The sequence below is a fragment of the Papaver somniferum genome, chromosome 2 (assembly GCF_003573695.1).
Source record: "Papaver somniferum cultivar HN1 chromosome 2, ASM357369v1, whole genome shotgun sequence".
In the NCBI taxonomy this organism is placed as follows: Eukaryota; Viridiplantae; Streptophyta; class Magnoliopsida; order Ranunculales; family Papaveraceae; genus Papaver; species Papaver somniferum.
In genome coordinates this window covers 170,566,601-170,638,689 of record NC_039359.1, presented here as the reverse complement: position 1 = coordinate 170,638,689, position 72,089 = coordinate 170,566,601, and the positions used below count along the sequence as shown (strand labels likewise).

Genomic DNA, 72,089 nt, shown 5'->3' with positions numbered 1-72,089 from the left:
TTTCAAATCAGCGTTTGCAATCAATGTTAACTTAGTAACAAAGCATTCAATATTCACCGTCAGATGAAAACCTGATTTAGATTCAAGCTAATATTTCCCAACCGTTAGATCGAAAACTTAGCTTGTTATACACACTTGATAATGCACGCTTCTAGGTTTGTTAACCGTACCCAAACGTATGCACTTGTTGGTTCAACAATAGTTAACCAAATGGTTAGCCATATGAGCATTTCATATCAACCGTGTTCTTCTTCACCATAACTAGTTCAAATGACTTCAAATGAACTAGTTAGAGAGTTGTTCAATTGCAAGGAAATCTTATGTACTACACAAGATACAATTGAAGCAAAGATGATTTGATTCACTTGAATCCGTTCATGAACTTTTATAGCCACGGTTTGCAAACTGCATTCCTTAGTCTTTTTAAGTTTAAGTTCAGAAATCATCTTTAGATATATAACCTTCTCAAGTTCGCATACTAGGTTCACGGACTTAAGTTACCGGGCAGAGTTTACAAACTCCAGCAGAAATTCTCGGGTATGAGAACTGATAGGCACATTTTTGTGTCTTATATAATCTCAATTGAATATATTATTAGTGCTCGATTTTATATTTATTATGGCTTTTTATGTCCCTGTAGGTATTTTTGGAGAAATAAGCTTTTGCGGCGAAATTGGCTAAAAAAGTGTTTTTGCGCTCGTGGGAGAAAATTACTATACGGACTCTCACTTTGGATAAGGGGTAACCTAATTACTAAGGGGTGACCCATTTCCAGGCATCTGCTAAAGGGAGACCGGGACTGGATAGGGGAAGGTCACATTTCTTCACGTTTTACAAAATGGCGCCGCCGACGCGGACTTGTATATAGATTTGTTTTTAGGTTTAATTTTTTTTTTATTTATTATTATTTGTTCCTTTTTACGTTTCTTTTTGTGTCTTTGATTTACAGGTTCGAAGTGGAATACTAAGGACTTGGGAACAAAAAGCTTAAATCTAAAATCTAAAAGAGAGGAAAAAAAAAGACATAATTTTTTATTTTTTTTAGGATTTAATTTTTTTTTTTTTTTTTTGTATATAGCTTTTATTTATTTATTTTTTAGAATTTGTAAATAGGCTTTATTTGTCATAATTTTTGTAATTTTTGGACTTTTTATTTGGACTTTATTCTGGACTTTGGACAATTTATTTTAATTTTAAACCCCACGGAAGGGTTATATAAAAATAATAATAAATATAAACTGTTTGCAGGGAAGGACGACGATTACAATATCGTCTCGGCCCCTCGGGTTCGTACATGACATAGGAGTCGTGGCCCGAGTCGACTTCAACGGTTCATCCCCCGTCTGGTACGTAGGTAAGTCCATCGAAACACTCGCGAATCTCCTGTAAGCGAGTTACTGTATTCCTTAAGGTGATTCATTGATTGAGGACGAATTTGGACTGTTTTTAAATTCCTAGTAAAGGGAAAGGACTGGCCATACAAGATAAGGGTTCGGATTTCATCACCGTTCTCTTCTTGCCTGCCTTAGGAAAACGAAACCAAACGCGAACCTAAGCCTAAAATATTGAATAGAACGAGACCTATAGGGTAACGATCTTAATAGGACAGTCGTTCGAAAAATATTGGTTGCTCTTTAAGCACACTTCAAAGTTCATGATGGTTTCTGTGAGTTGAATGCGTGACTGCGCCGCCTTGTGATAGCGGTGAGGCCTTGGGTATCAAAGCTCCACTGATCTTCCCTCGCCTCAATTCAACTTACTTTGACTCGGATTGATTCCAGAGGGGTTTGCTTAAATTGTAACGAATTCCCTTTCGAAGGATTAGAAGCTCGTCTAGAAACAATCTAAGTGGATCCATCATGCTTGTTGTTTGCTAGATTTTATAGGTTTGATTTGGTCGAGTCAGCCTTGTTTGTGATTGTGTAGAATTCCCTTGCAATTAAGAATGTCGAACTGGTATGATAGAAGCCAATACAATGAGTATCAATCTGAATTTGAATATGGACATCATCATTTTTATGACCATGGTGGGAATAGTAGTTGGGAACGCCAACCTTTTCAAGGTTATGGTTCATACCATGGTGAGCCCAATTACTATCCACAAGCGAATTGGTCTTACGAGCAAGAAAATCAGGAACACTGTAGTACTGGTTACTCGTTTTTGGAAACTAATCCTGATTATGATATTTCTGAACCTGTTCCATCTCTAGAAGAGACCCAACAACGTATTGAAAGGACGTATAAACGTTTAGTTGCAATGAATAATTCAAAAGAAGAGTGTACACGATATTCTGAGATGATAAACGAGAGTGGTGAATGTATAAGTGTTATGCTCAGTGAAATTCAGGCACGTCTAGAGGCAGAAAATGAACAGTTAGCTAATGCTGCTCGAAATAATCTAAATTTCCAAAATAGGGTTTCTAATCCTACCCTTGATATCAATAGTGAATATTTGCCTAATTTAGAGGACGAGGCTAGAATAAAAGACACTACTTATTTAGATAAGGTGCAATCATCTTTGTACTATTATGATGATGAGGATAGTAGTAATGAAGAATCTGAAATATGTAGGCATAGTGATCAGGAATCTATTAATCCAATTGAGCTTTATAATGATTATATTATTTCTAGTTCAAATCCAAATAATTTTTATGATTATTCACCTATTCAAAAGGACGAGGATTTGATTAGGATACCACCGTTTTAGACGATGTAGTTTTTCCTTTTGATTACGAAGCCGATAGTGGTTTAGAGGAACGGGTTTATTCCGAAAATTCTGTTTTAGAGTCTAGCGACTTAGAAACAATAGTATTAGATGAAGAATATATACCCGTAGAGATGAGTAAAGATGCACTACCTGATAATAAATTAGAAGAATCAATTGACCATTTTCAAGAATCTAATGATCCAGAAATTAGGGAGATTGTAACTAGTCTATCTAGAGACACTGAAAACTCTAAGTTTGGGGGTGATTATCACCTTCCTAGTGCCTTACCTTTAACTCTCAGAAAGTCCCTTCACTTAGGACTTGATATCTTTGCCTCGACAATTTTACAAGATTACCTTCATACTCGTTTTCCCGAACCTAATGATGTCCAGGAAGAAGTTCAGTCGTTAGAAACCCATCCTCTGGTTGATGTGGTTTGCCCAGGCTATGATCCCCATATTGACTTTGTTTTCCCCCCAAATAGTTTTCTTCCAACTGTGGGAACGTTTATATTCCAAATGTGTCGAATTTTAAGTTGTGAGACTAAACCTAAATGCTTTAGGAAATTAGAATCGACACATTTGCTTAAGAATGAACACTACTCTCATTTTGGTCAATTATGTAAGTCAAACCTGATTGACTTAGAGGATTCTCAATTATTTAGGTTATTATTATGTGCTTCTAAGTTCTTATTTGAGTATTTACAGACTCTAGGACCTAATAATTCAGATCTCAATTTTGAGGAGTTGCAGCCTAAAGAAATATATTTAGACCCTTTTATAGAACCTGAACCTGAACCACAATTAGATATAGATATCTTAATCAGGAAACTAGGTAAGGGGTTGCTAGTCTTGTTCATTTTCTTGGTTTATTGCAGTTTCCTTTGGTCATCTCTATTTGGTTTTGAAGACCCATAGTTATTTCGACTGTTACTATATGATTCGAGGTGACTAATCTTTCCTAAGTCTGGCTGAAGACTTTAAACTTAGCACTTCTTGGGAGGTAACCCAATCTCATGCAACACGGTAATATCTTTCCCTATCTCTTTTGCTTCAAATGGTAACAGTTTCTCCTTGTTCATGCTTTTAATTTCATCTTTAGAACATTGAGGACAATGTTAGATTTCAGTTTGGGGGTATGGGAGAAAATTTTTAGTTGCAGTATGAATAAATAAACTCCAGAGCCTAGAAATTTATGCCTATTAAGGATGGCACTAACCAATCTAAGTGGATGGAAGCATTTTGATTGTAGGAGTTGAGGAACCAATCTGATTAGATGGCAACATCTAAAGAGTCTATTCATAAAAGCACAGAGCTCAGGTGTTAGAAATAACATGATAGTTTCACCATATCTCGTTGAGTCCTTTTCACTTCTATTTTTATTTTATTTTGTTTTTAAACTATGTTACTCTAAGTGATTAGGTGGGGCTCACGATTCAAGTTGTTACCAATGCTAGGGTTAATTAGAGTGATTGAGATACCAAAAAAAAAAAGTTGAAAGAAAAAAGTTGAAAAAAAAAAGATGAAAAAAAAAGAGAAAAAGAGAAAATTTTTTGAGACCAGACCATTTGAACAAAAGGAATAAATTCAATAAAGTCGACCACTGGTACCCTTGTATATGCCAGCGGTGTTGACCTAGAGTTAGGATTATCAATCACTGGTTCCCTTGTATATGCCAGTTGTCTTGATATTAGTCAGACTAGTATCTCAATCCATTAGGATAGGTTCATTTTGGCGGAGGCCTTCAGACATATATGGGAAACGCCGTTTACTTAGTAAACATCAAAACCATCTATGTTTTTCTACATCCTTCTCTTAATCTTTCCATGTGATTAGTTTGACTCTGAATATGATGTCCATAGTGCAACTATCTGAGTAGAGCTCTGTCACTTATATATGAATTTTAGTATGCTTGAGTGCAAACTCGTGTACATCAATTGGAATTTCGCATCAGGGTACTTCCTCTTGTAGTCAATGAGTATGCCAACCAAGGAGATTCTTTAGTGCCTTCCAAGGTTCGTTGTAGATAGCTAGGGTCTGGAGTATTAAGGTTTTGTGGGTATATCTCTTGTAAGCCCTCCCGAGACTATAACTCGGCCACTAGGGCCACCTAGGGGTTTAAAGGCTTGTTGCATACGCTAAATGCAATCGACGATGCCTGCGACAGTGAGTTAGGATTTTATTTTCTATTTGATTTGCTCGAGGACTAGCAAATAATAAGTTTGGGGGTATTTGATAGGCACATTTTTGTGTCTTATATAATCTCAATTTTATATATTATTAGTGCTCGATTTTATATTTATTATGGCTTTTTATGTCCCTGTAGGTATTTTTGGAGAAATAAGCTTTTGCGGCGAAATTGGCTAAAAAAGTGGTTTTTGCGCTCGTGGGAGAAAATTACTATATGGACTCTCACTTTGGATAAGGGGTAACCTAATTACTAAGGGGTGACCCATTTCCAGGCATCTGCTAAAGGGAGACCGGGACTGGATAGGGGAAGGTCACATTTCTTCACGTTTTCAAAAATGCATTTTTGGCGGGAAAGCATGTTACAGAACTGGCAGATTTGGAGATCGGATTCTGACGTGATTCTAGGGATATTAAATCGTTAACTTTGGTTGGATTGGGTGTGATATGACTAAACATGCCTGTTACAAGCAATTTAACCCAACCAATTGGGTTGGATAAGCCGGAAGAAGAGATCAAAGCTCAAACAAGACACGTAAGTTCTGTTTAGCTTCAAATATTTTGTGAGAGATTTTTGGGAGACTTTCACGCTGGAAATACACACACTTGGTCATGTTAAAGTCCTAAGAATATTTTGGTTGCTATTTCATAGCTAACATCACGCGTAGAGAGTCACAGAAGAGATTTTCTCTCAACTGCATGCGGAGAAGAATAAAAAGAATGGTCGCTGTTAGTAGAGATTTTTGGGGGATTTGAGGACTATATAAGAGTGGGTTTACGTCATAGAAAGTTTATCAAGAGTTTGGGAAGGTTTGGGACGCAGAGGAGCGAAGAAGAAGGATTAACAACAATTCCCACCTGCTGCTGCTGCTGCCATTAGAGGACTTTGAAGAACACGAAGAACAGACTGCACAGAGCAGTCTTATTATTCGCAGCGTCAACAGCAGCAGCGGAGTGTCGTTGTTTTACTGCAGTTCCCTGGTATCGTTTCTTTCTGGACGTATTTTGTGGGTCACAGAACCACTGTTTTATAACTTTTGACTCTTTTGATCACACTTTGATCTTTGAATTAATATTTGAGTGTATGATTAATATGAATAGCTAAACCCCAATACTGGGATGATGGAAGAAACCATTCTTTATGCATGAGTAATTTTTATTTAATTCTTTTATGACTATTTGCACTATTATGAATGGAATTATGATTTTTATTGATTATTTGTGATTTTGTCTGATGATGTATGCTTAATCCATGAGATTCGTGATGCATCATGCTTATGATTTACATATAATACTTTACAAAATCTATTTTTGGCGAAGTAAGAGTCGACATTTGTTATCAATATAAGCTTTAATTGTCTAGAATTAATAATTGAATCGTATGAGTATAAGAATTGGTGACATCCTGAGTCCCAGTATCTCTTGATCCTGTGACAAATGTTTGTATATATTTTTATGTTTTTAATCTTTACAAGTCCGAGCAACGAACTCTTATTTACCGCACGAAAAATACTCAAACAAGAACTTCGCCGGTTCGCGGAATGGGTTCACGGACTTAGTTCACGGACTGAGTTTGCGGACTTAGCTTCATGCAAGTAGTTTGTCAACTCCAGCAGAAATTCTCGGGTTTGAGAACTTCGGCAGTTCGCGGACTTGGCTCACGCCATTCTTCTGGTTCTCTTGATCAACAAAGTTCGCAAACTTTGGTTCAAGGAATAGGACTTATACATAAATGTGTTTCCACAACAATCACTACGGGAAAAATATACATCTACAACTGGAGATTTGCAACACTTCGCTATACATCGTAGAAAGTCCTATGTTTTACAACTGGTTTCAAAGGAAGAGTTGTCGTATATCATCACTACCAACCCTTAGGAACAAGGGGTTGCGCTAAGAAAACAAACGACAACTCCTTTAGCAAAACTGTTGTGACGACATTTAGGTATAACAACTTTGTTTCATAAGTGTAGTGACTTAGCCTATCACAATTCTCACAAGTGTTGTTGAAGAACACAAAAATATGATAATGAAAAATACGTTAGAGGGGAGATTCGAACATGAACCTAATGCATGGATGTCTAGCTCATCAACCATCCTTACAGTTCACAAGTTTAGTTTTTTTTTAATAGAAACGTATAACAACACTTATAAGTGTTGTTGAAGTTAAAATATAGAATGTGGGAAAAAATGAGGTTTGGGGGATTCGACGGCCAGGTTTCGATCTTGGATCCGGGTACGCATACAATATGCAGAAATATGATTTTTTTAATGTTTCGTAGAATATCTCGAAGGAATCTTACCTGTAAATGGAATATTCTGATGGAATCTTATCTGTAGATTGGTGAATTCACCGTTCCTATGAAGTTTTCGACTTATAATAGTCCACTCGCGACCAACTATCGAGCTCAGAGCCTGGTTCAGTGTCTAATTTGTGGTGTGTTTAAGGTTTCGGAGAATATTCCGATGAAATCTTACTTGTAGATGGGTGGATTCATCGTTCTTACGCAGTTTCCGACTTATTGTAGTCTACTCGCGGCCAGGTTTTGAGATCGTAGCCAGGTTCAATGTCGAAGTTAACAAATTTGTGGTGTGTTTAAGGTTTCGGAGAATATTCCTATGGAATCTTAGCTGTAGATGAATGAATTCATCGTTCTTAGGAAGTTCAAACCGACATTGAGCTTCAAATTTATCGATTCGATGATGTATCATGCTAAGTTTGAAGTCAGAACTCTCCCAGAGATTCATGATTCATAGTTTCTATGTCGTTATACCATATTTGAAGTTCGAATCGACTCTGAGATTCATATTTATCGATTTCGATGATGTATCATGCCAAGTTTGAAGTTAGAACCCTCCTGAAGCTTCATGATTCATAGTTTGTTTGTCGTTATACGAATTTGAAGTTCGAATCAACATTGAGATTCATATTTATCGATTTCGATGATGTATCATGCTAAGTTTGAAGTCAAAACCCTCCTGTAGCTTCCTGATTCATTGTTTGTATGCCATTATGCCACATTTGAAGTTCGAATCGACACTGAGCTTCATAATTATCGATTTCGATGATGTATCATGCCAAGTTTGAAGTCATAACCCTCCCAGAGCTTCTTGGTTCATAGTTTTTATGTCGTTATACCATATTTGAAGTTCAAATCGATACCGAGCTTTATATTTATCGATTTCGATGATGTATCATGCTAAGTCTGAAGTCAGAACCCTCCCAGAGCTTCTTGGTTCATAGTTTTTATGCCGTTATACCATATTTGAAGTTCGAATCGACTTTGAGCTTCATATTTATCGATTTCGATGATATATCATGCTACGTTAGAAGTCAAAACTCTCCCGGAACTTCATGATTCATAGTTTCTCTGTCGTTATACCATAATTGAAGTTCGAATCGACTCTAAGCTTCATATTTATCGATTTCGATGATATATCATGCTACGTTTAAAGTCAGAACTCTCCTGGAGCTTCATGATTCATACTTTATTTGTCGTTATACTTAATTTCGAATCGACATTGAGATTCATATTTATCAATTTCGATGATGTATTATGCTAATCTTGAAGTCAGAACCCTCTTGGAGCTTCCCGATTCATAGTTTGTATGCCATTATGCCACATTTGAAGTTCGAGTCGACACTGAGCTTCATAATTATCGATTTCAATGATGTATCATGCCAAGTTTGAAGTCAGAACCCTCCCAGAGCTTCTTGTTTCATAGTTTTTATGTCGTTATACCATATTTGAAGTTCGAATAGATACTGAGCTTTATATTTATCGATTTCGATGATGTACCATGCTAAGTTTGAAGTCAGAACCCTCCCAGAGCTTCTTGGTTCATATTTTCTATGTCGTTATACCATATTTGAAGTTCGAATCGACTTTGAGATTTATATTTATCGATTTCGATGATATATCATGCTACGTTTGAAGTCAGAACTCTCCCGAAGCTTCATGATTCATAGTTTGTCTGTCGTTATACCATAATTGAAGTTCGAATCGACTCTAAGCTTCATATTTATCGATTTCGATGATATATCATGCTACATTTAAAGTCAGAACTCTCCCGGAGCTTCATGATTCATAATTTCTATGTCGTTATACCATATTTTAAGTTTAAATCGACTCTGAGATTTATATTTATTATCGATTTCGATGATGTATCATGCCAAGTTTGAAGTCAGAACCCTCCTGGAGCTTCATGATTCATATTTTATTTGTCGTTATACCTAATTTCGAATCAACATTGAGATTCATATTTATCAATTTCGATGATGTATTATGCTAAGCTTGAAGTCAGAACCCTCCTGGAGCTTCCCGATTCATAGTTTGTATGCCATTATGCCACATTTGAAGTTCGAGTCGACACTGAGCTTTATATTTATCAATTTCGATGATGTATCTTGATAACCCTAGTTAAAATAAACCGAAAGCAAAAAAATAAAGCACAAAAGCACAAATCGAAATCACAAAAAAAGAACAAAAAAACACACAAAGAGCTTCATATTTATCGATTTCAATGGTGTATCCTGAGAACCCGAGTCTTCCAGTGTGAACTAAAGCTACTTCATGACATGTATGGATAGTCGAAATTACTTCACGACTTATGTGACTAGTCGAAATTCAATCCGGAAGCACATAGAGAAAGCACAAAGAAACACACAAAGAAAACATACTTTCCTTGATCCGTATGACAGTCTCAAATCAAATCTCCATCGTCCAAAGATATCCCTAATCCGTATGACCATATTTAAATCAAATCTTGGCCGTTTAAAGATAGGTATATATAAGATCAAAAGAAAATTTCTCACAGTTTCTTCATTTTCCTCTCTTATCTTCGTCTCTAACCTTATATTCCGCCTCCCTTGCAAAAGAAAACCCTAAATCACCACAGAATCTATTTCTCGATCACTTTCTTATGTAAAAAAACTTACGGAAGTTGTAGATCGGTTCTTTCAAATTGCAATGGCTTCTTTGAAACTCATTTTCTCTTCTTATTCTCTCTTCTTCTTTCTTCTTTTTCGTTCTTCTTCTCTGCTCTTCTTCAGTTGAAAATCGAGAGGTGAAATTGAGGTATGGCTTGAGGAAATTTAAATCGTGAGGATGTATAAAAGAATAAGGAGTTGGTGTTTCTTCTAATTATGAAGAAGAAGATTGAGTCCTGTTATGAATCGAGAACTAGGGTTTTCTCAGTGAATCGTTGATTGAGTTAGAAATGGAGAAATTAAAGATGGGTTTTGTGAACACAGTATGATGAGGAAGAATTAGTGATTGATGTGTGAGTTTTAATGAAGATTAGAGAAGATAGGGTTTTTGTTCTTTCCCAAAATAGATATTAGGGTTCTTGGATGTAATTGAATCAAGTGACTGAAATTGAAATTTAGGTTTTAGGGAAGGATTAGAGATGGGAATGTTTGATTTGAAAAATTAGAGGCCGTGGTGGTGGTAGAGGCAGAGGAGGCATCAAAGGAGGAGGTCGTGGTAGTGGTGGAATGAAAGGTGGTAGTAAAGTGATTGGGTACAAAGTCTGGAATACATGATGAAGCGAAAAAGTTCTCTTATCAGACTGGTGTTAAAGTCGTTGTTGCATATGGTGGAGCACCGATGCACAAGCAGGTTTGTTGCTCGCCCGCATACTTATTTTGTTTGTATTCACTGGCTATTAAAGATAGTTATTAAGAAATGAGATCTTATGTGTTGAATCAATGGGAGATAGCTGTTGATTGCTTCTATCGACGATGAAGCTTGAATAAGTATTGAGCTCGAGCACAGTGGAGAAGAGATGCTGAGATGAATTCAGGTGGAAGAAAAGGGGATCTTATGGTAAGTTTATGGAGTCATGGTTTATTTATTTGTGTATTTTTGTGGGGATTTAAAGGTTTTTTATAATCTAATTGAATCTTGGAAATGATATAGAGGTCTAATTGAATTATTTGTTTAGGGTTTTTGTTATTCAATGCTTTTAGAGATTAGGGTTCTTATCAGGATTTGAAATTGTTGAGTTCCCAGTGATGATTAACTACCGTGTTTATTCCTTCTTATTCGTGTTCAGTGACTTGTGGGTCTTTAATTGATTCTATCTACAATGGGTTTTTGACAATTTTGTTTGTTGTTTGCATACTAAGCATGATGAAATTGAAGCAATGTTTTTTAAAGAGAGAGCCATACTTGAATCCAAGTACCAGAAGATGAAGATTGTTCAGGAAATGACTGAGATTATTCTTGGTTTACAAGTAGATGTTCCCGCGGATTCTCGAAAAGGAGTTCCTTATGTTGGTGGAAAGTAAGATTTCACATCATATTTACTATTTCATTGCAAGAAGATCATATAATTTTATTTGGATTGACTTATTATTTTGTTTGGTGTGTTGTAGCAACAAGGTTGCTGCTTGTGCAAAGCATTTCGTTGGTGATGGTGGCACAACAAGGGGTATTAACGAGAACAACACAGTGACTGACTGGCATGGACTACTCAGTATTCATATGCCTGGTTATTATAATTCAATCATCAAGGGTGTATCAACCATCATGGTTTCGTACTCAAGCTGGAACAACGAAAAGATGCATGCTAACCGTGATCTTGTTACTAACTTCCTCAAAGACACTCTTAATTTCAGGGTAGATAGAAAACCCTCTTTGAACTAGACCAGCATTAGCTAAACTAATTTGGACCAAGAAAAATGAAGGCATGACTGACAGACTGTTGTTTCTATTGATTTAATTATGTGTTAGGGATTCGTCATTTCCGATTGGCAAGGTATTGACAGGATTACTTCACCAGCAGGCACCAACTATACTTACTCCGTCCATTCTGGGATTAATGTCGGCATTGACATGGTATGATGGCCATTTTGACATAAACTAAAAGTTCAATGTTAGAACTACAATAAGTTACTTTGACATATTAAATGTTTTGGGTATTTCTGCAGATCATGATTCCAATGAACCACACTGATTTTATCCATGATATAACCTACCTGGTTGGGAAGAACGTAATCCTCATGAGCAGGATTGACGATGGTGTGAAGAGAATTCTGAAGGTAAAATTCATGATGGGCGAGCAACCATATGCAGAGACACGAGGGACAACCTTAACTTAACAATTCCTGAACCTGGTTTGAGCACTATGAAGAACGTTTGTGGCTCTATCAAGTGTGTTGTTGTTGTTATCTATGGACAACCTCTTGTGATTGAACCTTATCTATCAGATGTTGATGCTCTCGTAGCTGCATGGCTCCCTGGAAGTGAAGGTCAAGGTGTATCAACATTGCAAGGATGCCTCAAAATACTTTAATGGGCATGGAAGATCGAGAAGATGTCAGAGGTAACCAGTTAAGAGTTAGGATGCCTCAAAATACTGTTCCAGTTGGCGACATCAATTTGTTTGAGAAAGAAGCAGATTGTTGTTGCTTATATTGTTTAGTGGTATGTTGTTTTTTATTGTTTATACTTGAACTTCTGTAGTAAGATTTTGAATATTCGTTTTGAATATAGGTGATGATGTAAAGAAGGGAACTGGGGTCCATATAGCGACTCCTTATCCTGCTAAGAAGGCTGGTAAGAGTGACAAATAAAGCAAGAAACTCCAAAATCTGCTGCTACTCCAGTCGCTTGCAACAGTTGTAGCAAGTATGTTGTAATGTGCATTTAAATTAAATTCTCAGTTAGTACTGCCCCTTATGTCTTATGGTATCTGACATATTTTATTTTAACTGTTTACTAGGACATTCAACTCGGAGAAGGGACTAGAATCTCATAGTAACGCAAAGCAGGCTATATCTCACCATCTTATAGTTAATAGTCTCTTTTGTTTTTTACTTCTTTTGGAAATGTGCGAAGGTTTTATCAAATGTCAGTGTACGAACTCGAGGGGCCGAGACATTGGAGCCTACACTGTATGTGTGAAGGTTTCTTATGTGGATGATGATCTTGTCTACCAAGATACTTCAGAAGTCAGAACTGTTCATGATGTTGTTTCAAATTTTATCACATGGCCCAAAGATAGAATAATCTACCAATAGACTTCCTAATCTTTTGTGATATTTTTGGAGACTTAACTTTTGGTAACAAACATATCACTTCCACTTTTTTGTAGGTTTTGTGTATATCACATTGGTATGTGAATGCTTTAATTCTGGGTTTGGTTTAATTTGAATGAGTCTTTCAGTTTAATCCAATTGTTTATTTACATTTCAGTTTAATCTAGTTGTTTCTTTACATTTCACAAATAGTAGTGACAAAAGTGAAATATATATTCTGAAATATGGGTTTGATCTTATTCACAAGTATTGTAAAATAGTTTATTTACAATCATAACTATGTGTTGTCCAAGATAGTCCTACTACACATAGTATAGTTGTATCAAGGTACTTCTACAATGCTAACGAGTGTACTAACTGTAATATTCACAATACTAATAAGTGTTGTGTTAAAAATTTCTACGATATGCTACTTATGTTTTCCACGATTGTTCTACAATACAAGCAAGAGTTGTGTTAGGTTATCAAAAAAAATCGAAAGAGAATCACAACATTGACAAACTATTGTCGAACCATGAATCAAATCACCCTTTACAACACTTGTCAACCATTATAGAAAAACTTGGACTTTCTACAATACCCCCGTTCCAAAATGCATGAAATTGAGTTGTCGTAGGGGTACTACAACGCTTATCTTGTGTCGTCAATGATGATTTTTCCCGTAGTGAATGCTTATGTCCACCATTGGTTATGTAATCTAAACTCTCATTTCAATCATTGAAACATTCTTAGAGGACGTTATATAGTTGTTGCATCATTTCTTGTCAAAGCAATTTTCAAGATGATTGAAACATATCATGACTTTCGTCACATGGTAAAGATAAACTTGATCGAAGCGAAAAGCTTACCAACATATATTTCGAGATATAGATAGGCGAGGTATACTCGGATCGAATACCAAATGTGTATAATCCAAGTTTATATATATAGCGTACGACTTCTTGTCTCAAAGAATAAGAGATAGAGTAGATAGACTTTTGAGTGATAGATAAGTTCAAGTCTTCACATACCTTTTTGTCGAGAAGTTCCACCGGTTCCTTGAGTAGTTCTTCTACTTGTATGATGAATCACCATGAAGTCCTTGAGCTCAACTACACTTTCTATCCTAGTTCGAGACTTATCTATAATAGACTAGAAATCAAGACTTATAGTTTTGATCACTAACATTGACAAACATGCTTGAGATAGCAGTGCATGCGAGTTCGACCGAGCAATGCTCTAACAATCTCCCCCTTTGTCAATTTTGGTGACAAAACTATCAATACATATGGAATACAAAAAAGATAAAGAAACTTTAGTATCTCCTATTCCACATGTCTAATCTTCGACATTCCTCGAAATATTCGTCACTTACAAGTACTCCAATGATCCCAAAGGTTGTAAGTTTAGCATCACCGTTGTTGAAGATCCGTAGCTATAACAATGAGAAAACATAGTTCTCGATCATTTTTATACAGTGTCATATTATTATTATACGGTGTCAATGTTCAATTGTATCACAACTTCAACAATAATACTATGGTGATATGTATCACTCCTCCTTAGTCAATACTCCATCTCACATGGAAACCACTCCCCCTTACACAATGATCCGAAAACCATATGTATTTGTAGTATGAACTACATATTAATTCTCGCCATTTTTTTCAATAAAATTGGCAAAGGTACAAGAAATGGATCATAATGAAATTTCCGAGAGAGACATTTCATGACAAAAGGAAAAAATACATACCAACTAATTTAGATGCAATCATAAAGCAAAAGCTAAATGCATTCATCAAGGAGTTTAAAGATACAAGATAACCCCTCTAAAATTCCACAGCCGCACGCCCCTCAAGATATGACCATTAAGCACAAGCTCAAAAGAACTCTCCCCCATTTAATGTCATTCCCGAAAGAACAACAAGAGCGACCTTAATTTCAAAGAAAAGAAGGATTTTTATTGGACACCAAAAACCATAAGAATGATTTTCTATATCCAAAAACTCAATCAAATTAATCACAAGTAAACCCATAATTAATTTAATCGGAATACGCAATCAAATTAAACACAAGAGGTGATCAATTCAATTGATTGTGCTCAACATAAGAAAACTTATGGAGACACGAAAATACTCAACTAGATTAATTACAAGAGAACCCATAATTAATCTAATTGGAATGCACAACCAAACTAATCAAAAAAGTAATCAATTTAATTGTCATTTGTTTTGCTCGACATAAGAAAACTTACGGAGCAATAACCAAATAACCAAACAAGATGATTAATTTAGTTCAATATGCTCGACATAACGTATCTCACGGAACACCAACTAAGCTAATAAATCAACTTGGTTGTATAGTGCTCAACATAAGATACATTACGTAGCCTCACAGTAATACATAAAAATATGGATCAGGGATGATCAATACTGCGGAATACACAAGGATTTATTCTATCTTCAATCACTATTTGCATAACGACAATTAATAGACATAATCCTTGAAATTAATTCTCTATCAACAAGAAACCTTTCTCTACCAATCATGTATTTGAACTCCATCTTGTTGTAATAACCATCATGAATGTTGGCATATAAAATCCTTGTAAGAGAATCAAATCCTTGACCAAGACCATCAAAGATATTTCCAAGCTTGAATTTTCTAAAGCATACAAAATCATCTTCATGCACACTAGAGAAAACCAATTTCTTTTATAGAATGAAACCTTTTGAAGCAATCTTATCAAACATTCTATCGCAAGAATCATCCACAAACCTAACTCTAAGAGAGTTCTGGTCACAAGGAGAATTCAAGCTAGAGGATTTTGAGCTTTTAGAACTCCTTTTTGTGCTTCTAGGATTCATCATAGGTCTAGAAATAAGAAAAGATCAAGAGAAATTTACTTACTTGGAGTGAATCTTGAACACCCTTTCTTTCAATTCCTTCAAGGAGGCTTTAATGGTGGAAACATACAAAACCCTAGAGGTTCACGTACGCGGACTGTTTAAGGTGATAAAGACGTCCGCGAACTTCTTTTATATACCCTACATGGGCTTTGACCCGTGCACGAATCGTGACCCATTTGAGGAGTAGGATTTTAAAAATACAAACAACAAGTGAAAAAGTACCTACTGAAAAGCTCTTATCACAAAAACATAAGAAAACATAAATCAACCTGTTACTTGCCCCATTTCAAGTTATATACAAATGGGGTAGAGCCAATCCTGAAATCAGGTGTTGGAAACTGCATAGGATTTCCCATGAATTTTTTTTTGGTTGATATTTGTACCCAGAGTCAGGAGTATAATCGTAATGATAATACTTAGAGTCATGTGGGTCCTTTTTCTTATGACAAAGAGATGACCTTTTCTGACAAATGGTTCCTCTGCTCAATTCATACGAATCCTTTTTATCGGCTTCACATGAATCGGTGTTGAGAAAATTTTTTGCATCATTAGAAAATGATTTGACAGGCACAACACTCTTGTCTGAATACTTCAAATTCTCTATGGAAATAAGATTTTCTAAGAATTGCAAAACACTTTCAAACGCTCTGAACAAATCTTGTCAATGGAACCTTTATGGTAGTATTCCTCAAAGAGATTAAGAGTAATTCTCCTGAGAGTCCATACCCTTGAGCGCTGACCATGTTTTCTTCGACAATTCTTTTTATTCTTTTCCTTAGATCGTTTCTTCACCTCTAGATTTTCTGACATGCTAGATGGTATAGGATTATCATGTGCATCCATAGGAATGAAGTGTGATAATATTTGAACAACCTTCAAGGAACTCTAGTGTGCGTTACAGATGCCACGAGCAAGCCTCACAAAAAGATTTCCCATAGGAATAGACATTTGAGGATCGAACAAACACAAACTTATAAGGTTTGAGGTGTTTGCCTGATCTGATACCAATTGAAAAAGCGGGGGTCTAACACCACCACCCAATATTTCGCTTAGCAATGGACAAACTCGAATATAATTTTAAGAGAATCAACAAGACTCAATCAATTAAAAGTATATCAACGAGTTTATATCTCTCTTCTTGATTTGATTTACTCAAGCAGGAACTGCGAGTTCTAATCAAATGCAAGGAATAACTTGGATGGTACCAAAGACCAATATCCAAGGATCAATCAATGACAATCAACAACCAAAGGTTGGATTACTCTAATTGATGATCTAACGCACAACCTGTATTATTCCAATTATAAAGATAAAGAACTATAATGCGGAAATTGAAATAACACAGACACAGGAAATTTTGTTAACGAGGAAACCGCAAATGCAGAAAAACCCCCGGACCTAGTCCAGATTGAACACACACTGTATTAAGCCGCTACAGACACTAGCCTAATCCAAGCTAACTTCGAATTGGACTGTAGTTGAACCCCAATCAGTCTCCCACTGATCCAAGGTACAATTGTACTCTCTATGCCTCTGATCCCAGTAGGATACTGCGCACTTGATTCCCTTAGATGATCTCACCCACAACTAAGAGTTGCTACGATCCAAAATCGCAGGCTTTCACAATAAACAAATTTATCTCACACAGACAAGTCTATCAAAGGATCAATCTGTCTCCCAAAGATAAACTCTAAAGGTTTTGTTCCGTCTTTTGATAATAATCAAGGTGAACTGTAATACCCCGGTATTCGGAAGTGGTTGGCCGAAATGGAATATAAGTAATGGTTTGTCCTTTCCTATCACCGAGGCCTTTTCAACACAACTAGCTCCATAGTTGACAGAAAACTCTGCAGTTAAGTGTGCTCGGGTGGGAGCAATCCAGGGATGGGTGACCATCCGGGAAGTTTCTGCTGGATTACCGCAGCGATGCCCATTGAAAACCCCACACTGCCGGATATCTGCAGTGGCTAAGTAGGGACAGTATCGGTGGAGGGACGAGTCATTACAAATGGTATCAGAGTCGACGACGGGTCACCTGCCGAGGGTGGAAAGATACGCTGGACGGGATTGTTGATCCAGGTGCTTGTCTCATGAGGGGCAGGGAACGTCGGAGATCTGGGATTGGATATATTCCGGAGTCGAGGACGACTCCAATTTAAGGTGGTGGTATTGTAATACCCCGATATTCGGCAGTGGTTGGCCGCCCCACACTGCCGGATATCCGCAGTGGCTAAGGGGACAGTATCGGTGGAGGGACGGTTCATTACAAATGGTATCATAGCCGATGACGGGTCACCTGCCGAGGATGGAAAGGTACGCTGGACGGGATTATTAATCCAGGTGCTTGTCTCATGAGGGGCATGGAACGTCGGAGATCTGGGTTTGGATATATTTCGGAGTCGAGGACGACTCCAATTTAAGGTGGTGGTATTGTAATACCCCGATGGCAGTGGTTGGCCGAAAAGGAATATAAGTAATGGTTTGTCCTTCCCTAACACCGGGGCCTTTTCAGCACAATTGGCTCCAGAGTTGGCAGAAAACTCTGCAATAAGCGTTCTCGGACGGGAGCAATCCAAGGATGGTTGACCATCCGGGAAGTTTCTGCTGGATTACCGTAGCGATGCCCGTTGAAAATCCCACACTGCCGGATATCCGCAGTGGCTAAGTGGGGACAGTATCAGTGGAGGGATGGGTCATTACATGAACAAGAACCAATTGATAATCCGGTCTTATACTCCCGAAGAACAGGCTAGAGTTATCAATCACGTCACAACAATCTTAATCGTATGGTAGCGAAACAAGATGTTGCGGAATCACAAACAATGAGACGAAGATGTTTGTGATTATTTTTTATATCTTGCCTATCAGAGATATCAATCTCAAGCCAATCAATCTGATTGTACTCGTACGATAGAAGATGTAAGATCAGATCACACAACTACGATAAAAGTAGTATCTGTCTGGATTCACAATCCTAATGAAGTCTTTAAGTCGTTAACCTGGTTTTCGAAGAAGAAAACCAAAGGTTAAAGGAGAATCGACTCTAGCACGTAAACTAGTATCACATGTAAGGTGTGGGGATTAGTTTTGCACAATACTAGATGTCTCCTTTATATAGTCTTTCAAATCAGGGTTTGCAATCAATGTTAGCCTAGTAACAAAGCATTCAATATTCACCATTAGATGAAAACCTGATTTAGATTCAAGTTAATATTTCCCAACCGTTAGATCGAAAACTTAGCTTGTTACACACACTTGATAATGCACGCTTCTAGGTTTGTTAACCGTACCCAAACGTATGCATTTGTTGGTTCAACAATAGTTAACCCTATATGAGCATTTCATATAAACCATGTTCTTCTTCACCATAACTAGTTCAAATGACTTCAAATGAACTAGTTAGAGAGTTGTTCAATTGTAAGGAAATCTTATGTACTACACAAAACACAATTGAAGTAAAGATGATTTGATTCACTTGAATCGGTGCATGAAATTTTATAGCCACGGTTTGCAAACTGCATTCCTTAGTCTTTTTAAGTTTAAGTTCAGAAATCATCTTCAGATATATAACCTTCTCAAGTTCGCAGAGTAGGTTCGCGGACTTAAGTTACCCGGCAGAGTTTACAAACTCCAGTAGAAATTCTCGGGTATGAGAACTTCGCCGGTTCGCGGACTGGGTTCGCGTACTTAGCTTCACGCAAGTAGTTTGTCAACTCCATCAGAAATTCTCGGGTTTGAGAACTTCGGCAGTCCGCGGATTTGGCTCACGCCATTCTTCCGGTTCTCTTGATCAACAAAGTTCGCAAACTTTGGTTCAAGGAATAGGACTTATACATAAATGTGTTTCCACAACAATGATTTTGTCCACCATTGGTTATGTAATCTAAACTCTCATTTCAATCATTGAAACATTCTTAGAGGACGTTATATAGTTGTTACACCATTTCTCGTCAAAGCAATTTTCAAGATGATTGAAACATATCATGACTTTCGTCACATGATAAAGATAAACTTGATCGAAGCGAAAAGCTTACTAACACATATTTCGGGATATAGATAGGCGAGGTATACTCGGCTCGAAACACCAAATGTGTATAATCCAAGTCTATATATATAGCATACGACTTCTTGTCTCAAAGAGTAGGAGATAGAGTATATAGAATTTTGAGTGATAGATAAGTTCAAGTCTTCACATACCTTTTTGTCGAGAAGTTCCACCGGTTCCTTGAGTAGTTCTCTACTTGTATGATGATTCTCCATGAAGTCCTTGAGCTCAACTACACTTGTATCATAGTCTGAGACTTAGCTATAATAGACTAGAAATCAAGACTTATGGTTTTGATTACTAACATTGATAAACATGCTTGAGATAGCAACGCATACGAGTTCGACCGAGCAATGCTCTAACACTCTCCACAGAAGTTTTGTAGTCCCAACCAAACAACTTGTTAGTCAGAGCGTGCAACTTCGACCATTTTAGGTCCAGACACTCAACTTCTTCTGCAATTGATTTGCCGATAACATTCAAGTCTAGATTGTTCTGAGCATCTTCAGGGATGAAGGTCATCTCCCCAAAAGGGAAGTGCATGGTATCAGTTTCACCATGATACCTTTCGACGAAGCAATTGACAGTCACAGAATCAGGCTTCACATAATTTTGAACCAAAGCATATATACCAGAATCCTTTACTATTGTTCGGACCTCTTCACATTCCTCGGACAAATTCCAACCATCCGTGGCTTGGTTTTGGAAAACACGCACAACCTTCTTATGATCCTACAATTAGGAGACAATACAATTAAGAGATTTTACATAAATACACAACAATACATATGCACAAGATAAAAAATGCTTACATAGGTTTGATAGATAGTACGAGCCCACGAGTCCTTGTATCCAAATAGTTTTTTCGGTTCCAGAGCTTCACCCCAAATTCTACCACGTTCAAGGTCAGGCATCATGTCATCAATGTGAGGAAGGTGAGAACCTTTAACTTTTACTTTGACTATGCCCTTGCCCTTCTTGCCCTTGCCTTGTGTTGGTTGTTGACTTGGCCCACCAACTTCGCTTTGGCTTGCTAATTGACTTGGATGAACCTCATCATCTTCCTTCCCACTTTCCTCTTCATCATGCTCATCGTCCTCAACAGTTCCAGTAGGTTCACGGATTACAAGTCGACTACGGTCACCACCACTCTCCCAAATTATCCCTCTTGTATCATCCTCCAAACGCTTGTTGCGACCTTTATTTTTCCCTCGAGGAGGCAGAGACTGAGGAGTATCAAAACCGTCCTTCATTAGGGGTGTACATCGGGCCGGGCAGGTCGGCCCAAGCCCGATTATACAACAGATCGGGACGGACGGGCTTAACTACCTAACTACCCATTAAGTTTAACAGGTCGGGCCAGGCCGGGCAGTAGCGAAAATTTACAGCCCATGGCCTGTCCAAGCCCATGAAACTAGACAGGCCGGACCAGGCCAGGCGGGTATCGGGCCCGGAGATAATTCATAAAAAAAGTTAAAAATTACAATTTACTGTCAAACATCTATAAAATAATAGGCCTGAGACCACCCTAATCCTATTATTTTAAAGAGATATTACTTAATCGATAATATAATAATTTATTATTTTATAAATTACATTGTAATTCTATTTTAATTACACTTTTTGTTCTCTTTTATAAATATAATAATAATACATTAATGTAAAGAATAATTTTAAATTTTTTTGAATTTGAATTTGAAGAATTGTGGTTTGATACAAAGTATCTATAATGTGCAACCATTTACTAAATTGGTAGAACTTACTAAATGATGAACCATTAGAAATCGTAGAAACATTAGCACCATAGCATTACAAACCTGAAAAAATTTAATATGTATAAAACTTTGGTTTTTATTTTTCTCATGGAATTATTATTTTATATAATATTTGGGACCTATTAATGTTCAAGGGATACTTTGAAAATATATTATATTATGATATTATCGAATTTATTATTTTAGCATTAAGGGCTGGAATCGGAACTAGAAAATTTTATTATTTTAACGAGATCATTATATTATCGAGTATTATATTAAATTTTTTTTACTGTAGTTGAAATAATAATTCAACCCATTCATATTTAATGAAATGCAATGGAAGGACAATTTTTCTTTGCCCAATAAATTATCCAAACTACTGAAATGGTGAAATCAATCACGTTATTACAAGACTTTATTTTATGCTAAAAACAAATCAATGAATGATTTCTATTGATCACCGGCGTTTCTCTTTTCCAAACAGTTGTTAAAGTGCCGACGTAGATGGGAAGTGCCTTGTTTTAGATCCGCTGATTTAATTTCCCCACACATCAGACACCGTGCAAGCTTGAACGTCTTCTTCTTTTCTGGATCGTCTGGATCTAGTACGTTTATTTGATCATAATGCTCCCAAACCCTTACTTTCGTCATTACTTTCGTTCATTTGAATTAAACAAATCACAAACCTAGAAAAGAACTTGAACTTCCAAGTATACAATTAAATTAAAGGTGTAACAAATCTATGAATATATATAGTTTGCAACAGTAAACTTCTATCACCAATTTTCAACATCATTCGGATCATATCATTTTTGGCCACTTCGAACATAAATATGTTTCTTGGCTGAAATCTCTCTGGACCTAGAGTTTCTAGGAGGACATAACGGGAGTATAATGAGAGAAAGGAAAAGCAACATCTTAGAATATTTTAAAGCATATAATTTAGATATTCGGGCGGATCCGAAGACCATCTATACCATTATTTTTTTACTTTTAATCATATTTTTTATTTGGTGTGATGTTGCTTCGCATCGCCCCTTCATGCATATTTTTACGGTGTCCCGTTGTTTAAGATTTTTGATTTGGTGTGACTCGGCTTCGTCTTGCCCTGTCCCAATATATGCGTGGCATGGCCTTGCCATATAGCTTACGATTTTTAATTTGAGTGGCTCAGCTTCAACTCGTCCCGTCCCAATAATTTTAGTACATTATCATTTGCAGTCCCAATAATGAATTTGAAGACATGTGACTATTCAAATATCGAAACATGTATCTCAAAACTGTACGACCTTGTCTCATTTCTTCACACTTTAGGGTCAACGAAAAAGCAGAAGATATGCCTTACATATAACTTCGGTCCATAGTATTCACTGCAGTAAGTGAGTCGAGTAGCTAAAGAGAACCTAGTTAACATTTACTTCCTCCGTCCCACTAATAAGTGACCTAATTACTTTTAGATTTTGTCCCACCATTAAGTGACCTCTATCACTAAACAAGGAGATATTTCTAAAATTATCCTTTAATTGATTATAAGAAATATAAGAAATATGCATAATTTGATAGTCATGTTTATATCCGTTACGTAGGTGTTTTAAAATGTTATTCAATGGTACGAAGTTTGCGAACATCCGTGGTGTAGTTTGAGAGATAAACCATTTCAAAATTTCACTATTTATTATCCACAAGGGTATAACTGTAAAAATGCTTAAAAATACTTTTCTCCTTACTTGCCTTAAAAATTGTGCAAACTTGAACTAAGTCACTTAATAGTGGGACGGAGGGAATATATTAATATATTATTGGGGTATGAATAAATAAATTCAAAGCTTTTCCTTAGCTCCACTCTATAAGCTTTCTTTACTTTTGGAGCTATAGAATGATACTGTACAACAAATGATAATTGATACTTCCGATAACGGAATCTTAAAAGCAAAACCTGGAAGTAAAAACTTAATAATCAAATATTCCCACATCTAAGAATTTAATAAGAAATGTAATGGTAGCAATGTCTCCACAAACTGGCTTTTTCCTTGATGAGAAGCTGCAGAAAGTTGCTTCATAGTAACTGCTCTTCCATCAGCGTGCCCTGCAAGTACCACTATATATTAGAAAATGATACCTACATTGTTCCGCACAACATTCGTGCAAGTATCCAGCAGACCATATACCTCTCTTTTATCACTCAATTTTGACAAAATAAAGATCAAGGACTTTGGTTTTATTCCTTCCAAATTTTATTACTATGATTTTTCTGATCTTGTAACATGCTATTATTGCATTAGAAGAAACTCAAATGCACATATGTCCTCAGTGTACACATATATCTCACTATCAGACACGTGTATATAAAAAGATACGTGGAAAGCATGCAGGCCAAAACATCAAAACATGATGCGCTACGAAACACCAAATAAATCCCGAAGAGTTACTTTATCTCATCCCCAAAAGAGAAGCTAGGATCAACGGTGGAGAGAAAGTTAGCTGACACGGACGTGACAGGGGCAGAAGACACTTGTCTGACACGAACAGACCCCTCATCTACCCACATTAAACACTCTGAGCAGTGTACGTGTCGATCAACCTGTGGAACGAGCGAGGATGCCTCTGCGGGATCAAGGGGCAAACGCAGACCTCTGCGTGATAGACGCAAGGACACAAGAAGATAAGGTTCCAACGGTCATCAGAGATGGGTCCCACATTCTAACCTTATAAATACCCCGTCTCCACCAAGAGGAAAGGAGATCGAAAAAATCAGGAAGGGAAGGAGAGAGAGAGAGAGAGATTGCAAGTGTAAGTTAATCATTTAGAAGAGAGAAACATGTAAACCCAAAAGTCATTCGACTATTCGTGTAACCGTGAAGAATATAGTAAAACAACAAACCCCGTGGACGTAGGCCTTAGTGCTGAACCACGTAAACCTTGGTCTTATTTACATTTCAGCACTTTATATTTATTTAGCCCCATGGATCTTTACTTATACGTTTTGTTTTCTTTGCTTGTACTTATATCCCGTGCGCAAACGCCTCGCATGGAGTTGTTAGATGAGGCTATGATAAACCCGAAGGTTTTGAGCCAATGAATCAACACAAGGATATCATCATCACAAATCTCCTTAGATGATGATGATTGATTGTGAGCATTCGGATCCCTTCGTGGTTTGTGTGTTCACAATTTGGCGCTAGAAACAGGGACTTCGTCCCGGTAAAAGATTTATCTTATCCTGTGATTTCATTTTAAAGTGGCATATGATTGCTCTGATTTATCAGCTCGGACCGTATAGATCATTTGTTAACTGTATTGTATTAAAAACCCACCTTTTATCTTCGATAAGATTTATTGTTCTAATCCGCGGATTTACGATTTTCTTTAGATCTCGTGCGAACCCGTCTCTCTGGGGGGTTTTTCGTAGTTTTTATACTAAGGATCTCCTTTAATAAAACTTTAACCCGTATATTGTAACTTGCGTGTATTAATCCTCTCCTGGAAGAATGTATTTCTCCAACTAACCCGCTTCACGCGGATATTCCCGTTTTTTGTTTGAAATGCCTTATGCAGAAAGGACGTATTGTGAGTAAAGAAGGCGAGTTTCGGCGAGATTTCATTGTCAACAAAAGGACACGTGATGGAAAAGACGCAGGAAGCAGGAAAATCCAAAGCTTTGTCAAAAGAAACACCCAGGACAACCCCGGTCATCACCCGAAGCAAGCAGAAGGGAGATAAAGCTAAAATGACCAGTCAAAGGCAAGATACTGTGGAAATCACTTCACCTATGAACGCTAATTCAGTTGCAGCGGCGGCTCTCAGAGCAGCAGCGACAAAGTACGGTGCGGCTGCGGTAGTCCCGAAGGCTGCAGAGGCTAGCAATACTTGCGCCATGAATCAACTTAATCAACCAAGAGAAAGGGTGGATGAATCCAGAACATTCCAACCCGTGCACCTTCTAACTTTTGGAATGCCACCAACAAATGATCAAAATAAAACCATACCGGCGGCTCTAGCACCGCAGAGGGGCACTCACCCCAATTTGGAAATGCCAGCAACCGAAGCTGAACCCCTTCCACCTTTAGTGCAGACCATGGAGGAGGGCGGCACCATGGCTGTAGTAGCACGCGCTGGGACTCCCAATCAGGGGTCCAACCAATCACACCGACTGATGGATGAGCTTGAGGAACTGAAGAAGATCCAGCAGGTTTACGCAGATGCTGTAGCTAACTCCATGCCCTTAACTCATCGCTTGGCCAACACCCCTATGGAAGAACTACGAGATGAGATGATGGCCGAGATCAGGCAATTAAAAAATAAACAAGGCGGGGGGAGGTTAGAAGAGGTCATGAGAGAAGCTAACTCCATGCCCTTAACTCATCGCTTGGCCAACACCCCTATTCCACTGAAATGCCCTGTCCCAACGTTCGAATGCTATGATGGATCCAGCGACCCTGCTGCACATATTCGGTACTACAACCGTGTCTTAGCTAGATGGGGTCAGAACGACGCCGTACTCTGCAGATACTTCCCGTCAAGCCTGAAGGGATCGGCGTTATCATGGTTCGATAATCTGCCACCAAACTCCATCCACTCATACGACCAACTCGCAGAGAAATTCTTAAGAACGTACATGTACAACAAGACTGTAAACACCGGAATGGATAAGCTCTTTTCACTAGCGATTGGCTACAAGGAAACCATGAGGGAGTACACTAACAGATGGCACAAGATTTTCCAAGCCATAGGGAGCGTGGACCCAGTGGTAAGCATCAATTGCTACAAATGGGGCTTAGACCGAATGAGTCCCCTATTTGTTTAAATTCATGGGAGCGTGCCTAAGACAGAGGGAGATCTTCGAATAATTATCGAAAAGCACGCTCGACTTGAAGAAATTCAACGGGAAAACCCGAGGGCATATCCGCAGAGGTCTCACCGCACCAATTCAGCGGAACAAACCAATGGGGACAAAAGGAGTTTCTCAGGGGAGAGACCTCACGAAGATAGGAAGGAACGAAGGGATGAACGAAGAGCAGGTGACCGAAAATTCGAAGATCAAGTTTACACGAAACTCAACGCTAGCTATGCTCGTATCCTACGAGAGATCAAAGGGAGGGAAAACTTGGAGTGTCCATGGTCTAAGGGAAAGCAGCCCCCGACATCTGAGAAGTCTAAAGATTACTGTGAATATCACTGTTTCAACGGACACCATACCGAAAAGAGCAAGAACCTTAAAATAATGATCCAAAAATTAATTGATGCGGGAGAGCTCAAACATTACGTATGAAAGGATGTTACCGAGGACAGATCCAAGCGAACCAAACCAGTCCAACTTCCGGAAGGAAACCGAACAATCAACACCATCTCGTGTTCTGAAGCCACAGGACCCTCACTTACAGCGCAGATAGGAAAGAGGTTACGGAAGCAATTCGAATACCGCGGCGAATTATATAAGGTCGATGGGATAGTGGTGGACGAACACGAAGAATGGATGGAATCTCCTATCATCTTCGATGCCGAGGATATCGAAGAAGATATGGAAGACCATAACGATCCCTTGGTCCTAACACTACCAGTAGCTGGATGTAACCTCAAAAAGATCCTCATAGACGGGGGAAGCTCCGTAAACGTACTATTTTACGATGCATTCAAACGGATGAAGCTCCATGATGAACAGTTAATGACCTCTTATCACACCATCTACGGATTCAATGGAGCAGCCACGAAGCCCTTGGGAGACATCGTGTTGCAGGTTAACGCAGGGCCCATGAAACTGGAAACCCGATTCAGTGTGGTGGACACCCCTTCCCCCTACAACGCTATTATTGGACGAAAATGGATACATAAGCTCAAAGGAGTTGCGGCAACGTACCACCAATATCTCAGATTTCCAACACCTGAGGGAGTAATGGAAATCAAGGGAGATCGGATCACTACGCGAGAGTGCCAGACCACTCAGGATCATATCAACAACGAGCAAGAAGAGCAGCGAAAAATCCGAAGAGTAAAAAATCAAGAAACCGCGAAAGAGAAGGCCATAGACCTGTTCCTCAAGGAAACTACAGGGAAGGGCTTGACGAAAGATGATAATGTCCTAAGCACAGAAACAAGTACTTCAACAACCAGCGAAGAACAGAAACACGCTAAATAGCAATTAAAGAACGTCCCAGTCCTCGGAAACCCGAAGCCTGTGTTCACACCAGTAGATCCCGTAAAGGAAATCAACATAGGAACGGAAGAAAACCCGAAGATGATCAAAATCGGGACCATAATGGACGAAGGAAGGGAACATTGCTTAACCAAATTACTTAAGGAATACGCGGATGTGTTCGCCTGGAAGCTAGGAGATATGCCGGGGATTGACCCAAAAGTAATCCAACATGAACTACGCATCAAACCGGGCACGCCCCCGTTCAGGCAGAAAATACGAAAAGTAGCTCCAGAGTATCATGAGGCAGTAGAAACAGAACTTCGGAAACTACTAGACGCAGGATTTATCAAGGAAGTCAAGTATCCTACCTGGATCTCCAACATGGTCATTGTTCCTAAGAAAAATGGAGGGGTTAGAATATGCATCGACTTTACTAATCTCAACAAGGCATGTCCAAAGGACAGCTATCCCCTGCCGAGCATAGATCAACTGGTTGAAGCAGTGGAAGGGTACGAAGAGCTGTCGTTCATGGACGGATATTATGGTTACAACCAAGTAGCCCTGGCAGAAGAAGATCAGCCACACACAGCGTTCTACACCCCACATGGCCTTTATTGCTATACTAGAATGCCTTTCGGACTTCGAAACGCAGGGGCAACATACCAAAGGATGGTCGATGCTATCTTCAAGCCATGGATTGGAGGAACCCTATAAGTCTACGTTGATGACATGCTCATCGATTATTGATAATTACCTTGAGATCTCCGGGCATCTTAGCAGCGGGTGCTTCTGCGCGATTTGCGCGATCGACACTGCATCTAAGATTGAACAACTCATCCTCGCACTGGTATGGGCTACCCAAAAACTGAGAACCTACTTCCTAACTCACCTCGTCAGGGTCCCATGCAAAGCACCATTGGAAGCAGTCCTCAAAAGCACGTGAAAAGTGGGCCGAATAGCCAAATGGAACACCCATCTGGACCAATTCAACATCATTCATGAAATTCAACATTCTCGGAAGTCCCAAGTTCTGGCGGATTTCTTAGCAGACCTCCCCCTTGACAACGACGAAGAGATTAAGGGAATACCAGAAGCCGAGGAAGAAAACAAGGATCCAATGGATATCCTCGAACCTGCGAGTCAAAGACAATGGGAAGTCTTCGTCGACGGATCCAAAAATAAGGAAGGAGCAGGAATAGGCATTGTCATTATCACCCCAACTGGAGAAAGGATTATACAGGCACTTAGATTGGAATTCAAAGAGCATACCAACAACATTGTTGAATACGAAGCTGTCGTACACGCCCTCCGTATAATAATAGAGATGGGGGTAACCGATGTAAGGCTGACAAGTGATTCGCAGCTTGTCATACGGCAAATAGGGCTCGAGTATAATGTGTACGATGACACCCCTCAGCTTACATGGCCTTGGTCCAAACATTGGCATCACAAATCCCGAACATTAAGTTCCGGCACTTATGCAGAAGGGACCTCAGGCACGCGGATGCCCTAGCATATATATCATCCATGCTGAGGGATAAAAATGCGAAGCTATTAAAATAGCAAGGGTATACGAGCCTTCGATTGCATCTCAATTCTCCTTCGCTACCAACAAGATACAGTGGAAGAAAATATCGAAGACCAGGTAGGAGAAGACATCCATAATGACTTTGACGAAGAGGATATCCTGTCAAGAGCAAATCAAGACGAAGACTTCAGCAACGAAGATGACTGGAGAGTGACAATCATGCCTTTCTCGAAAAAGGAAGCTTACCTGCGGATCAGAAACAAGCTAGGAAGATACTCTCCAAAGTGGGAAGATATGATCTTCGGGATGGGGTCCTGTATAAGAAATCCTTCCTTGGACCATTACTACGTTGCTTGTCCCGGAAAGAGGGGCATCGAATTCTAAATGATATCCATTATGGTGACGCGGGGAATCATAGCGGCATGAGATCACTAGCTGACAAAGCAAAAACGCAAGGATATTACTGGCCGACAATGATACAGGATGCCGCGAGGATGTCCCGACGATGTGAAGAATGTCAGCGCTTCGCAAAAAAGATCCACGCGCCGGCGACAATGTTAAACTCCGTCGATAGCCCGTGGCCATTTGCAAAATGGGGCGTAGACATCGTCGGGCCTTTCATCGAAGGATCAGGGAAAAGACGATTTTTGATAGTAGCCACGGACTACTTCAGTAAATGGGTGGAGGCTAAGGCCTTGGCCAGGATCAGAGACGCGGATGTGTTTACTTTCATATTCCAGAACATCATTTGCAGATTTGGTATACCCGCTGAAATTGTATCTGATAATGGCAAGCAATTACAGGGGAAAAATATAGACATGCTCTTCGATACTTTCAAAATAAAAAGAACAAGTCCACCCCCATATACCCTCAAAGCAACGGACAAGCGGAAGCTACCAACAAGACCCTCGCCCTTATACTCAAAAAACAATTAGACGAGCATAAGGGAAGATGGTGCGAACAACTGCACAATGTGTTATGGGCATACAGGACAACACGAAGATCCGCCACCGGGGAATCCCCGTTTCTTCTAACTTATGGAGCTGAAGCAGTCATACCTACGGAAATCCTCATGCCAACCACGAAGACCGAAGCTTGGGAGAAAAACCTCACAACAGATATGATGTTAGAAAGGTTGGACGACTTGGAAGGAAGAAGGGAAGTAGCATTACAAAAGATGGAAAATTATCAACGAAGACTAGCAAGGGAGTACAACAAAAAGGTAAAGCTGCGGAATTTTGTAGAGGGGCAGTATGTGTTGAGAACAATCCCACGGTATCAGCAAGAAAAGAAATGGGGAAAATTAGCACCTACGTGGGGAGGACCTTTTATAATACACGACGTTGCGGGTAACGGTTCCTACTACCTTCGTAATCTAAAAGGCGAGGTCCTCCGGCATCCTTGGAATGCTAAGTGGCTCAAACCATACTTCCCATAGGAGCAACGCAGATTGAATCTGCTTGGAGTGTACCAGAAGAAGAAGGGAGCCTGACCGCTCCACATGTTTCTATCTCTGGAAGAGGAATTGCAGGCCTCAACTTATCAATCAAACAAGCTTTCAAATTATCAAGTCAGCGGAATCTATCGACAATATTGGGGAAAGTAGTTAATCTACAATCTCTCAGGGCTCCCCCATCAGTGTCCATAAGTGTAGACCAGGGGGAAGGCACCCAGCAGAAAGAGATACCCAACCAATCTTAAGGCAACGGGTCGACGGAATGGGTGTGTAAATATTTAATCCCATATCCTAGAACGTTGCCCCGGCCCCCACCGTCTGGGAATCCTCTGGCCCAGGATTCGCCAGCGGGGTGACAGGTCTCAAGACGATCACGAAGGTACCTTCCTTCAGTATCGCACTCAAACACTTAAAAACTTTTGTTTGTTTTTTCACAAATGCTTAAAATAAAAACAAACCAACATTGCAGGTATATCAAGAAAGGATCATTTCATAAAGGATGATTACAAAAGTGAAAGGCCAATTCAAGGATACACATCAAAAAATATTCCTTTTACAGGATATCAGCAAAAAATATTCTTGTTACATGATTACAAAAAGGGAAATAATGATGCCGCGGACCCTACAAAATGCTGCGGTCTCTCCTAGATGCTGCCCCATCGGCAGGATTATTCCGAAGACTTGAAGGGACGCTCCCACCAGAAGAGGGTCCCGAGGAGGCAAGGCAGAAGGAACGGACGACGAGGATAGTTCTTCACGAGACCATGCTCGTTCTTTAGGCCAAGTTCTATCCTCTCCAGCATCTTGTTCGTCTCCTCAGCCAATTGACAACGAGCCTTGTGCTTAATAACTGTTGTCCGCTGTTGGGCTTGGGATAATAACGAAGATAGCCGATTCACTTCTCTAGAAGCAGCACCAACGGCCTCCTCGCGGGTTGCCGCTAAATTCTTGAAATGATTGGTCTGTTCTTCCTGCTGCGCTAAGGAAGATTGAGCCTTTTCAAGTTTTTCATTTGTGACGCGAAGGTGTCCCTCGAGCTCTGAAAAAGACAACACCACGGAGTTAGCGCAGAAAAAAAACACGGTCACACTCGATGAAATGGATTATACCTTCGACACAAGCCGAAGCCTCTTCATACTCATTAACAACCGCATCTCGCGCTTCATCAAGATGGTCATATTCCGCGGATAATTTCTTATAGTCTAGTTGAAGGTTGGTGAGAGTAAATTGACAGGCATCTAATTCTACTCTCCTGCTTCATCGAGTCCATGTGACGAAGGTGGTCGACCTCTTTATTTATCTCTGAGACCCCTTTGCTAAGTCTGTACATACACACTTCAAGATTCCTCTCAGACTCAGCCTGACGAGCTACGTCGGCACGGGACGCGGCAAGAGCATTGCTGAGAGCGCAGACTTCGGCACGGGCATCATCTCTTTCTCTGAAAGACAGAGCATATTATCCTTACCCCTGAAAGAGGAATGGATCGAGCCTTCTGTAATTCTTCTTCCAGCAGCTGAATCCTAGACCCCAAGGAAGTACGCTCACGGGCTTCCCGCAGATATCACGTGTCCACAGCAGTGTGCCATTAAATAAAGCACGATCATGGTTGTACAGATTTTGCATGTCGACCATCTGAACATGCCTCGCGCGCCATACCTCAGCCCGAGCATCCCATTTCTTGGCTTCATTCTTAATTTTCTCAACCAGATCTCTAATACGAGATTTTTGCCGAGCTCTTTCGTTTCGAAGCCATATCAGCTCGGGGACGCCACCCACTGGAGATAGGGTGGGGAGACTCAGACAGAACAACTAAGAAATAGAGAATGACGACATACTGCGAGGGAAAAAACCAAACCTGTGAAAGTTGAAACTTGGCTGCGAGTTTGCTCTAACTCAGCGCGAACACAACAAGCTCGAACGAAGACCGGCCTCTGCTTCACCCAGCTTTCTTTCTCCTTGAGGCTTTTCTTCAGTTCTTCTATTTCCACCTCAGCCGCAGATAATTCCTTTTCTCTGTGACGAAGCTTAGCCTCGAGCTTCAGAGATTTCGCTTTGAAGAACTGATACAGCACGTGGTTACAATGCTCACTCCTCATCATCTACACATCAAGATGACAAACATTATTTCACCGAAGCATTCGATCGTCACGAAAAAGTATGTACGAAAATTTACCTCCAAGACACGCTGCTGCGGAAAGCCATATTGATACCCGTCGGCGATGGCCATCATATCTGCAACGGAAGTAGGAGGCTCCGGCACAAGGGTAGCTTCGGGAACACTCAAATTTTTCCCCAGGCTTCAGACACCCGCGCCTTAGAAGACATCTCCATCATGCGACGGGTATACGCTAGATTCCTTTTCCCCAGCAACAACAGGGGCGGGATGAGAGACAAATAGAAGATTCTTTTCCTTGAACCAATCCATGATGGCGTCCTCACCCTCAGACGTCGGCGACTGTGGAAGATTATCAGCAGGCGCATCAATGACCGATTTCCCCTTCTCTGACACGACCCCCTCAGCACAAATGTCGGCATGCTCCTCCGCGCCTACATGCGCAGCATGCTCCTCCGCGCCACCATCTTCACAGTAGCGTCTCCATTACCATCACCACCAAGAACATCCCAATTATCATTGGGGGAAAGTAAAGAGAAGTCCTCGGGAAAATCGAGGGCTCGTCAAAGAACTCCCCCGTGGAGTACATCCGATCAAAAGAAAATTCTTGAGAGGCGGGAAGGGTATCCGCGACATCACCAGCAGGGACGAAATCCCCAATAACAACGTCATCAGCCACCACGGCTTTGTTCCTTCCTTCATCACCAACATGACCAGCGAAGACCTCTTCTTCGACATTGATAGGGGAGTACCAGTACGTTCCTCCCCATCTGTAATCTCTCATCCTCAGCAAACTCTTCGTTCACTGGACTAGTAACTTCTTCTTGGGCCAGCCTCGCCCATCACAATAGTAGAAGACTGCTTCGGCTAATCTTTTTCTTCTTCAACACCTGAAACCAACACCACAAAAAAATTATTTTTCCCGACTGATGAATTCTAAAAAGAGAAGCGCAGCTAGAATCCGCGTACCTGAGCAGTTGAGGTATTCTTCGGTGGAAGTATAGCACCAAGAACCTTCCTCCTCGTCTCCCTCTACGACGTCAAGGGCATAAGGAAAATTCATACCCGCAAAGTTCAACGCCAGGGACAGAAATCTCCATAACGAGCAGGAGGAGACTCGCGTGGCTCTACTCTCGGTAGGCCGCCAACCGCGGGGACCAGGAATCCAACCGTAAGCCCACGGACCAACTATTCGATAACGGTGGCGTGCCACTCGTAGTCATGATCGCGCTTGATCCTCTCGCGCGGGGAAGAGTTTCCGATGACTAGACCCTCCGTGCCAGGAACATACTTCAGCTTGGCATCGCTGACCTCATTTAACAGACGAATCTCGCCCCGAGGAGCAGAGATTCCGAAGGCTGACACTCCACGGCTTGCGGTTCCTACTATTGACGTAATCACCGAAGGAGTTATTGAAATTCTCAGGAGTATACCATTCCTTCTCTGGGATTGGGGACGTAGCAAGTCATCGACGTTCCCCCTTACTCCGCAGATAGCACTCCTTCAGGGCGCGGAGATAATTCCCCGATAGTTGGGATACGGAACGGCTGTGAGTATTGGTGGAAGAGCCTTCACGACTAGCGAGCACGTCATAGTAGAAGGAATCACCTGATTTGTACAACGGCAGCATAAGACCAGCTTCGAACGCTCCAACCGTCGTTAACAAATGAAATTCATCGAACTCATACTTTGAGATAAGCTCATAAGTAATATCATCCTCAGGGGCATAGAAACGAACCCCGAAGGCTTGAAGCTCATGCTTTTCCTTGAATATTTCGAGATCAATATGCTTGAAGGTTACTTTTTTCTTACTAACCGAGACACTGCGTATCAAGGGGGCAGCCTCATCCTCCTCGGCGGGGCCGGATGAACTAATGAACGCTTCGAAGCTTTTCTCTTCACAGGGATTCTTTGAAGATTCAGCCCTCGGAACTACACCCTTCGTATTCTTCCCTTTAAAAGTTGGAGGGGACCGCAGATGATGCTCGGGCACTAACGAACGTAGAGGAGGAACGTCAAAAGCAACAGCACGAGGCGGAGCCTGCGTACTCCTAATATCATCACGAGGACGAGACGCTGCGCGATCGAAGACTCTTCGGGAACCAGAAGGATTTGTCGGAGGAATCTCTTCCCTAGAGACGAGGCCTTCGCTCCAGAAGAAACTCGACTCCGACGAACATCATCTTGAGACTCTCTACGCGGAGGAGATCTCGATAGCCAGAACAGGAGTCTGATAAGTAAGCCGCGGACGGTCAGACATGGCTGCGAAAAGATTAAAATCAAGAACAAGTTACACACATCAAAAACATTACCAAAGATCAAAAAACCACATCATAGCAATACACACACGATAACGCAGAAACCCTAAAATTAGTATACATGCTCAAAATTCATAAAATTCATACCCTCAAAACTCAAATGTGGCTTCCTTGATTTAAGATGAAGAAGGGGCAAACTAGTATGCAAGCATCAAAGAAGTTCTTCATCACAAACAAGGAACAACAGTAGCAGAGAATTTACAAATCAACACAGCGTAAAACAGTGGAAACAAATAAAAGAAAAACTTACCGGCAAAAACAGCAGCAGAAGAAACAAACAGTGGAAGCGGGCGTGATTAATGCTAAGGTGGAGAGAATTTAAGATCACAGGTTCAATGAAGACTGACAGAGAATTTAAGATCACAGGTTCAATGAAGACTGACAGAGAATTTAAGGTCACAGGTTCAATGAAGACAGACAGAGAATTTAAGGGCTGAAAAACAAAGAATGAAAACTGAGAGAATGTTTAGGAAGAATGAAATTAATTTTCTTTCTATCCTTAATATACCCGAAAGAAAGAGAAGGAAATTAATGGAGGACTGGGAAACGTTCCCGTTACATAAGCAGTTAATGCACGAATAAAAGACGTGCCCAAGTATCTAGGAGAAGTTATTAGGAGTGAGAAGAATATGCGACGATAGTTTTTCTTCAAGGCACCCATTAGACATTCAAGCCCGAAGAAAAGGGGCAAATTGTGTACACATATATCTCACTATCAGACACGTGTATATAAAAAGATACGTGGAAATCATGCAGGCCAAAACATCAAAACATGATGCGCTACGAAACACCAAATAAACCCCGAGGAGTTACTTTATCTCATCCCCAAAAGAGAAGCTAGGATCAACGGTGGAGAGAAAGTTAGCTGACACGGACGTGACAGGGGCAGAAGACACTTGTCTGACACGAACAAACCCCTCAACTACCCACATTAAACACTCTGAGCAGTGTACGTGTCGATCAACCTGTGGAACGAGCGAGGATGCCTCTGCGGGATCAAGGGGCAAACGCAGACCTCTGCGTGATAGACGCAAGGACACAAGAAGATAAGGTTCCAACGGTCATCAGAGATGGGTCCCACATTCTAACCTTATAAATACCCCGTCTCCACCAAGAGGAAAGGAGATCGGAAAAATCAGGAAGGGAAGGAGAGAGAGAGAGAGATTGCAAGTGTAAGTTAATCATTTAGAAGAGAGAAACATGTAAACCCAAAAGTCATTCGACTATTCGTGTAACCGTGAAGAATATAGTAAAACAACAAACCTCGTGGACGTAGGCCTTAGTGCTGAACCACGTAAACCTTGGTCTTATTTACATTTCAGCACTTTATATTTATTTAGCCCCATGGATCTTTACTTAAACGTTTTGTTTTCTTTGCTTGTACTTATATCCCGTGCGCAAACGCCTCGCATGGAGTTGTTAGATGAGGCTATGATAAACCCGAAGGTTTTGAGCCAATGAATCAACACAAGGATATCATCATCACAAATCTCCTTAGATGATGATGATTGATTGTGAGCATTCGGATCCCTTCGTGGTTTGTGTGTTCACAATTTGGCGCTAGAAACAGGGACTTCGTCCCGGTAAAAGATTTATCTTATCCTGTGATTTCATTTTAAAGTGGCATATGATTGCTCTGATTTATCAGCTCGGACCGTATAGATCATTTGTTAACTGTATTGTATTAAAAACCCACCTTTTATCTTCGATAAGATTTATTGTTCTAATCTGCGGATTTACGATTTTCTTTAGATCTCGTGCGAACCCGTCTCTCTGGGGGGTTTTTCGTAGTTTTTATACTAAGGATCTCCTTTAATAAAACTTTAACCCGTATATTGTAACTTGCGTGTATTAATCATCTCCTGGAAGAATGTATTTCGCCAACTAACCCGCTTCACGCGGATATTCCCGTTTTTTGTTTGAAATTCCTTATGCAGAAAGGACGTATTGTGAGTAAAGAAGGCGAGTTTCGGCGAGATTTCATTGTCAACAAAAGGACACGTGATGGAAAAGACGCAGGAAGCAGGAAAATCCAAAGCTTTGTCAAAAGAAACACCCAGGACAACCCCGGTCATCACCCGAAGCAAGCAGAAGGGAGATAAAGCTAAAATGACCAGTCAAAGGCAAGATACTGTGGAAATCACTTCACCTATGAACGCTAATTCAGTTGCAGCGGCGGCTCTCAGAGCAGCAGCGACAAAGTACGGTGCGGCTGCGGTAGTCCCGAAGGCTGCAGAGGCTAGCAATACTTGCGCCATGAATCAACTTAATCAACCAAGAGAAAGGGTGGATGAATCCAGAACATTCCAACCCGTGCACCTTCTAACTTTTGGAATGCCACCAACAAATGATCAAAATAAAACCATACCGGCGGCTCTAGCACCGCAGAGGGGCACTCACCCCAATTTGGAAATGCCAGCAACCGAAGCTGAACCCCTTCCACCTTTAGTGCAGACCATGGAGGAGGGCGGCACCATGGCTGTAGTAGCACGCGCTGGGACTCCCAATCAGGGGTCCAACCAATCACACCGACTGATGGCGGAGCTTGAGGAACTGAAGAAGATCCAGCAGGTTTACGCAGATGCTGTAGCCCTGTTGGCCAGAGAAAATCAAGATTTAAAGGAGCGGATTGCTCTAAGCACGAAGACCAGCCAACAACTTGATGAAGCAAACTCCAAAGCACCAGAGCCAAACCGAGACTGTAGAGTCGTCATAGTGGCTAATGAAGACGCGACAAGGGGAAGTAGCGTATCCGACCCAGATTATGACGATGGAGAGTCAGACGGTAACGAGCAGAAGAATTTAGGGCACCACCGCGCAATGGAAGAACTACGAGATGAGATGATGGCCGAGATCAGGCAATTAAAAAATAAACAAGGCGGGGGGAGGTTAGAAGAGGTCATGAGAGAAGCTAACTCCATGCCCTTAACTCATCGCTTGGCCAACACCCCTATTCCACTGAAATGCCCTGTCCCAACGTTCGAATGCTATGATGGATCCAGCGACCCTGCTGCACATATTCGGTACTACAACCGTGTCTTAGCTAGATGGGGTCAGAACGACGCCGTACTCTGCAGATACTTCCCGTCAAGCCTGAAGGGATCGGCGTTATCATGGTTCGATAATCTGCCACCAAACTCCATCCACTCATACGACCAACTCGCAGAGAAATTCTTAAGAACGTACATGTACAACAAGACTGTAAACACCGGAATGGATAAGCTCTTTTCACTAGAGATTGGCTACAAGGAAACCACGAGGGAGTACACTAACAGATGGAACAAGATCTGCCAAGCCATAGGGAGCGTGGACCCAATGGTAAGCATCAATTGCTACAAATGGGGCTTAGACCGAATGAGTCCCCTATTTGTTGAAATTCATGGGAGCGTGCCTAAGACAGAGGGAGATCTTCGAATAATTATCGAAAAGCACGCTCGACTTGAAGAAATTCAACGGGAAAACCCGAGGGCATATCCGCAGAGGTCTCACCGCACCAATTCAGCGGAACAAACCAATGGGGACAAAAGGAGTTTCTCAGGGGAGAGACCTCACGAAGATAGGAAGGAACGAAGGGATGAACGAAGAGCAGGTGACCGAAAATTCGAAGATCAAGTTTACACGAAACTCAACGCTAGCTATGCTCGTATCCTACGAGAGATCAAAGGGAGGGAAAACTTGGAGTGGCCATGGTCTAAGGGAAAGCAGCCCCCGAGATCCGAGAAGTCTAAAGATTACTGTGAATATCACTGTTTCAACGGACACCAGACCGAAAAGTGCAAGAACCTTAAAATAATGATCCAAAAATTAATTGATGCGGGAGAGCTCAAATATTACGTACGAAAGGATGTTACCGAGGACAGATCCAAGCGAACCAAACCAGTCCAACTTCCGGAAGGAAACCGAACAATCAACACCATCTCGTGTTCTGAAGCCACAGGACCCTCACTTACAGCGCAGATAGGAAAGAGGTTACGGAAGCAATTCGAAGACCGCTGCGAATTATATAAGGTCGATGGGATAGTGGTGGACGAACACGAAGAATGGATGGAATCTCCTATCATCTTCGATGCCGAGGATATCGAAGAAGATATGGAAGACCATAACGATCCCTTGGTCCTAACACTACCAGTAGCTGGATGTAACCTCAAAAAGATCCTCATAGACGGGGGAAGCTCCGTAAACGTCCTATTTACGATGCATTCAAACGGATGAAGCTCCATGATGAACAGTTAATGACCTCTTATCACACCATCTATGGATTCAATGGAGCATCCACGAAGCCCTTGGGAGACATCGTGTTGCAGGTTAACGCATGGCCCATGAAACTGGAAACCCGATTCAGTGTGGTGGACACCCCTTCCCCCTACAACGCTATTATTGGACGAAAATGGATACATAAGCTCAAAGGAGTTGCGGAAACGTACCACCAATTTCTCAGATTTCCAACACCTGAGGGAGTAATGGAAATCAAGGGAGATCGGATCACTACGCGAGAGTGCCAGGCCACTCAGGATCATATCAGCAACGAGCAAGAAGAGCAGCGAAAAATCCGAAGAGTAAAAAATCAAGAAACCGCGAAAGAGAAGGCCATAGACCTGTTCCTCAAGGAAACTACAGGGAAGGGCTTGACGAAAGATGATAATGTCCTAAGCACAGAAACAAGTACTTCAACAACCAGCGAAGAACAGAAACACGCTAAATAACAATTAAAGAACGTCCCAGTCCTCGGAAACCCGAAGCCTGTGTTCACACCAGTGGAGCCCGTAAAGGAAATCAACATAGGAACGGAAGAAAACCCGAAGATGATCAAAATCGGGACCATAATGGACGAATGAAGGGAGCATTCCTTAACCAAATTACTTAAGGAATACGCGGATGTGTTCGCCTGGAAGCTAGGAGATATGCCGGGGATTGACCCAAAATTAATCCAACATGAACTACGCATCAAACCGGGCACGCCCCCGTTCAGGCAGAAAAAATACGAAAAGTAGCTCCAGAGTATCATGAGGCAGTAGAAACAGAACTTCGGAAACTACTAGACGCAGGATTTATCAAGGATGTCAAGTATCCTACCTGGATCTCCAACATGGTCATTGTTCCTAAGAAAAATGGAGGGGTTAGAATATGCATCGACTTTACTAATCTCAACAAGGCATGTCCAAAGGACAGCTATCCCCTGCCGAGCATAGATCAACTGGTTGAAGCAGTGGAAGGGTACGAAGAGCTGTCGTTCATGGACGGATATTCTGGTTACAACCAAGTAGCCCTGGCAGAAAAATATCAGCCACACACAGCGTTCTACACCCCACATGGCCTTTATTGCTATACTAGAATGCCTTTCGTACTTCAAAACGCAGGGGCAACATACCAAAGGATGGTCGATGCTATCTTCAAGCCATGGATTGGAGGAACCCTAGAAGTCTACGTTGTCGACATGCTCATCGATAATTGATAATTACCTTGAGATCTCCGGGCATCTTAGCAGCGGGTGATTCTGCGCGATCTGCGCGATCGACACTGCATCATGGCAAAGTGGAGGACAAAAATGAACTAATGCTATAGCTTACCAAGGAAGAATCCTACTTGGAGTCAGAATTCATCAACTTTTACATTACCAGGTTGAGGACAAAGATGAACTCTAACAACAAGTATGACAAAGTGATATTCCCCTCGCCAAAAGCATACGTAAGTACTTCGAAATATTTAAAATCTTCTTGCATTTATAATGTGTAGTGGGTGTTGTAACATGCTCAGAGTTTTTTAATGTCTGCAAAAATGTGATGTGTAATCTGAGGTTACATATGCAGTTATAATGTGTAATCTGAAGTTACACAACCATTTATAATGTGTAATCTGAAGTTACACATCCTTATGTTTCTAGTGTAAAACCCAACGCCTTATATGTAACTTCTGTTTACATAATCACTTGTGCGTTTTTAACTTTTGATTTAAAATGTGAGTTTGACATTCCAAATGATTTTTGCAGAAATCTTACTTGCAGAATTACTGTGAATTCAAGAAATTTTGGATTCTAAAGCTTGCTAAGGAGTATTACAAGTACAAGGACGATGCAGTCAGACTTTTTTCCCCAATGTGCAACAACGACACACACTACACACTGCTAGAGTATGACTTGAGGAGCTCTAATCCTTGGTCCCACATGAACTCGTCAAACGTCAAGGAACTCAGGGATGAACACTTCATGCATTCCAAGAAATATGCATTTGCAATAACTACAGAACCGACACTCCGCTGTCCTCTTGGGATGAATGAAAAAGCCAGGAAACTCGCTTCGCCCCCACAAGGTTCAATTGTTGTCTGTCTTCTATTTGTATGCACTTACATGAAGATCAGGATGAAGAATAAACCGCTTGACAAAAAACCAACCTCACATATTATGAAATGGTTGGCTGACAAGGTGAACCGCATGAGAGGAAGCATGCTTTACAAGATTCTTTCGGATCCATCCAGAGATGTGTAAAGCAGTCATTAGGATTAGAAAAAAATTCTATACTTGCAAATATGTTGTTAGCTAAAAGCAGTTGTTAGACTTGCAAAATACATTGTTGAATTTTTTTAAATTTCATCAGTTAGTAGATTTTAGCAGTTCTTGGATTTGCAAACTTCTATACTTTTGGATTGAAATTCAATGAACTAAAACTTGTTTACTTTTTTCAACTACAAGTTGTTATTAGACTTGCAAAATACATTGTTAGAACTTTTCTGCTGTATGCAACAGGAGTATGCAACAGGTTAAGTAACTTAAAGTTACACATATAATTAAGGTGTGTAACTTGAAGTTACATGTGTTAAGTAACAGGGTGATAGTCAAAAAGTTAAGTAACTCATAGTTACCCATGCAATTAAGTTAAGTAACTCATAGTTACCAATGCAATTAAGACAAGATAAATCTAAAAATGTAAAAATAACAATGTGTAAGTAATAGTTACACATCCATATTTTATAAGTGTAAACCAAAATTACACATGCATTTCCCTTATGTGTTCAGAAGACACACACTAGGAATAGAAACACATTTCACCTGTGAACTCACAAAATATAAAAACTTAATATAAAATATGAATAAATGATCCTTGCACATAATCAACGTTGCAGGAAAATAAAAAAGTTTGGTCGATGCAAACGTACATGAAGGAAACTGAAAAAACAAATAATCCAAGACAAATAAAAAAACCACACATTAACCTATACTCCCAGAAATGAACTTCGATAACTTCAAGCTAGGGGGTGTGTACTTCGGAAGATTCTTACAACCTGCCCTGTTGTGACCAGCTTCCTTGCAATTGCTACAATTAACTTTCCTCTTTGTTTTCTTTTCACCTTTGCTTATAATCCTTTTGCCTTGAGGTCTACCTGGTTGTCTCTTTATGATAGATGGAGGGTTGATGGTGTTGTCTTTGCCGATATCAACAGGCCTGTTGTAGTTGGGAATTGGCTGGATGGCATGCAAATAAATCTTCCTATTATAGTCGCTTGTAAAGTACGGTGAAATGAAATCAATATGGCTTCATGTTTAATCTTTCGTATCGCTGCAATAGCATGAGCACAAGGAAAACCGTACACACGCCACCTTCAAAAAAAAAAACAACAAAGAATATAAAACACTCAAAAAAACAACATTTCATATACAGGATGTGTATCTTTCAGTTACACATGCATATACAGAAATGTGTAACTGGCAGTTACATATGCTTCTAGCTAGTGTAACTAGAAGTTACACACCCTGTAAACTTTCAAAAAATTAACATACAAAGAGAAAGAAAAAAAAGCATAAGAAATAAAACCTTTGACAGGTGCAGGTCCAGTGTTCAAGATCCACTCTTTGAGTCCTTTCGCTTAAAACTTCAAACACGGTAGGACTAGAAAAAATTACTTGCCAAGACAAACCTTCATCTTGTATATCCTCAAGCCTTTTCTCATACTCCAGAGTTAATGGAGTCATCATAGTATCACCAATAGCACGACGCTTTGCCATTATTTTTATAACTTTAATCCTAATCTGAAAAGAAAAAGAAAAAGAAAACTTATGAATCTATAAAGTGACAAAACAAGAAACAAAGACAAAAAAACAGAAAAAGTACTCTGCAAACCTGATCAAGAAGAGCAAATGCATGCATCTTCTTGTGAACCTTAATCCAACTATTGTATGATTCTGCTATTTGGCTAGATGTACGTGCATACCGACAACCTTGGAAAAACGCATTCGCATATGCTTCAGGTGGGATGGTTTCTATGTAATCAGCAACCCAATCACAATTCAGATCTCTTATTTTCTGTATGGCCTTGTAATGGATTTCTGGTGTGAGTGCATACGTCGCTTCTTGGAAGAGGTCAAGCACAAGAGTGTACCTAGGATCTGATCCGTTGATGGGAAGATTCATCTTCAAATGATAGTTACAGAAGCTATGGAATGAGTCTGGATAGACAAGTGGAACACCATGCAAGAGTCCATCATGGCGATCCGAATGGAAGGTGATTGGCCTCCCGTCACCAACAACTTGTTGCAAATTTCTTAAAAACCACTCCCAGTTGTCTATAGTCTCAGAATCGCATAGTGCCATAGCAAGGGGAAAAACTCCTACAAATTGTGCAGAAAATGAAGCTAAAATAAGTTACACAAGAACAGAATACAATGTGTAACTTCAAGTTACACATCCTAAAAATCAAATATACAACTTAAAGTTGCAGATGCTATTCCCCAATGTATAACTGAGAGTTACTTAAAAAACATACCTTTATCACCATTGATCCCAGTAGCTGCCATTAAACATCCTCTGAATCTACCAGTAAGGAAAGTAGCATCCACATAGACCATTGGACGACAAAACCGGTACCCTTTGATGCATGCATCAAACGAGATGAAAATATGTTTGAACTCTTTCTTTGCAGGGTTAAATTGAAAGTCTATCACACTACTAGGGTTAGTTTCCTTTATAGCATTAATATACCATACCAAGTGCGAGTATGACTGCACATCGTCACCATAAATGGTCTCATAAACTTTCTCCCTACTATTATAGGCATGATAATACTCCATGTTAATCCCATAGTTGGTCTGTAAATCATCTGCAATTTGCCTTGGCTTCTTTTGAGGATTTTTGCGAACTTCTTCCTAGATCAAACTAGACGCGGCGCTGGTTGAGTATTTTTGATTCAAATTTCGCCCACCAGCACCACAAGTGTGCTCAGGGTTATAAGCTCTGACCTGAGAAAGTATATACAAAATATAAATAATCAACCAAACACCAATCTGGTGCAAAAAACATCATGTGTAAACTAAAGTCACACATGTTGTAGCAAAACTACAATAAAAGCAGAAAAAACACCAATATGGTGCAAAAAACATCATGTGTAACTTTACTGTAACAAAACATCATACGCTAAAAAACTAACAAAACAAAAGAAAACTACCTGAAATATTTCGTTTCTTTCATCAATGGAAGCTGCATGAAATTTCCAGCAGCATTCTGTTACTGCACACTTAGCCGTGAACCTATAACGCTCATTGTGTCTTACAACCATATTGAAATCAGTGCGAAGACGGTACTTGGTGTAAGCAATCCTGACCTCCTTAACCCCTTCAACAAAAACATGGCCAATCTCACCAAGGACCTTAGTCCAACCATCCGACAACAATGGTTTTGCAGGCTTACTCCTATCTTCCAGATACATTCCAACTGAGCTATTGTTTATCGAAGACGTACTAGAACCATTAGACATACAAGAAACTGCCCTAGAGCTAGATGAGGAGGCTACATGAGTAACATTTTGCAAGTATATATCAAAACTGGTCTTGTGTTTATTATTTGTGAGGGACGCAAGAGCTTGAAGCGAATAATCACAGTCAATCAGAAGATCTTTCCCACCTTCTCGGAAGAAAAAATAAATACCAAGTGGAGTAAACTGCTTTCATTGCCTGCAAACTTCTCCTTTAAACTGATCGAGTTTGGTTTCAATACTAACACGAGTGGTAATGAAATCAGCAAAGTAGTGAACAACAACAATGGAACTAGCAACAACCATGACAACCTGAACAAATAAAAACAAACGCAATTGACTCAGAGGCGTTTCCCCCTCGTGAGAAGTATATCCTATGAAGGAAGTTAAAAATCATTGGAGCAATCAACATACTCAACAATTGTTTTAAAGATACACAAGCAAAAATTAAACATGCTACAGAACAAATATGTGTAACTTCAAGTTACACATTTACAAAAACAACATATCTTCCAAGATTTCTTCTAAGATAACACATGCAAATATTAACAACAATAATAAAAGAAATTTCAGCTAGTAAATTTCTTCTCAGATAACACATGCAAATAACAATAGCACTTACACATGCTACAGGACAATATGTGTAACTTGAAGTTACACATTTACAAAAACTACATATCTTCCCAGATTTCTTCTCAGATAACACATTCAAATATTAACAACAATAATAAAAAGAAATTCCATCTAATAAATTTCTTCTCAGATAACACATACAAATAACAAATAGAACTTACACATGCTACAGGACAAGATGTGTAACTTGAAGTTACACATTTTATAAAACATATCTATACTTAGATTTGTTGTTCTTCTTCAGATACAATGTTGTTTCTTCTTCTTCTTCTTCTTCTTCTTCTTCTTCTAATCAACAAATACTAACAAGAATTATAAACGTAATTCATGAAATACTAGATCTCTTCTTCTTCTTATAATCAAAAAATACTAGATAACTTCTCAAATCAACAAGAAAATGCAAATAATCCAAAAACAAACTCGAAATCAAACAACAACAAGAATCCGTACCTTGTTTTGTTATTGCTCTTCTGAAATAATCTGGTTTCTTCTTCCTCTTCTTCGTATCAAAAAATTCCAAATCTAAAAAAAAAAGAAAAAAAAAAGAAAAAAAAATCATAAAATCGAAATCAATAAGATCAAACAACAACAGATTCGTACCTATATTTGAGCTTCCTCTATTCCAACCTCTCTTCTACCTCTTCTCAGACTCAAAAAAATACAAAAAAATAAAAAAAACGGACATCAGTAGAAGATTGAAATCAAAAAATCGATCAGAAAACTAGTGAATCAAGCGTAATTGATACAAACATAAAAGATAAATCGAACAAACCTATTTGTTGTTCTTCAATGCATCTTCACAATCTCGTCAGATCTGAAAAACCGGTGAATACAGCTCAACTAATTGAGAGAAAATAAACAATATGTTGTTCTTCTTCTCGTTTTCTTCATATCAAACTAACGAATAAATCGTTTTCTTCAGTATGAAACTATCAAACACACGAATTCGTCTGAAGAAACTAACGAATATATAGTGACTCACAAACCCAAAATTTCTATAATAAATTCTCTTGTTTTGGAAATAATATCAACCACGATATCTCTAAATTTATAATAATATTTTTATAATTTGGTATGCCCATTCCATTCCGTTAATATAGTCATATTTACTTGTTGAAGTATTTCTTTCCAAAAAATATTCGAACATCTTTTTATTGTTTTTTCTGTTTATGGAATGAATATCACTATCCAAAAAACTGTATCCATATCTACGATTAATTTTTTTGATTATTTTTCAACTAAAGTTTTTATGTTTTCTCCCTTTTTTTTTGTCTATTTTCTAATTAATATACATGCTCAAAATTTTACCAATGTTTACCTCCACAATTTTCTTTTAATGAGTTGACATTTCAATTATTGGACAAGATTAGCAACCAATTTTTCGTGGAGGAAGAGGTGTGATCATCCAGAATTCCAGGTATTTTGATTTGAAATTTTAATTGTGATTTAACTTTGATTAGCAATTTATAATTATAAATGTAAATCGCAACAATCATGGAAATTTTGATTATTAGGAGATCGAGATTGTTAATTAGGATGTTTAATTATAAGAAGTGTAATTGGACACTGGACATTATATTATAATTTATGAATGGTTAAAATTTTGTGATGAAATCATGATCAAATACGCATAGTTTTGATGGGATCTTATTTTAATTTATTATTTGTGAATTTTGGATGATTTTTGGTAATGCTATAAATTTTTTTTAGAATTTATAAGATTTTGTTAGATATATTTGTTTTAGGTAATATTTTTTTCTTAAATGTGATTAGTCGAAAAACATTTTCTGGGCTAAAATATATTTTCTTAGGAAAACTTCTTAAAATGTTCTATAACATTATCAAAATAAAATAAAAAAATGGTGGGGCTAGAATCAACCAGAAGCTCCGGTTAACCACAACGCTCAAAAAAAAATTCTATTTTTATATAAATTTTTTTGTAAGCTTATTTTTGGACGTAAAATATATAAAAAATCTTGGTTTTTATGACAAATGTTTTTGTAAGGTTATTTTTGGTAAATATAAATTAATTATCGAATAATATAAAAATTATCATATTTTTAGATATCGATTGTATATATCATTTCCAAAACAAATTCTTTACTTTTATGGAATATATGGGATTTCCAAAAAGAAATGGAAAGGAAAGAAAGTGAGTTTTGGTTTTGGTATCTCTCTCCATGTATATATAGCATTCTCATAAAAACTAAATCTGCTTCCGCGGTTCTTCTTTTTTATGTTTAAGTTTCGCTGGTTTCTTTTTTCTTTTACTTGCTTGCGGTTTTTCCCATGCTTTCGATGATGTAATTTCATAATTTATTGTGCAGGTAAGGCTAATCATGCAGAGAGCAAGGATGATGCCATTGATCATCTGCACAGAAGATTATCGTAGCCTGTTATGTCCTTTGGATCAAGTACTTCGAAATTCATTTAATGGTAGGGTATAATCATTTTTTAAACTTGTGTTTTCTTTCTTTATTTTGATCTCACTTTTCATACTGAGATTACAATTGCACTTCTGCAGATCTTTAAACCAAAAGCTATAATTTCGATTGGAAGTTTGGTCTCACAATGTTGAGTAATGGTGGGATTTTAAGTGCAACAATTCTTTCATTTAGGGATGGTGGTTGTAGTTAAGTCAATCTTGAACGACTTTGGTAGTGTCTTTTTTCTATTTTCTTTTGTTGTAGGATACTTCCAGTAGACTGCTAGATCAATAAAATTACTTGATTAAATAAAATTCTAAGTTAAACAATCTTTATCTATCTGCTATTAAAACCACAACCAGATGCAACTCAATTGCGTTGTTTTCTAATGTTAAAGTGAACCCACAACCAGATGAAAATAATGACTTGGGAACCGTAGTTGAAGTAAATCTCGAGTACATGCCAGACTAATTGCCAAAGAAACGGATTTTTCATAACGTATTAACCCTATTTGGGTTGCTATAGCAAGCATGGAAATTTCGTTATGTTTTACAATCATGCCTTGAAAAATTTGCTAAAGTTGTTTACTATAGGAAATTTTATACCAATTTTTTATCGGTATGTGATTACGATTTCCGGATTTTCTTACATTAAAGTTGTTTTAAGGATGCCTGCATGGGAACTGGAATCCACCTCATCTACCACGGGTTCGCTGCCAAGTTTGTTTACATTAATTTGAAGCATTTCGAATCTGCCTTTCACAGTATGAAGAGAAAGATGAGCTACTATTTAGAAATCTGGATGTATGATCTCGGAGTTAAAATCACAGGAAAACTGAGTGAAAAGGTTACAAATTTACTTTGCAATCACTAATGGCCCAAAGTACGAAAATCCCCTAAATGGGGGATGCGTACGATAACATCTAGGATGATTTTTTAGTGTAACTTGGAACCAATGGGATGATATCAGTCATATCCAACATTAATGCACAACCGCATGCAGATCTTATTAAAGTTAAGAGCATATTTACCGCCATGTAAAGCCTTTCTCGCTCTTTCTTTGTCTCTGTGCATTATGAGTCATTGACTCGGGTATTGATTGTTATTAACTTAAAATTGCAGGTAAGTTGCAATTGTTCGGTGGGAAACGAGAGCAGGAACCCTTTTAGACGAAATGGTCATGAAGGGCTATGAACTGAACCATGTAAAGGTAAAGTTTACATTTCCAAAAATAATAATAAAAAAATTATTAGTCTTTGCAAGTTTTTTGTTTTAAATATGAAAGCATCCTTACTACCCCTTGATCCAATCCAGAATAATCTCTTTAAAAATAAAAGAAAAAGAAGACCAATGTTCGTCTAGGGATATAATTATAGGGTTTAATTCCGAGTATTAGAATATATGTACACACGCCTTTAAAGCAAATTAGTAGTAAGACTAAGAATAAATGGGAGTTAAACTGATTGGAGTGTTCTGCATGTCCATTACGTCTTCTGATACTGAATTTGCAGATATGAATCTCAAACGGGTGTTCCAAGCTCGGTAATTCATTAGTGGGACTGAAATTTTTGAAGTTTGTTAGTTAATATTTTCTTGATCCCCTGCTTCATTTAAATAATGTCGAGTGCTCGCATGATCTTTGATTTGGCTTTTAGAAGTCATTAACTGCACTTACTTCGGGAAACTTTACTTGAATTGTTAATTTACTAAATGATAATTGGTGTTTTTATTATATACTGCAGTTGTTAATCGGGACCCCTTCTTGGATGGGAAGCACTTCATATGCTTTGCACTATTTAGAGTTGGCAATCTATTTTATATTAATATTACGATCTTTGTTAATTTCTCTAATATCAGATATCGATACATGTATAATGAGTTTGATTTTCATTTAACCATAAGAAGTTGGAGCCTGAAAGATCGATTGAGTTGGTTCATTGATTCTTAATGCAAATATAAGATTTTCGAAGAAAGATATATCAGTGCATTTCTTGATTATATGTTCTTTGACGGGAAGCACTTCATATAATGTGCACTATTTAAAGTTGACAACCTATTTTATATGAACATCGTTCTTTTCAGTGTCTCTAATATCAGAGATCGATACAACTGTATAACAAGCATGATTTTTCATTTAACCAATAGTACTAATATTGAGAATGTAATGAAGTACTTAATTTAACCAATAGTACTAATATTCAGAATGTAATGAACTACATGATGATTTCAAAAGTTGGTATAATTTTTTACAAATATTTTCTTTAAAAGGATTTCTTAATCTCCAACACTCTAAACAATATGTAATTGGTGAATAATTTGTTTCTAACCGTTAATCTACTAAATAATAATTGGTGTTTTCATTATACATTATATAGTTATTAATTGGGACCTCTTCTTGGACTGGTGAAACTTTGGTTCCAACGGTTAAACTACTAAATGATAATTAGTGTTTTCATTATACACTACGATTATTAACTGAGACCTTTTCTTGAGTACGAAGTGAAGCCCCGCATCATTAATTGGGGATCAATTCTCATCGTACCAGATGCATACACGAATACTAAGAATTTTTTTTTAATTATGCTTGAGTATATATAAGTTATACTATTTTACTCTAGAGTTACTTAAATCTATTTATTTTATTTTATTTGTAGAATCGATTACTATTTTGTTTTGTTATTGTTTTATTAGATTGCTTGGAATTAGTTTTCAAAACTACATGAGATGTTAACATTTGTCGACTGATCCTTTCCCATTTGATTATTAGAAAGTTTTAACCGTTGAATAGTAATTTTATAATGCGCAGCACAGGTTTATAAGAACAATAAGACGTGCTAAAACAAGAAACCAACAGATTTTTATCTTGCTAATTCATACAGCGGATCATCATCACCCTGTCACTATAAGAACCCTCATAGTACCTCATCCTGCCAGATGTGGGACTTTGCTTTGTCCTCCATTTTGTGAATAAACCTCGACAGAAAACCATAATTTGAACATAAAAACAGGGTCTTCGCATTTTTTTAGTTTACAAATTGCAGAAAGCTAGGAGTATATAATATGTACACCAAAAACATTTACTCTTGACGGAGTGCACCAGAATCCAGATATATCAACTGACTGTGTAACCACTAGAGAAGCCTGGAGCTATGAAGAAAAAAGGGATCGAAACTGATAAGCTCCGTTTTTGACCTTCCAGCACTGCCAAGTTGACTATCAAATATCATGTTGAGTCGCTCTGCAAGCATCAAACAGAAACACGTCAAAGGAAAGCGAAAGATAAATAACCCTAAGTAGAGAAAAAAATTAAGCACATCATCAATCAGATGACTACAATTAAATATGATCACTAGAATTTTGTAATACTATCTCTGTTTTTGCCAAAGTGATAGTAACACTTTTACAGAAATGGCGGAATAAGGGAAAAGATCAGGCAAAAGGCAAGTTTGGAAAGATGACTGTGAAATGTTCACTTTTCAACTGGGCTATCCATTCTGATCCATTCAACGATTTGTCCCTTACAACTCTCTGTAATTGGGATGGTGTGGTAAACAGCTAGTTTTGGCTTTGCTCCCGTTATTCTTGTAATCTCTTTGCCACCATTTTGGTGAGTTTTTGGTCTTTTTTAATAAATTTTGCCCTTTTGCTTGTCAAAAAAATAAATAATCTGAGCCTCAAAAGGCTTTGTTGATAGTTAAATCTCAGCAACAATTTTATTTTAAAAGCTCACAAGATATACTCCCTCCGTCCCACTATTAATTGACCTATTTATTTTCAAATTCTGTCCCATTAATAGTTAATTTTATATCATTTGATACTCATTTTTATATTCGTTACGTAGGTGTTTTAAAATGCTTTTCAATGATATAAAATTTACGAATATCCGTGGTATAGTTTGAGAGATAAATCATTTCTAAATTATACTACTAGGTCAATTAATAGTGGGACGGAGGGAGTAGTAGTTACCGTCTTCCTCCCCACACAACAAACTTGCTTCGTTTACTATTGGTGTTAGCCTAATTTGTTCAACAGCTGCAGGAGAACCAGAAGACCTTTAGAGCCTCTGGCTTTGCAACAAGAGTAAAAGCTTTTAAAAGATCAACTTATAAGCTGATGTCTAGCATTTGGTTTTTGGGTGACTGAAAGGAGATACCAGATTATTTCAGTGGTGTTGGTGGTGTAGCTGTTTTAAGCAGATGACCTAACAGATTGCCAATGACGCTAGAAACCTCCATAAGGTGGTTTCTTTCTGAGTTGTGACTGTAATTGCTTGCTTATTTCTGAGAAGGATTCATATAGATAAAGTAGCTAAACATAATGAAGATCTCTCTCTTGAAACTTAAAATGTAGAGTCTGGTTTCTTGCTAAGTTCTCGAGAAAACTCTATTTGTGCACAAGTGGATTTATGTAATCTTTTGGCTGCATTGAGGAGCTTTAATTTCCATGAAAACCGAAGAACATGAGTGTGTATATATATACCTGAACCTGAGCACAATCAGTCTAGCGCTCTTCGCGTTGAACTTTGTTGGGATCCGACATCATGCCCATCATCATCTTCTCTGGTGAATCCTCCCAAGCGCCAAAGGAATTCAAATCAACCTACATTGAGGGACAAAGAACAAATCTAGAATTAGTATCTTAGTATCCTTTGAAATATTTTAAGCGAACACTGAGTGTGTACTGGTATTTGACTTTCAGAAAGAGAGACCTTCCGTCTTTGCTCAGTGAATAGTTGTTCTCTTTTCAAATATTGGTTCTGCTTTTCTCGTACTTTTTCCCCACCTAATCCCCATACTTCAACCTTAAAAATTGAAGCTTCTGTAGGTAAATATCCCTGCCATGTGTGTTCACCCATTCGTTAGCAGGTATATATATGTTATACAACCGGGTCAAGTTTCCATGGAGTGCACATTGGTTATACCTGATCAGGAAATAGAGAACCTGGACGGTAAGTCTTATCCACTGCATGATGCCGAATTGTAATTTTAGCAAAATCTTCATGAATAAATATCCTCTCGTTTCCAGAAGTTCCTCCAAAAGCAAGGCCAACAGGCTTTGGATGTGGGTCATATTTACCAGTAGCATGCAAGTGGCTGTACATAAAATTCTTCTCTCTCCCTGTTTAATAGTTGGAAAATCTTTCAGTTAACTTCCAATGTTAAAACACAAAAGAACTTCTGTTGTTTACCTACCATTGGGTGAAAAAACATGGAAAATTGGGCTTAAAGCATATAAATATCCCGAACTTCCGTAAAAGACATCCTTATTTTCCAATCCCTGGTCAGTTAGTACACCGACAATCCATCTCTCAGCACTGGGATCAACATCACCGGTTTCTGTGCAACTAGCAGAAACCAAAATTAGCAATGGCCCATTGTAACCCTCAACATTTGACCAGAGTCTGTTCATGCCCTTCCCATGGACGGATGACCTGTGCAGAAGCAGTACAAAAATGGCAGATACCGGACAAAGTATTAGGAGCTTTAAACAAATGATTTACTGTTTCATGCTTAAGCAGTCGTAAAACAAATACTTTTATTAATAAAAGGTTGCATGTGAAATAACGGACCGATACAGAAGGTTTTGAAAGTCTCCACTGCCATCTCTAAGAACAGATGCCCTCAGAAGCTCTTTGCTTAAGGTACTTGTAAGTGCGAGAGATATCGCCCAGGCCCGTCCAGAAGTTAGGAGAACTTTGTTATGTGTCTCTGTAGAAGAGCTATCCCCAACTAATACATTGGAAGTATCCGACTCCTGTTTGAATTTATGGGCATTAACGATCAAGCATCACAATTCAATAATGTAAATGGCTAGTTGCATATAAATACAATGATTTGATTGAATATCAGCAATGATCAACTCAAGAACATTATCTTGAGTAGACAGTATTAATAAACAACATTACTCAAAGGAAGATATGCATTACCTCGGAAGCTGCAGGGGTACAACTTTGGAGTCTTTCATGGACATACTGGGTAAAGCATTGTGCAAGACATGGGGTTGTTGATAAAGCCCACAAATGAATCTTTTGTGCAGGCAGTTGAGCTTCAAAACCGGAAATATTATAGTTCCATAAATTTACATCCTTGTTAACTTCGGTACAGGAAGTGATAGCTGACAGCACCAAATGGTTAACATCTGGAAGGTCTAGTTCTCCTTGGTACTTAGAGTATTTGGAAATTTCCGAAATCCACGACATACTCCAACACATCCAAAGGAGCATAAGTATATCAGTTGACATAAAATAACCACTGATCTTACAATCATCCTCTTCTGATTCAAATTCCAATTTCGAAGGAAAACCTGCTTTTGCAGCTGTAGCAGCATATAGCCTGTATATAGTATTAATCGAAACCGACAACGACGTTCTTCCGCAACATCTAATATAACCTCTCGAGAACTCAGTCCAGTGAACTCCACCTCCTTTATCGACTGTGAAGAACAAGTCAACAATCGCCTGACCTAGATGAGATAATAAACGCGGGAAATTTTCGGGCATTTGAGATTTCGTACTCTTAGTGTTTGTAAAGGCTAAAGCAAAGCATTCCTGATTCATGGAGAAATTTAAATCATACATCACTTCTTTAAATACAACCACAAATAAGACACAAGTCAAACCCTAAGGGCTGAAGTCTTATAAACAGGTATGAGTGTGAGACAGTCGTCTCTAAACTGTGTCTCCTCCCCCGGCTAATTGGGATCTTATTTGGTGTTCCAAAATCTAGCACACCAAAATGCCCATAGTGTATCCTTCATGAATTTGGGTATGCACTATGAAACGTGTATCAGAAACTAAACAGTTATGTCCTTTTTTCCTAACAAAAAACTGGTGGCCTAAAAACCATGAATTTAAGTTACTATAGTACCTTTGGCTAATTTTTCCATAAAAATTCTACTGTTCATCCAACAGAAATATGAACTTAGAATCTTTCTGGTCTAAAGGATGCATCAATTCAACGAACACAACACAAATTTAACCAACATTGACTCCAATTGTTACTACAAATCAAAAAATTATACATTTGTGAGATATTAGGGATAACCATAACTGAAAATGCCTAAGGAAAAAAACTCATGCTTTGAGAATCATGTTACAAAATTAGGGTTTAGATTTGTGATTACAACGACTTACTTGCAGAGAATGAAGAGGAATTGAATTGGTATGAGGATCAGAGAGTCTCGTAAAAGCCTTTTGAAGAATTGGTAAACCTCCAGTTGATGCTGCAAGAGATTCCAATTCTTGTTGTTCTAGATTATTCGGATTCGTAGACGATGAAGCTCCCATTTTTCTAGTGATTAGAAAATCAAGAAGATGCTGATGATCAAACTCTAGATAGAGAGAGAGAATTCGCGCTTTAAAGTCTTGTTAATATTATACGTCTCTTCGGGTAAGCGAAAGGAGCACCTGTTTGTGTCGAACTGTCACAACGACCGACTTGTTTTGGCACTTGGCAGTGTGGGCGTGTGGCAGTAGATAATAAGACCGACGTACGAAGAGATTGGCTTAGGTAGAAATTAACATTTAATCCCATTTTTAGTGGGCGCTAGATTCTCTAGTCCTGTCACCTAAAGCATAGTATTAGAAGATCCTAATTTACCAAATCTACAACGAGTCGGTCCAAATCTTTACGATTCAGTCCAAATTGATTTCCTTTAATGACTAAAAGGACCGTCCAATAAGAACACAATTAGTGATTTGTTTACACACCATTTTTTTCCTTCACTCCTCAATCAGTAGATCTTTGCAAACAACCATGAGAAGATTCATAACTTTTGATTGAGAAGAATCAATTTCCGTTTGATCTATTAGTTTCCAGGTTAGCATTTGAAATCTGATTACTCTTTATTGATTTATCTCTTATTTGATTTTCTTTTTTATCGATTTCAGATATTTGATTTGTGATTAGAAAAAAGATCACGATCCAATATTTTCTCACATCTCTCTACTTCTCGTCTCTCTCCCACTATCGACCTGTTGAAGAAGAAGGTGGAGTTTGATCGGTAATGAAATGATTTTTGTTGTTGTTTTTTTGTTGATTTTAGATCTTCTTTTTTATATTTTTGTATGTCCATATACACTACGATATTTGATAGAGGGCTTTGAGAAGTTTTAGAGCCATTTTTGTTTGAAGTGTAAGATAAATTAAGGTAAAGATTTGTTTGGAACCCAGTGTATTTGAAGTCTTGTCTCCGTAGAGTTCTCCTCGACCATATTTATATTGTTTAAGTTCTATTTATTTTGTTATTTAATTCCTTTAAAACAAAACTAGTCATAAAAACCCAAGGTGACCAAACTTGTGGTACGAAAACCCCACTCAAATGTTGAGATCCATTAAAACTCCATCGTAAACAAATTTGATACAAAACCCCCAAATTTTTAAAAATTGATAAAAAACCCCAAATTTAAATGTTGGTTTTATCAAATTTTATTTTGGTTTCATCATCAAATTTTATGAAACCAACATTTAAATTTGGGGGTTTTGTGTTAATTTTATTTTGATGGGGTTTTTGTGTTACTTTTGTTTTGATGGGTTTTTTGTGGAAGGATGACACCTCTGGAGTTATAACTCGCGGACTGCCTTTAAAATGCTAAATCATATGAGACCCCACGTCGCGCGGTGATGGAAACTCTCCTCTACATTAAAAGTGAGCACCACCCACCTCACCAAATTGCTCCAAAATTCTCTCTCCTCACCGGAATTTAGAGAATTTCTCTCTTTTTGCTTCCTTTTTTTTCTTTAAGTTAACAAATTTATAGAAAATAATTAAAAAAAATCGCAACAAATATTAATGGAAAAAAAAAAACTAAAACCAAATTGTTAATGGTGGCACAAACATTAAAAAAGAAAAGAAAAAATAACCTGCCGCAAACTTTGATAACCCTAAACAATATTCTTTCCCCATTTTTATTCCTCTCCACCAGCCGTGTCGTACAGATGCAGAAAAAGGTTTGTTCTTCAACATCTTCAATTCTTTTTTTGGTTTCCTTCTCTCATATTATACAATTTGATAGAATAATAACCATAAGCTTATGGGGATAGGTTTCTTCTTCCACGGATATTCCTTCTTCCCCGTAATGTTCTTATTTTCTCTCAATCTCTCAAACCCCTGCATCCTTAATTTGATTCACGTTTTTTTTGTTATGTCGCCATACATAAGAAGCAAAGGTGAAACTGATGCTGTCCACGCTGACGATAATCTATTAGACCATTCTGCTGAAGGCATTGGTCTTGGTTCGTTTTCTTTTAACACACTTATATTAAGTAGGGTTTATATTTTTCCTGTCCATTCCTGTTAAGGTGTACTTAATTATTAACCATTAACAACTTCGCTCAGGTAATGCACATATATTAATTAGGGTTTACTTTTTTTTTTGAGTTCTTAAGTATGGGGTTGTATGAGTTTTAGTGAATCTTCATATTATTGCACACTTGATGTTTGTAAAAAGGACTGAATGAATGATCTTTTAAAGTTTTTTTTTGTATGATCATTCTGATTTTACAGGTGATGATACATGTATCTGCAAAAAAAAAAAAGAAAAAAAAAAACACTAGAGAAAGCCAACAATTGAAACACATACTACTTAAAGCGGCATGAACTCTTTTTGTGCACAATTAATTAATAATAGTGTGCCAATTCCTCTTAAGTATTTTTATTTATTTATTTATTTTTATTTTTTGATTTACTGAGTACAAATTGATGCATTCTAAAAAAAATCTAAATTTCAACCCAAGTTAGCAACTTCTCTATATTAATAATGCTTGCAGATTTATTCCCTTTTTGTTCTAAATTAATGTAATTGTTGACATTTTGGTGTCACGGAATATGTTGCAATCTGTAGGGCTGCTAGGATCATTACAGGATACAACATAACCACCACAAAGCCAATTGCAAAGCCAACATTTAGGGAGAGGCTAGAGTTAATTTGGATGAATTAGAAAAACCTACTCAGGTATTTACTCTCCTATGGATGTTAGTGGTTCGATATGGACTTACTACATAATAGCTTCTCACATTTGGTGAAGTTGTTGTGTTATTGGCAATGGTATTAATGACGCTCCAGTGCTTACATAATGATGGAGGACATGGTACTGTCTTACATAATGTTATGGCTCGAGGTATGCTTAGTTAGTATTTCTACACTCTTCATGCAGTTTTAGGTAATATTCCTTGCTCGCATAATTTTTGCCAAACAGAAACTGTGAAGATCTTAATTCAAATTTTCTATTTCGGTTCCTATATATAAAGATATATACTGCATGCTGTTATACCCAGAAATCGTATCCAAAATTTCGACCTACTAATCTATCGTAGCGCCTTCTTTAAATGGAACATGAGATACAAAGTCTGGAAAGCCATTCCAAGACAAAAGTTTTCCTTGATTACCTTCGACGAATCGCACTCTAAACATTTTCTATCGTTTTTTAATTGTAAATGTTTTCGACAAATATTAAAACACCCAGTATTGCACTGACTATTTTTTTCCTTTGTAGATGTATTTGAGGTGCTTGGGGTGTTGAGATGCATAACGAACTGTTTTTTTCTTTTGTTTGCTTATAATTTTTTGTTTTTTGTTTTTCCAGTATAGCAGGGAGTGGTGATGTCTACATTAATGGTATGATGTTTATACTGCATGTGCATGATAGTATACTGACGGCTAAGGTACAGAGATTGCAATTTACTGGGCATGGAAATTACATTTTTGTTTTACCCGCTCCACATTAATCTTTCCTAATTGTGCAAAAGAAGTTCTTAGTGTGATTCCAGTATCCCATATCAGTGTAATTCCAGTATCCCATATCTGTAATTTGTTGTTAAATACAGGAAGAAGTTCGCCTGCTAATTTCTCCATTAATCAATGACAGGTTCAGGATTTCGAGCGGAATATGTTGAACCTATCTTCCATAAAAAATGGAGAAGTTCAGCCAATGCGAGCTCAAATTGATGAGCTGAGCATGCTGTTCTAAAATGTGAATGATGATGTACTTCTTTAACCGTCCTAAACGCTATGTAGGATAAGATCATAAGAATGATATGTAGTCTAATCATCTTAAACACATATTGTGGATATACACCTCCTCCATATACAACGGATCGATATTCGACTCGATGCCGTATCAATTTGTACATATTTAGATTAGCTTCTTCAATGGAGTTGGAATGATGAGTAGCCTCAAGGCTAATGCAAAAGCTGAATTCAGTCACATTTGGGTTGTATATTTGGACTATATGACTGACCTGATATTTAAACGTGACTTGAAATACTTTTATTTTGTGATTATATAAGTTGTAGTTGTATATGCATACAAGGGCAACGATATCTCAAGAATACAAGGGGGAAAAAATAAAAAACAAAACGAAAGCAATATGATATGACATGGACATGGTTTGGTTTCTCTTCACCACAAATAAAAATTGGGTTGGCCTGAATCAGAAAAAAAAGGACACATAATGTTTTCCGACGCCTAAAGCTATGGATGTCTTTTGTTAAGCAAGGATTATGAATTGTGTATGATCACGCAGAAAGTACTTAGTTACATTGTAGCTTAATCTTAATAAAGACATGGAGACTCAAATCCACAATCAAATTCTAATAATTACCTGGAGTCTCAAATCCACCATCCTGACAAACATGCGAACATCTCAGTCTTTGGAAAAACTAAAATAAAATTATTTGAGGGAGATCTCTATTCGGCACAGTTAGATTTATATATTGTGGTGAAAATTAAAGACGAACAACAGGACCCAGGGAAAATATTAGAATTCCTCATGTTAAAATGCATCGGCACAAATTAAAAATGTATTGGGGCGAGGCGAAGTTGAAGCTTAACCACATCTAATAGAAAATGTATCACGACAGGGCGGGGAAGCCTCACGACACCGAATAAAAAAATGCACGACGGGATGAGGCAAAGCCACATCACATCAAATCAAAAAGACAGCGACGGGGTGGTGCAAAGCCGTGCAACACCAAATAAAAAATGCATCGGGAAGGGGGCGAGGCGAAGCCGAAGCCGAGGCACAACTAATCAAAAATGTACCGCAACGGGGAAGCCCCAACACCTAATAAAAAATGCACGTCGGGGCGAGGCGAAACCACATCACTCAAAATCAAAAATATGGTTAAAAGGAAAAAAAATGCCCGATCAAATTGGGCGGGGCGGGGCGAGGCAAAGCCGAAACCGAACTTTACCAAATCAAAAAAATGGGGTAAAAAAAAAAAGATGCCCGGTGCGAAGCAGTTTGCGGAGCCGCCCGGACGTAGCACAAGCACAAAATCTAGTTCATTCTTAAGCTTGCAGTGTATTGAGTCTGTAAAGCTTACAATCTTTACCTAAATTTATTAATTTGGTCAAGTTGTGTTGGGTACTTTTTATAAGTTCTCGCTTCCCAGCATTGTACTACAGAATACTCCATGGTTAGTTTAAGATAATAAATGTGAAGAAAAAAGACATTCGTGCATTCAAAGCTTCCAGCGTTGGATTTTTTTTTTTTTTTAGTTTATAGCCTTATGTAGAATCACATTCTCTTAGTATGTGTTTGATAACAGAGAAAAGAAACAATTCCATGAAAAGTGTTTCCATGGAATCAGTTTTCTGGGGGAGGCAAGGAAAGACTTTCCATGAAATTCCACGGAATTGAGTTTAAAACATGCTTTAGGCAACTCTTTTATTGCAATTCCACGGAAGCAGATTTTTGACCAAACGATGGAAAACACGTTATTTCTATGAAAAGATGGCTAATTCCATGGAATTAACTCCTATCAAACACAACCTTATATTTAAGTTGCTTATTTTCCCATGTATTTTTTATTTGGGACTAAATGGCTTGGTTGTTGTTGTTGTTGTTATTTGCCCATGTTTATTCTTAGGCGTTTCTAATAATCAGGAGAAGCTTGAAGAGATGCAGTGCATTGACGAAGAACCAAACATTTTTTAATCTGTTTAAGTTATATTATATGATGTTTTTCAACTGCTAAAAGATTGGTGCTCATTATGAATTCTTATCTTCAGTTACCTTTGATCATTTATTAGGTGTTTCAAGAATTCTTAGAACATATGCCACTATACTTTTCACAAGATTACCAGAAGGTGGAGTGGGGATAGTTGCAGCCGCTACTGGTACGGATGGGCAAATCAAGGTATTTTCAGTCCATGTTTTTAAGCTAGAAACGAGACTCTTAAGTATAGTTCATTGTTTTCAACTTGGTTATGTCTATGCATCACAATACGTTGCATACTTCTGACAGGGACGAAAGGGTGATTTGCTAATTAGTGAATACTGCAGAATATTTTCATAAAACGGTTAGTTTCTTTGCTATTTTATTTTTGGACCTCATACAAGTTTGTGTTTTTTATATACAAATAAAATTGATTATCAATCTGATAGGGATTGGGAACCAATCAGATTCCATCTTTCTGAAAAGGTTACTAACTTCAAGCAAGTATATAGATGATGAGTATAAATGTAGATCCTCCTCCTCCCTTGCTTGACAAATACAAGATGCAAAACTCGTCATTTACTCATTTTGATTTGATATTGTAAGTGGATTTTCATTCTTAAATCTAATCATTGTTTGTCATGTAGACCATTCGTATATATGTAGATTTGTGTATATTAATTGATGCTTTACTTTACTTTTTTTTTTTAAATTTCCCAATAAAAGTGACTCTCGGCACAAATTGAACTCTTGAGTTTTTATCTTATTAAACACCTGTCAATTCATTAGTTTTATAATATGAAATTTCACATCTGTTAAATTATTCTTCATTTCACCTCATGAATAATCAGGCGAGCACCTCCATTGGAGAGGTTAAAAGTCTTCCAGCGTTTCTTAAGATGGACATAGTCAATCCTTACGGGATGCAGTTCTGCGGGAGTTAAGTTAAACTTGCTTATAGTGTTAAAAATATTTTTGGTGTTCGCAAGTTCTTTGTACAAGGTTTTGGTTCAATTTACTTAAACGGCTTATCATTTGAAGATTTTAATCTGGGTGACAATTATTGCAACCAGGGATTGATAAAGAGAAAGCTGCAGACATTACTCAAGATGTGCAACGAACGACATGGAAAATCATTGATCTACGTGAGTTTGTCTTTTTTTTTTTAATCCCTAACTAGGGTGTACGAAGTTGTGCACATGTGATAAAATCACACGTAGTTGCTTATGGAGATTCATGATAGTTTTCGCTTATATTATTTTGTGGATATTCAAATGGTTGTCGCGTTGTTGGTGAGAGCAACCTGGGTCACGGAGTTATACACATGTTGTTTCTTAATGTATATGTACTTATACACCTGTTGACTGTTAAATTGTACATAGTTGTGCACCTGTTGATTGTTAAAGTGTATATAGTTTTACACCTATTGATTGTTGATGTGTACGTAGTTGTACACGTGCTGATTATATCATACCCTGATGTACCTTTTGCATCAATTTTTTTTCATTTTACGCATTTAATTTAGGGACTCAAAAGCTCAAAATGGTAGAGTGCCCAAGCCTATCACAAGGTTTGTGGAGGTTGATGGTTCAAATCCATCTGAGTTTTCATATATTATGTTTATACAATATGGGTAGCTGTGTACATATTAGTGCACTTGTGTAAATCCAATGAAATAGATTAGTTTGTAGGCGAATATTGTTGTTTTTTCCATGTTTTCTATGTATGTACATATACGTGCACCAGTGTATTCTCCATGAAATATAGGTCGATGTGTGGGTATGAATGGTCGATTTTATATATGATTTTTTTTGTAGGGTGCATTTATGTAATTCCAATGAAAAGGTAAGTTTGTGTGTGGTTATGAATGATCAATTTTATGCATGTTTGGAGCGGTGTACAAATATGTATGCCCATGTAATTTCCATGAAATAGAAGGTTAGGTGTGGCCATGGATGATCTTTTTTTTTTTTTTTTAGGAAAACTTAGGCAACGCCTAAGGAAAGTGATACATAGAAGAGCTAGTGATATCATTGTTTGGACAAGCATCTGACCCACTGCTAAGGTTTTTACAAACAATAGCCATATTTAAGCTTGCATATTTTGGAGTCTATGTAGAAGTTTAAGACCCGTTAAAACAAAAGTTACAGGTTTAATTTTTAATGTGGTATCTTCATTCAAAATCTACTTTGCCCTGTGATAGTTCCTGCTGAATCTTCCTTTGATGGATTTGATGTAAAGAGCATTGAAATGTTCCAAAATTTCATTGGTTTCAGCATGTATCTCGATATTCATGTGTTGCTTTTCCTCAGCCCAGCCAAATGCTAGTTCTGCTCTTCGTGTGGCTCCGCTTGCTCCCACTTGGCATGTGTGTCCTCTGCTATCAACATATTTGCCTGCAAAATCAGTAACAGTCAGAGCTGAGAAAAACTGATAACTGTTAGGATCATGTATAGTGCATATTTTGGTTATGTAACCATAATCCTTCTTTTGCTGAGGGATCCCAACATGGAATCCTGTTTCTTCTCTTTGAAGACCAGTTTCAGAGATATGCCCCTGAGTATTCAGGGCATGATGAGCCAAATTTTGGATTCTGTTATAATCACATAAGTGTTGTTGAATACTAAGAGTGGTTATCTTAGAATTGAGTTTGATGTTTTGGAAAACTAGATCACATCTAGCCTTACAAATAAACCAGCAAGTAGTAGCATAAGTTTTGATATTTTCACTGTTGCTTGTATGTTGAAACCAAGTATTGAACCAATCCATGAAAGGTGTTTGATGGTCAAACAGACCATGAATTTCACCAAACATATGATGCCAAACATCAGTAGCAGCTGGGCAATTGAGAAACATGTGTGTCATTGTCTCCTCCCCACTTTTGCATATTTTGCATATATGATAAACATAGTGAAGAATGCTTGAGGTTTTAGCATTAGTTGGGAGGATTTCATGAGAACATTTTCAGAGAAAGATTTTGATAGCATGTGCAACTTCCAAACTCCATAGAGCTCCCCAGTCTCTTGTTGCATGGTCATTTCTGTAAAGATTCTCTATGTTGCCTTTGTACATTTTAACAGAGAATTTTCCTGGATTGTTGAGGTTCCATTGCATGATGTCCTCTTCCCTGGTGTGGATAACAAGATCAGTGATAGCTTGAGCAATATCAGGACTGAAGATCTGTTGAATAAGCTGAATGTTCCATTCCCTTTGATCTATCATTAAGTGAGCTAGAAGCTGAATACCATTGGGGAAATTTGCAGGTTTTGTGAGTTTGTCAGTTGAATTAGGTATCCATATGTCCTCCCAGACTCTTATTTTGTTTCCATTGCCTATTCTCCAGAAGTAGTGTTGCTGAATGTTCTGAATACCTTCAAGAACCCCTTTCCATATCCAAGAATCTCCATCTTTAGCTTTGGTGTTCATATTTAGCACATTTCTTCCTATTAAGTATTTGGCATCCATCAATTGGAACCATAAAGAATCTTTATCCTGTTCCAATATCCACCCTATTTTTGTTATCATGGAGCTATTGAAAAGTTCCATATTCATGAATCTTAATCCACCAAGATCCTTAGGTTTGCATATAGTTGTCCAAGCCTTCGGGTAGTATCTAGTGGGATTTTCCAGATTCTTCCCCCAGAAGAAATCCCTTTGTAACTTTTTCATGTCTTGACAGGTTTGCTTTGGTATTCTGAAACAGTTCATTTGGTAGATACTGGCTGTTGAAGTGACAGATTTTATTAAAACTTCTCTTCCAGCAGGGTTTAAAGGAGTATTCTTCCAACTTGAGAGCCTCATCTTCATCTTATCCACTCCTGGTCTGAAATATTGTTTTTTGCTTCTATGAGTAAATAGTGGAGAGCCTAAGTACTTGTCATTTAAAGGTAGAACCTTAACTCCTAACAAATTGCAGATTGTAGGAATTAGAGATGGATCAGTGTCCTTGCTGAAAAAAATAGCAGATTTATTGAAGTTGATAAGTTGACCAGAAGTGTCCTCAAAAATATTGAGGATGTCCTTGAGGTTTTGGGCTTCAGTTGTATTTGATTTGCAGAAGACCACACAATCATCAGCAAATAGAAGGTGGTTTATTGATGGAGCATTCTTGCAGATTTTTACTCCAAAAATAATGCCCAAGTCTTCAGCATGAGATAGAGTTCTAGACAGGGCTTCCATACAGAAAAGGAATATATATGGGGATAGGGGATCCCCTTGTATGAGCCCTCTTGAGGGGTTGAAAAAGATATCTGGAGAACCATTTATAAGGACAACTGCAGATGTAGTAGAGATGCATTGCATGATCTTCTTGCACCAATCATAGTTAAAGCCAATTTCAGTCATAATGCTATGAAGAAATTTCCAGTCAACTCTATCAAAGGCTTTTTCCATATCAATATTGATCCCCATGCTTCCTTTATTATCCTTATACCTCTTCTGCTTCTCATGGAGTGAATAACTTCATGAGCAATGGCTATGTTGTCATAAATTTGTCTTCCAGGTATAAAAGCAGATTGGTGAGGAGAAATGATTTTGTTTAGGTATGGTTTCATTCTTTGATCTAGGAGTTTGGATGTGATTTTGTAGGTGGTGTTGCAGAGACTAATAGGTCTGAAGTGACTAGGACAAGATGGTTATCTATTTTGGGTATCAGGGATATGAAAGTTGAATTCATTTCTCTGAGAAGATGCCCAGACATGAAGAAATGTTGGACCATTTTTACCAAGTCTTCTCCCAGAATATCCCAATTGGATTGAAAGAAGTTTGGTGGGAATCCATCTGGGCCTGGTGCTTTATCTTTGGACATACTGAAAAGGAATGCCTTGACTTCATGTTTGTCAAGGATTCTGTTGAGATTGTTGTTGTCAGAGTTGGTTATAAAAGTAGGTATGAGGTTGATAATATCATGATTCATAGCAGGTGTTTCAGCAGTGGCTATCATGGTGAAGTGGTTGGTGAAGCGTTGCTTTATTTCTTGATAGTCCTCAGTCCAGTTTCCATCACTATCCTGTATAGAGTCTATCCTATTTCTTCTTATTCTGCATTTGGTGTCTCTGTGGAAGTAACTAGTATTCTTGTACCCAAATTTGATGAATTTATCTCTGCTTTTGGTTTTCCAGAATTTTTCTTCAATATCTTGCCAATCTCTGAGAACTTGCATTGCAGCTTTTATAGCTTCAATTCTATCATGTATGAAGTAGTTTCCTTGTAACCAGTTTAGGTGTTGTTTACTTTCTTCAATATTAGTTTTGATGTTGCCATACACTTCTTTGTTCCAGACTTTTAGTTTCATCTTAATGTTTTTGAGATTTCTGGAAATGAGGAAAGCACTAGAACCAGACAAGTTTCTCTGCCAGCATTCAACAATAATATCTTTACAATTCTTATGGTACAACCAAGGACCAAAGAATTTGAAAGGAATTTTACCAGTGCACCAAGAAGGATTAGTGTTAAGAATAATAGGGTGATGATCAGAACCAATATCTAGAAGATTAGTGATAGTAGAGTTTGGATACAGGAGAAGCCAGGATTCAGTGGAAAGTCTACTATCCAATCTCTGCTCAGTGAGAGCAGGGACACTTCTCTTATTAGACCAAGTAAAAGGGCAGCCTACACTTCCTAGATCATTTAAATCCAAATCAATGATTTTGTTACTAAAGAGATTAGCTTCAACATTGTCAAGTGGTTGAGTACTGTACTTTTCATTATCATGCAAGATGAAATTGAAATCTCCAATGACCAACCAAGGAAAGGAGTGTTTGGAAGCTGTGCACTCCAAATTTTTTTCAAGAATTAATTTTACTCTTTGTGTCATAAGGGTTGTCATAGTAACCAGTAAAAATCCAAGAAGGGCCACTAGTAGGTTTGATTATAACATTGATATGGTTAATGAAGTAATCAAGAATCTCAACATCTAGATTGTTCTTCCATATCATTACTAGGCCTCCAGCAGTACCACTAGCCCCTCCAGGATTAACATGCCAATAATTCTGAATATTAAGTTGTTGCATAGTTTTTATAAGTTTTTCATGCTACTGTTTGGTTTCAGAGATGAAACAGATGTCAGGGTTGAATTTAGTCAACATGTCATTAAGGTATTTCTTGGTGTGTGTTTTCCCTAGCCCTTGGCAGTTCCAAGCTATTGAAGTGAAGAACTTCCAGAAATAGGATACAGGGGGATATTTTGAGGTAGGCCTTCTAACTATGGGATCATAGTATGTTAGGATGCAACAAAAAAAAGAGTTGTGGCATTGATGCTTGTAATTATGATTAAATGGAGAGATGGTAGTGAGATGTACCTCAGAATTTAATGTGGAGGTGTCAGAATCACCATTAGCCATTTGGGGAATGCTTGAGTCCAGTGGTTCAGCATAGTTATCAAGATAATCCTTGAATCTTTTGGCGTTGTCAGCTTCATTAGTTTCCATAGGTACTTCAGCAGGTGTTGATTGTTTCCTCTTAGGTATAATTTTGATCTTGCCGGTTCCAGAAGGAGTGTCAGGATCAGTGGGAGTAGTTATTTCAGCAAAGACATGAATTGTCTTCCTAGCCTTCCAAGCCTTCTTTTTGATCTTAGCAGTTTCAGCATCCATCCTTTCTTTGATTTGAGATAATGTTGGTAAAGTTTGAGAGGGAACAGCTGGGAAGATGCTAGTTAGGTCTAGAGCTTGAAAGGTATTGGTGTTAGGTGGATGAGAGTGTTTGGCTCTGGCTGCTTCCTTGAGCTTTATTTTTGATTGATGATTCTTGTAGTTGATAGAGATTTTCTTAGAAAGTTCAAGTTTCCTGTTCCTTATTTCGCAAGCAATGACATCAGGGTGGGGTGAATCATGATCAATTCTAGAGGAAGCTCCAAAAGTGAGATGTTTGGAGGATGAGGGAGCAAATTTTGCAATTGCCTTCTCTAGCTCTTTCTTCTTAGCATTTATCATTTTGATTTCAAAAGTTGTTGCAGCATCAGCATCAGTGTAGCCTCTATGGGTGACATTTCTCTCTTCTTGAACATCTTTTTGAGGTACAGTTTGGGGTGGTGGTAATGGTTGTGGTGTTGGAAGGTTATTGTAGTGAGATTTTGAGGGTGTAGGTGGTATGGAACAATGGGGGGATGGGTGATCTAGAGTTCTACAGACTTTGCAGAATCTAATATCATTTAGAGCATAAGCAAATTCTAGCCAATGAGAGACAGTTGGTGTTTCATAGGATTCAATTCCAAACTTTAAAGGCCTAGTAACATCAATGGTGAGCTTAACTTCAAAGTTTTTCTCAAATCTGTCTCTCCCATAGGGTTTCTTAGCAGTTTGGTAGACTCCAACAGGTTGCAGGATGTTATGGATATTTGGTATAATGTGGGTTGGGATTCTTTTGATGAGGAGCCATATCATAACCTTTGTGAATTTTTCTTCATGAATTAAGTCTGGAACTCCAACCAACACCATAAGCTTATCAAACACACCTCTAGTTCCTCCATTTCTAAGAGTTGAGTAGTCTTCTTCTTGAGTGAGTCTGAGAATGTAGTAGTTCCTTCTCATGTTCCAAATATCCAGTTCAACTCTGCCGTTGAATTCCCAGTTGTTGTTGATGAAGTTGCTAACTCTGGATGTTTCAAAACATATATTGTTGCAAAGCTTTCCAATGAAACACCATTTCCAGTCTAGAGATTGTTTTGCTCTGACATTCTCTGGGTTTAAAAAAACTTTGGGATAGAGATATTCTTCAGGCATATTGAGGGATTTTTTCATCTGAGAAACAAGTGTTTATATGGATGGAGTGGAGGAGTTTGAATAGGATTCCATTTGTGGAGAGAAGATGAGAAAATATAAGAGGATCCTCTAGTAAATATATTGACCACTATGTTTTGGTGAGATATAGCCAGCAATAATGATGGAGAGATTCAAACCAGGATTTAATTTGAAAAAGATTCTTCACCTCGTCAGCAAACCATATGCTTTGTAAGTTTCTGGTTATTTTGTGGGTTGTCCTCATGCTAATTCTATATGGATTAGATGGGTACTGGTCAATAGGTGGGGTATAACAATTGCAGTGATTAAATTTTTCCTGGTTGGCTTGTTGTTTCTTCTTTATGCACTTGTGTCCGTATTTTGGATTGTGGTGAATTGTTGTTGGTATTGATGGATAATGGGATCTGGCTCGGATTCCTGCAAAAACAAAGGGTTATATTGTTGACTAAGTTGTTAAACATTTTACCTTGTCTTTTCCGTTGGGGGTAGTTGTTAGTAATTTGAATTTCATATACTTCAAAGTGCCTGGTAGCATTATCTGTAATCCAAATGGAGCTACTATAATCCAAGTAGGTGATGTGACTAACTTTAATTTGAAACTTTTGCACGGGATGGCAGTGGTTCTTGTCGTAATAGTGTAAGATGATCTAGACATCGTCCTTGTACTTGCAGTTGGGGAAGGCTAAGATAGAGTTGTTGACTCGGACCAGCATGACTAAGAGCAGAGTTTGCCAAAACCTTTTCATGGCAAGGAAATACAGAAAAGCCTTACTCGGCCTAAGAGAGTTAGTGTGGCTTGAGGATAAATACGATTGTAGGTTTTTTACCCCTATATTTGTCTGTGAAATTTTATTTAGTTGTTGCTTACTGTTGATGGGCTTAGTCTTGTTGAACACATTTCCGTCCCCATTGAGCTTTGATTGCAGGAGAGTCAGGGAACATTGAGTTATTTGTTGAAGCAGAAACATGCACTTCAAACGTGTGGGGAGCTTGTATCTAGTCCTTGTTGTCCATCTGGTAGAAGAGGGTGTATTGTTGCCCAGTTTTAATAGATTGATGGGTCGTTGCCAACCGATGATGGGCTTTGAAAGCGTGTGAAAAATAAATTCGTCCCCTCCTGTACTCGAGTTAGCTTTCTTCTGAGTGGAGTGAGCACAAGTCAGCCTCTGAGTCCGAAGTGTTCTAGAGATCTGTATAATGTTGCATGTTCAACAGATGTAGTAAGGAAAGTAGCTGAGTTCAAAATAAACGGTGCCACCTGTTGGAGCCATCATCACACTGTAGAAAATGGTTAGACGTGTGAGAGTGTATAATCTTCCGGTTAGGCCATGATAACCTAGCAGAGGAAAATAAGGTTTAGAAATGCTAAAGTAGAAAGGACACGGTTGAGTGTTCTGAGAAAAGCATTGGGGAGAGACGCAATTTATTGGTGAAACCATCGAAGCTGATTGAGATTCCCCATATAAAATGACATTTTCTCTTTGCGGAAGAGTAACCACTTCTTCATTCTCACCAAGACCTCCATCAGAGAAAAAACTGGAAAGATCCAAATCATGTCTGGTGCAAACAAACCCGTTGATCGAAAAGGAAAAAGAAAAATGTCTGAGGTGGAGTCGGAACCATGCATTCACTGGTATCCCTATGAGTATTTGGTGAATTGTTTGCCTCATGGGATTGCCTTTCCTCAAGGAATCGAGTCTCCCAATTTCAGAGCAGGATTCGACTGGTATTTGCAAGATATGCAACATAACATAGATGTGAAGATATAAACTGAGAGATTGTTGCACTATTGTCCTCCCGTTGATGTGCATGATTTGCTGCTTGATTCGCCTGTGGAAATACTGAAAGAATTCTTCAAGTCTAATCAAAGAACTCCGGTGAGTCAGAGTACCAATAATCCGTTTATTAGGCCTGAATTGAGCGTTGGACAAGGTGGTTGTAGGATGCCTGGTGCTACCCATCATGGAAGAGGAAGAAGTGCTGCAGAAAATACTGAGCCCGAGAGGAAACTAAAGCGACATGGATCTGATGATGATGATTGGGTCCTGTATGCATATCATCCACGCTTTGGCCCATTTGAAGTGCATGAAGGAGTTGTTGTTGTTGCTGATCGATTTCTCGTGTCTGGATTGAGCAGGGTTGGATTTCAATCCATCACTTTGCCAGTTGATGCTCAAGCAAAAATTCGCCAATTGGCTGCTAAGCCATAAGGTGAGAGTGAGCCAATGCATTTCCCTGTTCTTGATGCGCTTTGTCCGGCAACTGGTCAGATTGGTCGTGCTATTTTTGCCGGTACTAGTCAAGCATCCACTAATCCACAAGCCGAGGAGATGCCTTCTCAAGGTTCTGTTGGTGCAGTTGATGAGCAGGATGAGGAGGAAGTCGTGGCAGGACGAACTGGAATTTTCAGGCCAACTCGGCGAATGACTCGTAGTCAGACTCGCAGTGTTAGCAGGGGGACACGAAGTCATACTCGGCAGCAGCAATAGGAGTTGGTGAGTGACTTTAGTTTCTGATATCCTTTGTTTTAGGGCTCTGTGGTGGGTATCCTGGTTGTGAATGTGAGTGGTCTTTCCCACAATCATAAAGAACAACTTGTTTTTCTTTTTTTTGGATGTTGAATGAACTATTTGCTTTTTGTTATTGCTTTGGGTTATAAAACATATATAGATTTTTGGTTTCACAGTAAGTAAAAAAACTTCTTTGTAGTGATAAGTGGGTGTGTGGGTAATGAGAGGGGCAATTGCATTGTTTTTATGATGTTCGTTGGTAGCTAGAAATTGCTTAGATTTTGTAGATAAATCATACCTTAAGAGATGGTATAGCCATTGTATAGAAATTTGTAGAAACTGATTGAGTATAGCTACAGAACCATAGATCAAAGATATTATCATACTGTAGAGTTTCAGGGAGAGTTGTCTGAGATCGTTTAGCAGTTTGTGATTGAAGATGTAAACTTGACATTGAGTTTGAGCAACCAAGTTTGATGTTGGATATAGGCTGTTCCATTGAACCCAATTTTTAGTATAACTTCCCAATATTGACAGGTGGAGATTAAGGTAAACTAGAATGAGGAAGGGTCTCAGAGAGGACACACATACCTGGATGGTGAGAGTTTATAGATTGTCTTGAGGCAGCGAAATTTTGAAGATCGTCCGTGATAATAGAATTAAGGCTGTAATTTCCAGTAGAAAGGAATGGGAAATCAGATGAGATTATAATGATTCGATTATTGCTGTCGGAATAGGTGATTTGTGTGAGTGGAGTGAGTTTTGTGATTTGTGTGATATGTGTGATGCAATTACAGCTGCAAATGTGATTTCTTTGGGTAGTATTCATGATTGGGTCTTGAGAGAGTTAGAAGATATCATCAGAATTTCTGAGGTAGAAGAAACCGGCAAGAACCAGGATAACGGCGGCGAGAAAGAGCCGTTAGGA

The 72,089-nt window shown here is 38.4% G+C and overlaps 2 protein-coding genes and 2 long non-coding RNA genes across 7 annotated transcripts; 1 reads left to right on the top strand and 3 right to left on the bottom strand.

Annotated features, from left to right (window-relative positions):
• Positions 1–43,185: 43,185 nt before the first annotated feature.
• Positions 43,186–44,234, bottom strand: LOC113352417. Its single transcript, XM_026596238.1, has 3 exons — positions 43,931–44,234; positions 43,288–43,799; positions 43,186–43,191 (listed from the first exon to the last, which is right to left on the bottom strand). The coding sequence occupies exons 1-3, from the start codon at positions 44,232–44,234 to the stop codon at positions 43,186–43,188; spliced, it is 822 nt and encodes a 273-aa protein (XP_026452023.1).
• A 1,767-nt stretch (positions 44,235–46,001) lies between these two features.
• LOC113354253 lies at positions 46,002–46,456 on the bottom strand. The gene is made up of 3 exons (XR_003361745.1): positions 46,320–46,456; positions 46,148–46,187; positions 46,002–46,069 (listed from the first exon to the last, which is right to left on the bottom strand). It is a non-coding gene; the product is annotated as an uncharacterized LOC113354253 (long non-coding RNA).
• Positions 46,457–50,807: 4,351 nt separating this feature from the next.
• On the bottom strand, positions 50,808–55,332 carry LOC113349771. Its single transcript, XM_026593798.1, has 8 exons — positions 55,105–55,332; positions 53,899–54,519; positions 53,542–53,726; positions 53,165–53,403; positions 52,894–53,090; positions 52,681–52,806; positions 52,452–52,571; positions 50,808–51,210 (listed from the first exon to the last, which is right to left on the bottom strand). The coding sequence occupies exons 1-7, from the start codon at positions 55,255–55,257 to the stop codon at positions 52,473–52,475; spliced, it is 1,620 nt and encodes a 539-aa protein (XP_026449583.1). The 5' UTR covers positions 55,258–55,332; the 3' UTR covers positions 50,808–51,210; positions 52,452–52,472.
• A 1,304-nt stretch (positions 55,333–56,636) lies between these two features.
• On the top strand, positions 56,637–59,253 carry LOC113349772. Of its 4 annotated transcripts, XR_003360361.1 has the most exons (4): positions 56,638–56,920; positions 57,132–57,205; positions 57,814–58,753; positions 58,838–59,253. It is a non-coding gene; the product is annotated as an uncharacterized LOC113349772 (long non-coding RNA). The 4 variants fall into 4 exon arrangements; XR_003360362.1 differs by having other exon boundaries at positions 56,637–56,920; positions 57,135–58,753; XR_003360360.1 differs by having other exon boundaries at positions 56,640–58,090; positions 58,556–58,753.
• Positions 59,254–72,089: the final 12,836 nt, after the last annotated feature.

Coding starts and splice junctions, on each gene's coding strand:
- LOC113349771 (XM_026593798.1), bottom strand. CDS start 55,257: ATGGGAGCTTCATCGTCTACGAATCCGAATAATCTAGAACAACAAGAA. Junction 54,520..55,104: donor TTCCTCTTCATTCTCTGCAA/GTAAGTCGTTGT, acceptor TCCATGAATCAG/GAATGCTTTGCTTTAGCCTT. Junction 52,572..52,680: donor TCACTGAGCAAAGACGGAAG/GTCTCTCTTTCT, acceptor CCCTCAATGTAG/GTTGATTTGAATTCCTTTGG.
- LOC113352417 (XM_026596238.1), bottom strand. CDS start 44,234: ATGGAGTATTATCATGCCTATAATAGTAGGGAGAAAGTTTATGAGACC. Junction 43,800..43,930: donor TGGGATCAATGGTGATAAAG/GTATGTTTTTTA, acceptor AACTTATTTTAG/CTTCATTTTCTGCACAATTT.